The sequence below is a fragment of the Physcomitrium patens genome, chromosome 5 (assembly GCF_059467195.1).
Source record: "Physcomitrium patens ecotype Gransden chromosome 5, ASM5946719v1, whole genome shotgun sequence".
Lineage (NCBI taxonomy): Eukaryota > Viridiplantae > Streptophyta > Bryopsida > Funariales > Funariaceae > Physcomitrium > Physcomitrium patens.
In genome coordinates, this window is record NC_143414.1 from 9,428,794 (window position 1) to 9,500,882 (window position 72,089).

The following is a 72,089-nucleotide window of genomic DNA, read 5'->3' on the forward strand; positions in this document are numbered from 1 at the left end:
TTCTGTTCAATATTGTTCAAAGAAGCAAGACAATCACAAAATGAAGAGCACAATTGCTATAGGCGATAATGTGTTGGAAATCAAGTTTTTCAAGCTACAATAAGGACTATGCAGTTGGAATCAAATACAATACTTAGTAAATGTCTTATTTTCTCCTTAGATTCATCACCTTGTTTTACAATAGATGTGTATTTAGGATTTAAAAATCACAAAATCTTTGCATTATTAGATTCAAGAGCCTTTGCGTGTTTTAGAAATAAAAAATTTGTTAAAAAATAAGAAATACCTTTAGTCAACAAAACTAATTCCATACATGTAAAAGTCATCAATGGTCATTTATTATCTTCTAGAGATGTTATCCATGAAACTATTCTTTTAGATGTAGCAATTAAAGATTATAATAGCATAGTAATACTTAATGTGATAAGATTTCCTTCTAATCCGATTATTTTAGGATTATTGTGGTTAAAAAAATATAATTCTGAAATAGATTGGATTTCTTATAACATTCACTTTTCTAGTAGTTTAATCCAAATACTACTTGTTTAATATTGAATGTTAAACAATCACAAAGATTAATGATATTCAAAATATGTACAAAAATTTTAATAATAATTTAAGAATATTAAAAAAATTGAAAGAACATGTATAAAAAAATTAAATAAGATAAATAAAATAAAATTCTACTTTGTTTAAAAATTATATTATAGAAATTAGCAATAAAAAATAATATCAAAATTAATATGCATTAATTTAAAAAAGATAAAGAAAAAATAAATTTAAAATTTAAAAATACAAAAAATATAAAATTAATTTTTTTTATACCATTTTATCTTAGTTAAAAATAAGTAAATATTTTGTCAAACAAAGATTTTATAAAATTAAAGTTGGTTAGTAAAAAAAAACATTTAAAAGATAATTTATTATGCACATTTATAGATATTTTCTTGGATACAAAGAAATATTGGAAAATTAATAAAGTTATGTTAATAACTATTTTAAATCACCATATGTATTAATTGAAATATATAATTCAAATATAAATTTAAATTATAATAAAATCTAAAAATATGATAAGTAAAAATTATTTAATTATAATTGGATTATTTTTTAATTTTAAAGGAATTAATTTAGAATCAAATCATAAAAGCCAAATTGGCACATGCTACTTAACATATGTTTTTGGATTTGGATTCAATTCTAGTAAATAAAGAATATGAAATAAAACCAAGTAGTTCTCGTAGTAAAAAATCCAAATGAAAATTTTGAAAGTGCAATTGATTAGCTTCATAAATTAAATTAGAAAATATTAATAAGCTTCTGAGATTATTCATTGTTCAAAACTTATTTTTTAAAAATAATGAATAAAATAGAAGAATTAGAATACTTAACTATAAATTAAATAAATTTTATTTGGTTAGAATTACAAATAGATAAGAAAAAACAAAACAAAACAAAACAAAACAAACAAATAAACAAACCTAGTTATGATTCTAATGTAGTTGAATAGACTACTAATGATACAAAATTTATTAGAACAACATATAAAGAATTCCTTACAAAACTTAAGATTATAAATTATACAACTAAGAATTTGATGGAAAAAGAAACTTTAAGAGCAAAAGACGATTTTTTGCAAATAGAAGTAAGAGAAAGAAAATAATTAACATCTCTCTTCTATTAAAAACTAATAATTCTAGAAAATAAATATTAAAAATCTATATAACAAAAATATTAAAAAAACACAATAATAATAATAATAATAATAATAATAATATCCTTGAATGAATATGCAGTGATTTGATTAATGCATGCTTTTAGGTAAAGAAGTTTCTATTGTATGGCTTGAGACCTAAATAATTTGAAAAAATTACATATTGATGTATATATATATATATATATATTTATTATACTCTAAAATAAATAATAAATTATAATATATTTAACTTTTAATTTCATGACACGTTATAAAGATTTTATAGATTTTTTATCTGTTTTTATTTATTATAGAATATATCCATCTTAGAGGGTCTGTAATTACTTTTATATTCTTTTAAAAAATATAATATAATATTTTAATATTTAATTTTTATTTGGAAAGTATTTTTCTTCTTTAATATTTTATATATTCAAATTGAGCTATTTGGAAAATTTATAAATCTACATTGTAAATATCAAATATCATTTTATGAATGTCTTTTAAATAATTGGTAATAAGATACTTTGTAAATTAAGTTAGTAAAAACTATTTTTCATAAATTTAATATAGAAAAAACTTTAAAAGTTTACAAATAGTTTTATTAATTTATTTATATTTCTAGTTTGAATATTTTTCATAATTTTATTAATGAATTCTTCTACTTGTATAATTTTTTTCTTTCCTTTTTATTTTATTTTATTTTATTTTTGCAAAAAAAAGGCTACTGTATTTTATTATTTAATTAGTTATTTCAAATAAATAAACTTTTAATATTTGATCCTGCAATATTTAAAATAAAAATGTGTTTACTTGAAAGAATTGTTGTTATTGCCCCAATGCCTCATCAATTACTTGCATTATAATGTTCACACTTGAATTGCATCTTTGATGTTCAAAATATTTTTACATTTTAAAATAAGTTGTTCGTTGGGTCTCATTGAGTTTCTCTTTCAAGGTTTCTATAATCACATGTCATTTTGTGCAATAAGGTTCAAATTAAAAAATAAAAAAGGATAAACCAAAATAAAGTTTTAAAGAAGAAAAGATCTGATTCACATCCCTAATTTGAAATGTTTTATTCTCTGCAAAACACTTCAAAATTATTGACAGCATTAAATGTAGCCGACGCTCTCCATAAAATTTATTGTAGACTACAGTAAATATCATAGCTATAGTATTTGGAATATAATAGAGAAGAACTATTTATCATCTCCCCTTCTCCTCTTATATACGAGACAAAACTAGATCAAGTGATTTTTATGTGTGAAGCTCTCTCTCCTTAAAAAGCCTCTTGTATGTATTACTTACTATTACTCTTGTGTGTATATGTATTACTAACTACTACTCTTGTGTCTTTCTAAACATTCTCAATATGTTATCAACATGACTCTCTTCTACATGCTATCACAATTTTTTTTGCTCTAGTCTTGACTCTTCAAACCTGTTGCTACTCTTGCTCCTTGTCTAACTCATGATCTTGCTGCACTTCTTGCTGGCCCCTCATATATTAGCTGCTTGCTTAGAGCACTTGTTCCACTTTTTGCCACGCTTGCTTAGAATACTTGATCTAGCCTAGCTTCCTTGCTGTGCCCTGCACATGTCACCAAACTGCTGCCGAATAGCCACCAAACTACCACCAAACAACCACCAAATTGGAGCCAAACTGCCACTTAACTGTTGCCGCCACTGCCACAATCCATAACCTTGTTTAAAATAAAATAAAATAATAATAATAATATTTTTTGATTTTCAAATTCAACTTTATCATTTTATTTGATTTTATATTTTAAGATATATTTTACTTAACTTTCTACTTGATCTTATATTTTCTTTACAGATTTATTTATAATGAGTGCTTGAACATCTTCAATTGCTTCTACTATGGTTCCAACTATTACCGGTGCATTTCAATATTTTCAAGCTCTTTTATCTCTACTATTGATTGTGGATGAAAACAATTATCTATTATAGGTAAAAATGGTAAAATAAATTTATTTACAGAACAACTCTCAAATACCATTATGTTTGAAGAATCTCCTATAATAAGTATTCTTCTTGCTATTCATTGGAAAGTACTTCTCCTTTGTCGTCATTTTGTACCTGCATTACAACATCAATATTTAGAAATGAAAGTTCCTACAGAACTTTGGAAGAATCTTAAATCCAGGTTTGATCATCAAAAGACCATTTTCCTTCCATGCACACGTCATAATTGGACACATTTACATGTGTTGAATTTTTCAAATTTAAATGCTTTAAGTAGTGAAATATATAGTATTGTCTCACAATTATGATTATGTAGATAAAGTATATCTGAAGAAGAATTGATTGAAAAAACTCTCTCTACATTTCCTCATGTATTTGTTGTGCTTGCGCAATGTGGAAGCTCGTCCTCTTGGAACTACAGTTTCAAAATCTCATGCACTTAATATTTCAAAGTCTAAGAAAAATTTTATATAAACATAGAAAACGTGCTCATAAGTATCAAAGTAGTCATAATCATGACCATTTTTACTCATATGGAAAGAATAAATATTCTACTATTAATTATAGTAGAAAAAAAATCAGAGATGTATTCTTGCCATAAGTGTGGAATGATTGGATATTTTACATATGTGTGCCATATTTCAGAATATTTTATTAAAATGTTTCAAGAAAATAAGAAACTACAAGCTCAAGCTCGTAAAGTTCATACCATGGATGCATCCATAGACTCAATTAGTGTTGATGACTTAAAAGCTTATATGAATGACAAAACCTCTAATGATGAATCAAATGATATGCTCATTGATTCTGCAACAATACATACTATCTTGCAGGATAGACAAATTTTTATTGAAAAATTTTCAACTTGGCAAACTAAAAATATGATGACCATGGCTGGAGCAAATGTGTTTTGTTTCCAAGAGGGCACAACAATGGTGAAATTACCTGCGAGTTCCATCATAAAATGTAAACATATGATGTTTGCACCTTTAGTACCTCGGAGTCTGATCAACTATCGAGATGTACAAGTCAATGGTTATCACCTCTTAATTACCATTTTAAATAGAAAAGAGGTTTTGGTTCTTGCAAAAAATTATAAAGTTGTTGAAAAAGCTTTTGCTATAGAAAATGATTTATACCAAATTGTGATTTCGCCTTCCATTATATTTAATTTTACATCATTTATCATAGAGAGTTGTGCTTCTCTTTGGCATAGACAATTGGGATATCCAAGATCTATATTTTTTAGAAAGATCATTCCATATTTAACTGGGATTAATTTAAAGCCTATGGATGTAGATTCTATGGAATTATGTCATGCATGTGTACAAGGTAAGATGATTATTCGACCTTCAATTTGAAAACTTCCATAAGAATTATCACCAATGCTTGAAAGATTGCATGGTGATATTTATGGTCCTATTAATCCAATATCGAGACTATTTCATTATTTTTTGGTCTTTGTTGATGCATTAAATAAACAATCACATGTTTCATCATTATCAACTCAAAACATGGTGTTTGCCAATCTTATATCTATGCTTATTTTTTTCAGGCACATTTTCTTGATTATCTTATAAAAACATTGCGTATGAATAATACAAAAGAATTTGCATCAAAGTCTTTTGAAGATTATTGTACTGCAACAGAAATTGAGTTGACATATTGTATTCCATATGAACATGTTCAAAATGGACTTGCAGATTCATTTATAAAGCGTATATAATTCATTATCCGACCACTCCTCCTTCACGCAAATTTACTTGCATCTATGTAAGGTCATGTAGTTTTACATATTGCACCATTAATATGCCTCCACCCTTCTTTTCTTGAAATTCCTTCATCACATAAGCTCATTTCGGATTGTGTTCCAAATATATTTCACTTATGAGTATTTGGTTGCCATGCTTGGATTCCAGTACCAAAACCTCAATGGTATACCATTGAAGCTCATCGACAAGAAGGCATATATGTTGGTTTTGATTCACCAAACATTATTCGTATTGTTGATCCATCAACTAGATTATTATTACATGCATGTTTGTAAAATTTCCGTTTTGAAGAGAATGTATTTCCATCTCTTCAAGGAAGAGTATCCAATCAACAAAGAAATAAAGTACTTATATTTGAAGCATTAGAAACATTTACAATGAATCCTCATCCTAGAACATCTTTGGCTGAAATTGAAGTTGCTAAGATTTTGCATGTGAAATGGATTGCAGATGAAACACATGATGGCTTCAATGATGTACTTAGAATTACAAGAGTTCCTATTAGTAATACTCAAAATGCACCTCCTCAGATTGCAGTGCCACTGACTATAATACCTCAAGTTCTAACAACAACAATTAAAAGAACTTGTAGACCAGATAAGCAACCACGTAAGAAGAAAGCTATAATATTAACTAATCATGGTATTATTTCTCAAGAAATTGCCACTCATCTTGCAAGACCACCAATTCATGATGATATATCCATGCATAATGTACCTTCAATTCCTGTGAAAAACAATCTTGGAATTGGAAAGAATAAATAAGTTGAGTAAAGAATTATCTATTCTGTATTATGCTACAAATAATATTTGGGACTGACCATCTATTACACTAGATGAATCAATTGCATGTATGATTATAGAAGCCATTTCTTGCTAAGAAGATGATTTTGAACCTCAAACCATCGAAGAAGCGATGCATTGCTGTCATTGGTCAAAATAAAAAATTGATATTGAGGAGGAGTATGCTTCTTTGCATAAGAGAAAGTCTTTGGTCCAATTGTAGATACTCTTACATCTTGCCATGTGGAATATAAGATGGTATTAATACACAAGCAAGATGCTCAAGGTCAAATAACTTGCTATAAAGCTCGTCTTGTTGCTCAAGGATTCACTCAACAATTTAGCATTGATTATGAATCCATATATTTTCTAATCATGGATTCAATTACATTTTGATATATTATTAGAATGGTAGTTCATGCCACTCTTGAGATACATCTAATGGATGTCGTAACTACATATCTATATGGTTTTTTTTTATACAAATATTCATATGAAAGTTCTACTTAGCTTAGAAACAGGAATTCCAAATGGACCTGCTCCAAGACAATATCGTGGTATTAAATTATGTAAGACCTTGTATGGTTTAAAACAATCCGGATGCATGTGGTATTAATATCTTTGAGATTATTTAATTATAAATAAGTTTGTAAGTTATCCATTAATCCCTTGTTTCTTTATCAAATGAGAAAAAACTAGTTTTGTGATTATTGCTGTATATGTTGATGATTTTAACCTAGTATGCACTACATCTACATGTGTTGCAGCTATTAACCTATTTATACATGAATTTGGAATAAAAATACTAGAAAAAATAGCTTTCTACATTGGTCTTCAGATTATGCATCTCACAGATGGTAACATTTTTTTCTACCAACTAATGTGTATTAGATGAATCTTGTGAAGATTTAATATGATTGATGCTTATATATTGTCTACACCAATGATTGGATGTGGTTGTGTTGGTCATGATCCATATTGTCTATGCGAAGAGGAGGAAGAAATATTGAGAGATTAATATTCATACTTCATAGCAATTGGAGTACTTTTATATTTGGCTATATCTACAAGATTAGATATTGCATTTGCAATTAGTGTTCTTACAAGACATAATGCATGTCCAATACTATGACATTATAATGGCATCAAATATTTATTACGTTATTTAAAAAATACTAAAGACTTGGGATTATACTACACACAATCTACAAATCCAAAATTGGTTGGATATTGTGATGTGGGATATAAATTTGATATTGCAACAGCTAAATTTCAAACAAGATATGTATTTTTAAGACATGGAGCTATAATATCATGGAAATCAAAGAAATAAACTTTAACTACAACTTCATCCAACCATGCAGAAAATATTGCCTTACATGAAGCATCTCAAGAATATATTTGGTTGCGATCAATTAATAAATTCATCCAAACAACTTGTGGATTTTCATATGATGATTCTCCAACTATCTTGCATGAAGATAATAGTGCTTGTATTGCACAGATGAAAGTTGGTTTCATTAAAGGTGACAAGATAAAGCATACTGATCTCAAGTATTTTAGTTATATTCATGATTTGATTACTAATCAAGGACTTATAATTAAGAAAATTGAATCTACAAATAACCTTGTTGATCTCTTCACCAAAGCTCTCTTATTGTGCAACCATCATTGACTTATTTATGGCATTGGTATGTAGTGACTTGCTTTTCTTGAATAAGAAAGTTAATGAGCTCTTTAAATAATTAAGGAAAATGATGTTGTATGCTTTTTCCTTCATCTATGATTTTGTCCTTAAATACAATAAGGTTTTTCTAGATAAGGTTTTAATGAGGCAATAATAGTTGATTTTGCGAGATTACAGAAAAGTATAGATTTTAATTCTATACAAATTTCATATTATGTAAATATTATGATGAGTGAGGAGGAGTGTTGAGAGCATTAAATGTAGCCGGTACTTTTCATAATATTTATTGTAGACTACAATAAATACCATAGCTACAGTATTTGGAATATAGTGGAAAAGAATTGTTTATTCTCTCTTCTTCTCCTCTTATATATGAGACACAATTAGATCAAGTGATTTTTATATGTGAAGCTCTCTCTCCTTAGAAACCCTCTTGTGTGTATTACTTACTATTACTCTTGTGTGTATGTATTACTTACTACTACTCTTGTGTCTTTCTAAACATTCTCAACAAAAATAATGTAAAAACTTGATTTTTGTAGAAACAGTACAAGTGTTTTGTTTTGTTTTGTTTTTTTGTTTAAGCATGGATCGATTAGGTCTGATTTGATTTTTAGCAAACATCAGTTTAACTATTATTTCAAAATTTGAACAAGTCCAAGAAAAGAAATGCTTCCCAAGTATATTGTTAATTTTTCTTCTGTTCTTTTGGGTGAAGGTGTTGTTATCCAGGTCAACAACCTTCAACCCCCCTTGAAACCTGAGCCTACAACAGTGTAATCCTATGCATAGGTATTGTGCTGTGGCAGAATCTAATACTGCATGTCCAAGGGGGGAAGAAAATAAAAAAACAAAACAAAACAAAACAGCCACTGACAAGCATTGTGATGTGAGGACCTACATGCCAAGAGTCCAGGAAGGGTGACCTGACAATAACTCTGACATGGTCTAGATAAGTTAGAAACAGGAGTCACTTTTTGGAAAATTGATTCTTCCTTGATTCAGTCCTCCCATGTAGGAGAGATAATAACAAAGATGAGTGTGTGACTGGAAACCCTAATTTCTGAGGTCTCATCACCCACACAGATCTCACATTGCAGCAGATTCCTGAATCCTCGACCAGCTCATCAGCATGTGTCACATGTCTGGAAAACCACAATACAAAGAAGAGCTGGATTGTGGTAACAAAAGATAATGTTGGTGTGGTTGAATGCAAGGTGGACCTTCCTGTGCAATTATTCTGATTGATGGTCTGCAGGTTACTTGTGTATAGCACAGTTAAGCACAGTATAGCACAGTTTTTTTCTTCTTCTTCTTTTGATGCTGCCACAGAAAAGAGTTCACCAACTTTGTTAGAGTTTTATATTAACAAAAAATTTCTTAATAAAAAATTTATTTTCATTAATTGTAGTAATTAAATAATAATTATTTTCTATCCTTAATTTTTTAAATATTAGAATCAGAGATAAAATTTTAATCTTTTTATTATTAAAAAAAATTAAAGAAAAGGTATAATATGATTTTAAAAAATCTAATTTAAAAAGAAAAAAGGTTGTGAGATGTCTTTGGTTAATTAATTATTTTTTTGAAAGCAAGAATTTTCTTAATAGTATATTATTGTACATCTTTTAATTACCTTTAATAAACTAAATTTACTACAAAGACACCATTCTTTTTTATTACTTCCAAGATACATTATTTAAGAGCTAATTTAATATTTGATTATTTAAATTAAAAATTAAATTTAAATAATTTATATATTATATTATTAATTTATATGTATATATATATATATATATGTATATATATATATGTATATATATATATGTATATATATATATATGTATATATATATATATTAGATTTAAATATGATATATTTTGATTATTAATTTGATTAGCCCATATTATAATTTCTATTTTTATCACACTATAAAAGATACTTGTTTAGTTTTTATTTTACTCTTTTAGTATTATACCCACTTCAACATATATTTAATTTATGTTAAAAATGTGTCCATGTCTTCTTTGATATATATATATATATATATATATATATATAAATAATTTATTGAACTCTTGTTTGTTGTTCTTGTTTTTCTTATTTGACCCTTGTCTTCTATTGACTTTTGCATTATCTAGCCCATCTTCTTAAACACCCATTTCATATCCAGTGATTCAATCTAAGGACATAGATTTAAAATGTATTGTTTATGTATCAATTTTATAATATTTTTATTTTATTATAATTTTAATAAGAAATATATGCCTTAACTTTTTAATATATTTTTTTTCTTATGATCTAAGTAGCTTCAAAGTTATTATTATTATTATTATTATTATTATTTTTGTATTTTTTTTGTTTTGTTTTTTTGTACTAAAGATAGAGTTGCCTTTCTAATCTTATTTTACCTAATTGGAATAAAAGGTCCATTAGCATAGACTAGTTGTAATTACAAAGTAATTGATACATGAAGGCATTGAGAAGCTTCACCAAATGTTGCTCAATATTATAAGTTGGTGATGTTATCTTTATTGCTTTTAATAGAATGTATATCTAAAAGCTTTAACATAACTACCTTAATTTTAATATTAGTGTCTAGTCCTATTATATTCCAATTAACTATACCATTTTTGCATTGCTCCTAGGATAAATATTAAGATCCTACCACCTAAATATCCTTCCTTGATTGATTTTTAATAGATCATGCTCTTGCTAAGATATGTAGATTTTATTGCAAACTTTTAATTCTATGAGTTCTTAACTCAATTGTTATTCATCTATGCTCTTGTTATTTGAAGTCAGATTTTTGAAATTTCTATATATTTCAAACAATTACCAATCATTTATATTCTTTAAATTAGTTGATTTGTATCTTTTTCTCTATTTTCAATAGTTTTTGCACTTCTAATATATAACAATTTTTAGGCATTAATCTCTTGCTTATTATTGTAGATTGCATATAAAATTATTCTATTATATTTTTTAGTTATTTTTTAAAACTATAGTATGTCTTATTAATTATTAATTTTATAAATTATTATCAAGATTTAAAAAAATCTAAGTAAGAAATTTCTTGGATCAATAAAATTAATAAATACATTATATATATATATATATATATATATATATATATATATATATATATTTTGATTAAAGATTATTTATATAAATTCTAACTTCCAATATTTCTTAAGATTTAATAGTAGAAAAATAAATATTTTATATGTTTTATATTTTTTATTAACAAATATCTTAAATTTGATTTATACTAATTGGTTACTATGGAAAAACTTTGTGAATTCATTAAAAAAGCTTGACACAATAATTTATATTGGTGTTTTCATATCACCAATGTCATCATTATTTTTTAAATTCAATTTGGATGTAGGATCAGAAATTAGATTGCAGACTTAAAAAGTACAAATTCTAAAAGATGTGAAATATAAAGACTATGTAAAATATTAATTATATTTTTTAATTCTTTTCATTAAATAAAATAATATTTGTTAGTATTTTTAAAAAAGTAATATAACTACTTAAATCTTACTTAAATGAATTCAATTATTTAATAAATTATTTAGAAAAGAAAAGCTTTTTCTTTCACAAAATAGGTTATTAAAAAATATTTTGAAAAATACTCAAATTTCTTTGCATTGCTCCATGAGCTATCTTTATTATTGAAACTTTCGGTTGTAGTCAAAGTCTTGGATTACTTTATATTTAAGTCCAAAAATAAATGCAACATTGAGAATATATTTTATTAGATAAAGATTGCTAATTTGCTTGTATTTTTTTTGTATGTCTTAATTATTGTTTGTTTGTTGTACCTTTTCATGATCACATTGGATCCATTACAATTACTAAACCAAGAAATAACATTTGTTCTATTGCTCATATAGTTCTACTACCTCCAATATATTATATGTACATTAATACCTCAAAATACATTATTCCTCATACTAAAACTTGAGTACACTTTACTTACAATAAATTTATTAACAACCTCAACTAATAGTATGGTGTAGTTCTACTTCAATCTAACTCCCGCATAATTGTGTTAATTCTAGGCTTACTTGCAATTTGTGGTCCAACACAACCAAAGTTGTGTTTGGCAACATACTGTCCTCTTGCACACAACACCAAGAACCCTAACTCATGTTGTGGCAACCTTGATTGCAAAGATATTTGCCTTGGTGATTTAAGTTGTGTAGACTGTAAACAATGTGGTTTGAGCATCATGAGCCCTTCAAACTTCCTTGTATTGGGTTGCAAATACCAGAAATATTCAATGAGGGGAACTTAACATTCTCATGTGGTTGAGTCTTACAAAGAAGAAACAAACTTGATTTTTTCATCTGCCTAAATTGCTTGGTTTACCCTTTCTCTAGAAAACCATGGTCTCAAGGTGTAAAATGGGGTGCACATTATCTTACTGTTACACCTGAAGTTAAGCATTGGAAGACCACGCTGCTAATTTTCCTTTCAGTATTCTAACTATGTGGAAGGCCTGCCTACTAAGATCAAAATAGTTGATCGGTCAGGTTCTTCGCTTTTCAAGCTGCATCCTACATCCCTGTCGCATCTGATTTATGATACATTCTCTCTACTAAAATGTCACACTTAGTTGCACACGTGGGATAAATAGCTCTAAAAGAATGGTATTTATACATGTCACCCCTAAGAATGCGACGAAGACAAGAACCCTAAACGCAATGGTCAGTCTTCTGTATATAGTTGCAAAGAGCCCCACGATGTTCCCACTTGAAGTTTCGTACGAAGAGGCACTGCAAGGGATCAATGATGATGAGTCATGTGATCGAGGACAACCTAAGAACAATTGGAGTACATCAACATGTCTGCACCAGTCATGTTGGATGATTGAAGTTCAATTTCTTTGACTTTTCCTAGACATTTAACACTTCATACGAGTATTCAAATGAGTCAAAATTTTACCTCGAAGTGTAATTGCTCCTTCCATGCTGGAGCGAAGTATTTGCGCAACATGCTTCAGGACCCGTTTATCGACCTCCAAGAGCAATTCGTCATGAATCTACGATTAGATGGAAAAGTCATTAGTTACCACAGATAACATACGGGGTAATTGGTGGTAGAGGTCAATTGCTAGCCATTATTTACATTCCAAGCTTGCATTTTTGGGCAAAATCAAGGACTAATCTGCAACATTTCAACGATTAGTTCGTTTCAAATTCAGACTAATCTCTGGTTTTGTATATATGAGAAAAATTTGCAATTGTAGAAGCTTACCTGGAGTAAGAGACGACAAGACCCCTGATGTGATGAACTGATGGCATCGTGAACTTTAATCATTGCCAATTTGATCAAATCTGCTGCAGATCCCTGGATGTGGTCCGTTTTCGTTAGCTATACGATTGTCCATAAAGTGAATTTAACATTTCTTGACTTTATTTTAAATCCTCCAACGCAACACATCTTAGGTCTCCATTATAAATTGAAGTGAAGATGACCCAACATCATATTGAACAAGGAACCCTGATTTGAGGATATGGCTGAGTGTATTGGGCATGTACATTCCTTGAGTACAAACAACAAAAATTACAGTAAAACGGACTAAGAACAAACATGCAAATTCGCTGGCTTGGAGGTCATTGCTAAGTTTCAATTACTTAGCAAACAATATTTAACCCACGAATCTTCCAAGTGCATGAATCTACAGCTGAGTACATAGCAGAGCTTGTGATTTGCTACTCGTCACTAAACTCACAATGACGATGATAATCGAGTAAAGACCGAACGACGGAGAAGTTTGCTTACAGCATCTGGCTCACCTGACAGATAGAGTTTACAGCTTGTCTTTCAGCCTTGGCTTGCTCTCCCCACTTTCCAGTGTTGATTTTATCCAGATACCGCTTCCGTCCACTCAGTGTTGTTATGTATCTAAAAATTGAATCAATACTCCTAGATCAGTCAGCTACTAAATTTTTACATCGTAGATTCAACGTGGGAGACCACGATCTGCGGGTTGAATAGACAATCGAATTCTGAAGTTTCCAGTTCAACGTAAATCAAACCTACATGCTTGCATCGACAACTAAGATAACATCATCAACCAATCCACAAAATAATGAAGCAAGTTCTTACCCTTTCTGGCGACACGAATCTACGGCGTGACTAAGCCAGGTAGTCACCAAAGGAAAAGTGCCTTTGAACCGCTCCAGCATGACTTGAGCCTCCGCAACCGGACACTCTAAGTGTTCGGCCAATGTGTTCACACCCATTCCATACAAGATTCCGTACACAAGGCGTTTGGTGCGCTCTCGTTGTTTATCAGAAACTTCACACATGGGAAGACCCGTCCACTGGGCGGCCAGCACTCGAAAGAGGTCTCCAGTAGGGTGGCTGAGCAGAGATACGAGAGATGGGTCTCCAGAAAAATGGGCCATCAACCGTAGCTCAATCTGTGAGTAGTCTGCTGACAAGAGAATCCACCCCTCCTGCACAACATTCACAAGTTAGATCTTCATACTGAAACAAACTAGCTTCTTATTTGGACTCTTTTAAGCAGGGATTCGGAGTTTTCTTGATTAAAATAAGTAATGATAACCAAGATGATGATATTAACGAATGATCATTAATCAGGGCTCAATAACAAAATCCACCTGACCTAATTTTGAAGATATCAAACGAAATCTATTAAACGCAAAACAATCTCCAAACTTTTCCTCGAATTGTCTCGTGGTGGAAGTAGGACGTTGACAAGAAAGCGAGACATCTGCGACCAAACCTGTACCTGAGATGGTACGAAAGCCTGACGGGCATTGACTTCCACCACGTTATTCGCTTTCTCTTGGTCTCCGTCTAACGATCTTCCCCCTTCAATCGTGAAGCTAACGGCATGCTCAACGCACTATCATATTCAAATGCCACACTTCAGATCTTTCTTCTCACATCTCACGATAGAATGATCATGACTTTTCACAGTGCAGAGAAGCAGGTGGCCCTCCAGCCAACCACAAAATATATATTACTATAAAATCACACTACTGCAGATTGCAGATGGCCTTATAGACCAAAATGAGAGTTCTATCGTGGGTAGCAGTAGCCTGGAAAAAATGTATTTCATCAACAGACCAGGTCAACTGAGTCATAGATGAACAAGCTTACGTATTGGTACTCTGCATGACATCAGCCGATCAAAACATGAAAATGTCTTATACATCCCAGTCATCACTGTTCATACCTGTAGGTTAGGGTCCTCCATGGACAGCCTTCCTGTGGCTGTTGAAGTCTGCAGCCAATGTCCAGCTATACTGAAGATTTCTCCTCTACTACTGCGCTCTTGCGAGCTGAAAAGGGGTTCTGGAGATTTTGCCCAGGCAATAATGGATCCAAGTGTGCTTTGCAGCAACTTCGACAAACTTCTGTGCTCTTTTATTATATCTGCAATCGGGTGATGATTCCTGCATAAGATCAGAAATTGGAACTCAGAAACCTTGATAAAAATTACCAACAAAAATCATAGACAGCCGCCTACTATGACTGCAATATCAAATACGACAATTCACAAATCAGATTATTCTTCTTAGAAGCAAACGGGCTCAAGTTGATAGAAAATCAACCACCATTTCAGAACAGGGACAAGTGCCTTCAGAACGGCTAGTTGGAGCAGAAACAGATGGAGCTGCACAAACGAATGCGGATTCCGATACCTTAAGAATTCAAGAGCTTGCTTGTCAGTGCTAGGATGGTGTTTGCCTTTGCAACCAGGGGGTACTGGCAGTTTCAAGTGGCGGTACAGCACATGTGCTACTTCAGCTGGCGCCGACAAAGAGAAGCTCATTCCTGCAAGCTTCTCGCCTTGAGCTTCTAGTTCACGAAGTTTGCAGTGCAGATGGCTTTGCGCCTTACGGCATACTCGCATGTCTAAACCGAGACTCCAAGTTTCCATGTCTGCCAGAACTCTCACCTGCCAACAACCATTTGTAACAAACTTCCGTGATGGTAATACTAGCTTTCACAAGAATAGCTTTCACAAGAAAAGCATCCAGATACAGAATGAAAATCCACTCAACCAAATGTATATTATAAACATGGACACGAAGCGTTAATTAAATACCAACATTCACTTGCTTGATGAAAAAAGGTTCTACCAGAGGCATTTCAAGCTGCAGCAGAGCTTCATGTAGACCCTCAGCTACCAAAAGTTTCCAAAAGGCACAATGCAGCACCCATATCTGTGCTACTCTTCGGCAGCATCCGTTATGGGCAACGCAACCCATCTGATTAGCCCATCTCCCAGCTCTTCCTGCCGCAGCAGCAATTTCTCCAGGCAGACGCTTTTTGACTTCCTGAAAGCATCACTTTCCATCTCATTACAGGCAGCACTTACTAGACTATTTCCTCGTCTTACAAACTGTTCCATAAAGAAATCGAGAAAACACTCAAGCCCTACGGTACAGTTCCTATGGATCGAAAAGTATTCGTTTAGTAATAACCCAACCACAAACGTGGGTGTAAGTGATCACTCACCTGCTCAAGGGAAAGGAGACGTGTACTTTCCTCGTCTGGCCAAAGAAGCCAGGCAGCTACACGAGTATCAATACAGGGCATTTGCACCCTTATAGACGGCAGTGCTACTACTTCTCCTTCTCTTGCTTTAACATCAGGTACACCGCGTTCATGCTCTGTGGTCTGCCTTGCAGACGGAACATGTAATCCAGGGTTGTTTAAAACCTGGAGTTGAATTTTTAAATCCCAAGAAATCTTCCTCACCCCAGTTTTGGACAGCATAGTACCAACATGTCGCCAACGAGTCTGGGACTCAATTAAGGAACTGTTTACTTCTCTAATAATGACTTCCTTATTACCGCAATTCGGGTTTGTTGCATGCTGGAAGGACTTGTGCACAATTGAGAGATTGACATAATATACAGGAGAATCCTTCCAACATATAGCTACTCCCATCACTTCAAATGGATCTGGAAGCCCCTTCCTTGGAGTTCTGAAGTAAAAGTCGAAGGCAAACTCATCTACGCCTTGCCATCTCCTCAGAAACTCATCAAAGCCACCCACAAGCTTGTCGACATCTCGAGGACCTCTAGATGGCACCCTCAAAAGGTCATCCATGGTGTCATCTACTACATAGACCTGTTGTGCAATTAACGAGCCATTAAATAAAGCACCCTTCGCTGGACCTCCATCTTTAAAGCTGGACATTTGAAGTCCTTCACATGCCTTTCCCACAGGTTGAATACCCAGATCTGAGTCGACTTTCTCAGTTGCTTCCTCTAAAAGCAACTCATCAGGAGTAGAAATAGGGTCTTTTGAATTTTGAACTCTGAAAGAAGGTATGGACTCCAACTTTTGAAGTAACAAATCAGACTCTTTTTCTAGAATATCTTTCTTTGGACTTCCAGGAATTGACTGTGCGTTCTGTACATAAACAAGACTTTTAGCACTAGTGTTGATGTCAGTAGCAAGTCCACCTTTTACTTCGGAGCTTATTGGAACATCTTTTACTTCCGGATCACCATCTACAGTCAACGCTTTCATCGTAGAATGAAAAGATATATCTGGGTTTACTAGTGCTTCTTCCTCATTACCAAGCGTGCCAACCATTGGCAATGCCAACATAGCAGGTACTTGAACACCTAGGGCTTCATACGCAGAAAAGGCTGCTGCTCTAGCCTCTTCAGCACGATCTAGTGCAAGACGTCGTGCTCCATTCTTAATGTTGCGGGCTACGCCCAATTGCATCCATTGTTGTGCTCTATTCTCACCTGGATGGCAGAATCTCCAAGACATTAACTCATAATGATGCTAAATTCAGTATCTAGTCGTTTTTGAAAGTAGGAGCACAAGCAACAAGCAAACACCGTCCAGAAACTAATACAATATCAGGACTATCATGGTACTGCGCAACTGGCATAATATGAAGAATGAACTGTCAATACAGTTCAAGAGGATACCTGGACCGGCCCAAGAAATGTTGCCATAAAGTGCCTTGATAATCTCAGGTAAAGAGGCTTCAGCTATAGCATGTACACTCCGAAGACCCGCCTTGAACAGTGCTCTTGCCCTGGCAGCCTGTGTCAAGAAAGACATATATTAACCGAAGGTCAACATTTGAGGTGATGGTTTCTCTTATAACATGGTATTAACATGCAGAGACTAAAAGTAAAACAATGATAGATTTCTGATGCAGGACGTCAGAGCACAACAAATCAAAATATCAGAAGGGTAGATGGAAGTGCTTTCGATTATCCAAATCCTAGAATGCGAAAATTGAAAAGCTCTATATCTTTGCACCTTGACAAATGGTATTTCTGTCAGATCCACAATCTCAGATTTAACACCAAATGATACTCGCTTCTGAAACTTAGAGAACAGGCCTTCCATGTCACTCCATCCCAGCCTTTCGCAAAAGGCTCCGACCATGCCAGCAAATCTTCCAGCACTATCTTGCAAGGCCTGCACTGTGCCCCTGGGAACTTTGAATGACTCGCAAATCTCCATTAGGGGAACTTCCTGTCATTCATAGAAGGAAAGATCTCAGAACACAGCAAGGAGGAGTTTGAAAAAAGATAGTAACCACTACGAAGAAAACAAATGCCCCTGAAATTACACACGAAAACCCATCAGATGAATGTACGATCTGTAATATTTTAGAAATCAACCTCGTGCAAATTGAGGAGCTTTCTGTTTGTTCTACGAACTGAATTACAGCAGCTAAACCCAGCTCTTGGTCGAGAGGGCGGAGATATTCTGTAAAATATTATCGTCCCCCAAGAGATTGACAGGAACATGCGAGTGAAGAAGAAATTGTGAAGGAATCAGAATCGTAGTGAATTTTGGATACCTGAACCAATTTAGAAAGCATGAGAGAAACATAGAACCGTTTGCACACACGTAGCATTTGTTCAACTGGTAGTGGAGCTGCACCCGAACTGTTCCACTTATGTTTCTGAAAGGGAGGAGAAATCTTCGCCTTAGAAATCTTCCCACCACGAGGTCGTCCATTGCCACCTTGTTGCAGAAGAGGTACTCCATGAGCCATCCTCATTAGAAAGGGCTCCACTACTCCAACCCTATTACCTACTGCCTGCGCTCAGCCAGATAAAGGTGAATTAAAGTTACAAATGCAGCCCTTAATTATTCAAATGGCTCAAAAGTTATAAAAGTCAAGCAGATGATTACGAGATCCCCAGTTGATGTTGTTGATAAGCTGCTACATAACTTTGATGAAGACTTACGAACCTGGTCAGTATGTGAAAGCTCCATGAACCGACTGTAGTATACACCCCAATCAGGCTCGATGTCGACGTAAGTGGGTGTAACTTCATAAAGGAGGTGCAAGTCAGAAGCCAAAACGAAGCCCTCCCTAGCTTTGGCAAGATCTTCATACACAACCTAACGAAAACAAAGTGCCAATAAAGACTTCAAATGACGAGTTCCGAAATAACAGAAAATTATCCAAGTCGATTGAAGTGTAATGACTAAGGCTTTAACAAAACATAATTCCCTCAAAAAGTCCATACAGCATCCAAACATAGAGTATGTATACTACAGAGTCCAGAGTTTCAGCAAAATTCTTCTCATGCAGGAAAATACCCACTGGCGTCGTACACTAGTTGCAGAGACAGGAAATGTGCCCTTAACAAGGATAGTTTGCACGTCGAAATAGGTAGAGACAACATATGTATGCATTATTACATGCTAAGACAACCACTGTCAGAAAGACGGAGAACTTTCATACCAGGGACTCCTCAGGACTGAGTGAACTGGAAAACGCAGCTCGACCAAGAGGCGTTGTAGTATAGAGCCGTGAAGTTCTATCCCATTCAACTAACTGCTTATGGCAAAGCCACCGCAATGATTCTTGAGCAGCTTTCACAACCTCTTCAAAAGGTTGTGTGGCATTTAAGAGGGTGCACCGGACATACCGCTGCACATCAGCTGCAGTCTGAACTACTCCACCTGCAACTACTTCCAGCAAGGCTCGGATCATTCCATTTTTGTCATCAGCTAAGCACGAACATAATGCTTTGCATTCCTGCCTAATCATCTCCTCCATCCGCTTCACTTCCTCAGGTTTGCATATCAAAATCTGAAATTATTGGTGACATGAAATGTTAGTCTAACTTTTTTGATATTTTGGATATTAATTATAACTTAACTTTTGATCATTGACGATAGAAATCCTAAATTTGTTTCTGAACAATGACGTACTACTTCAGCTTACAGTCTTGTAACATATGGCCCTGTACAAGCAATATACCGGCTGTAACTACACTTTTAATTACAGACACATGATACATTTAAAAAGGAAGTACAGTTTCTTCAAAGGTGGCAGTAACTACTTTCACATTATCTTATTCTCCACAATGATATGGAACTACAGAGACACATAATATCTATGGAGGTAGAATGAAGCAACAGTTACATGGAGACAAACACATACACTTTCTCCTTTGGTATCAATGCCTGCACGACCGGCTCGACCAGCCATCTGCCGGTAACGTGTTGCATCAAGGAAATCTCGACCAATTTTTGGTTGTCTAAAAATTACTCGACGGGCCGGCAAATTCACTCCGGCAGCGAGAGTAGATGTAGCCACAAGTACACGTACGACACCACTCTTGAAACATGCCTCCACTATATCTCGTTCTTCTCCCTGTATAAAAACCCATTATCACTGATACTCAATTTAGAACCTTCATAATAATCAGTTGCGAAATCATCTCCTGAAAAATATATGAAATTGTCAATGGTTTCAAGGGTGTAAAAAAATTGGCTTCGACAACGTCCATTTTAACCGGTTAACAGCGGAGAAGCCTTTCATTATCTTTTGAGTGCTACGCAATCACATTGGGGCGTTCATAGGAAACTATGTACCGTGAGACCAGCATGATGATAAGCAACGCCTGCTGGCAATGTATCTGCTAAGACAGGATCAAGTCCAGCTGGACACTTCCGCAACTCTTCCACAGCTGCGTTTCCATCTATTGGTCCAATCATTTTATCTCTCTCTACGATTGTGAATGGAGGCAGAAACTTGCTGATGTGACGAGCTGTCGTCTCACATCCTTTACGGCTGGAACAGAACACTAAGACTGAATGCCCTTCACTTACTACCTGTTTAATGCACAGATTTCGAATCGACATTACTTAACTTGGGTAAAAGATTTAGGTTTCACGAAGTTCAGAAGTGCTCCAACGCAAATAGCAACATGAAGACCACTCCAAGTGAAAAGAGTATAGATTGTACGGATTACCTCATGGCACAACTCTACCAAATGATCAGGGTCCTTCCCACTAAGGTCTGCATTTTTCTTGATTGACCTTACAAATTCCATCTTCTTATTGTAGATAGTATGACCAACTTTAATGAATTCCTCCAAAGGAACTGGCCGGAAGACTGTTTGATAAAGAGCGGCCTGGACATATCATCAGCTTCAGAAACAGCAAGCAATGAGAAAAACAGATTCTGTGAGGTTACAAATGGCATTCTTAATCATCAAAAGATCATCACATGGGAACTTTGCTAGGAAAGCTCAGATGATCTTTTGATGATATCATGATAAAAACGTACCTTTAGATCCAGAGCTATAACAGCTAGCTTGAAATTATTCCAGAATGACACACTTCTGATCTACTTAGAGGGAAACTCAGCTGCATGTATTGCGACTTCACCATGCAAAAATAATATTGATTGCTTTATAATGTGAAACAAATATAATTGAGTGATCGATAATACACATCCTAAAGAAACCGTCTTATAAATAAGCACCTGTAACCAAGTAGCCACATCAGATACATTAGGCATTGTGGCACTCATCCCCACAATTTGCAACTCAGTATTCCGGCTTGAACTTGAGCCTCTGTTCTCCTTCGAACTATACCCAGGTGAGTTACACTCTCCACCACCGGCAGCAAAGCGGAGTTTGGTGAGGAGGAGTTCAAGTAGATAGCCACGGTCAGTGTCTCCGACCTGCTCACGTAAGCAGAAGTTATTTCATGCAGAAGCTACAAAACTCCTGCTTCCGTGCTGAGACTATCAGATATTGCAAATTGGACCAGCTACCAATTATGACGGATCCAGGGTTATCAATGAAAGATTGCAGCATAATAACTGACCATGTGAAGTTCGTCAATTACAAGAATAGCAAGTTCTGATAGGCGTCCCTCTTCAAGCAACTTATTGACCAGCGAGTTCGCTTTCTCGATTGTACACACAGCCACGGAGGTGTCTTTAGTTAAGCTGGAACCACCCTGCGATCCATAAAAGCCTCGCACTCGTTTTCCAAGAGGTTCCAAAATTGCATCCAGATGGTCTGCCTGTGATTTATGTATAAATATCAAATTAGCTTGAAAAGTGATACATGCCTGTAAAGATTTAATTACACCACACGTTGGTGGCTAGTTGCAGAAGAAAAATAAATACAACTACAACGCTCAAACGTTTTTCTGCAAGTACAGTGCTATTCTATACATTCAACTTGCTTCTTACAAGACCACATTTTTGCCACTATCGTTCTCTATTTTCTTTGAAAAAGTGGACCAGGTAACAATTCAAGACATACTTATAAGTAAGACATACAGCTGTTTCATCACAAGGATGGAGAAGATACAGTGCAAATATTAATGTAGACTACGTAAGTCGAGAAAATAGACATTGCGCACATTACCTTTTCAGAGCACAGCGCTACATAGGGTAGCACCAGCAAAGCCTTCTTCCCAGTTGACAAGATTCGACGTAACATCAATACCTCTGCAACCAAACTCTTCCCTGCACTGTCTCAACCAGCTACCACCGCAGCATTACCTTTCTGCAAGTATAAAAACGGGCATGTACGATTTCAACCTTTCTAAACCTGCAAAATGCTTGAAATCCAAAGAGATAAGATAATGACGTTAGACTATTTACCTTGTAGATGCACAGTAAACGAGACTTCGGCCATCCAGCACGCCATCTACCTGCAGACATTCGACCTTTCAACAAGTCACAGAACTTTAGTGCGAAGCAATTCCTCAAGTTTACAGGACAGTCCATTCTGGACCTTATAGCTCAGACATCAATGCTTCAATACTCAGAGAGCAATACAAAACTATCTTGAAGGAGCAACAAGGAATAGAGAGACACCTGCCAGGGGTAGAGCCTTTTCAAGCCCTTTTTGGCATACATAGCACATGCTTCAGATGGAATCCAATCGGCAAGATCCAGACTTATGTTTTTTGGACTTCGGGATATAAATGCATGTTCTTGTTTTGCGACTAGAGGAACGACAGCTCCGATAACCTTTCTCTCAAATCTTTCTTGATGATCTCCTGCTGATAAATGGGCATACGCACGCATTTGGCCAGCTGATAAGGAATCAGCTGACTTGGAAGGTACTGCTAAAACTGGCTCGTGCAACTTCGAAGTTGCATCATGTTCAACATGAGCCACGACCTGAAGCTGCAGGTCAGTGCCCACCACGGTCTCACAAATTTCCTTCGACGCTTCAATAACATGAACATTGGCTTTGATGGTTTCACCCCCGGAACAGTTGTCCTTACCATCAAAAGATTCCAGACGTACAGGACCTAGCGGCTCTTGGATAGCAGTAGGACAAGCCTTAGAAACTTCTTCAGTGGTCAATTTGATAACGTTTTTGTTTGGCGGACTGCTTTGGCAAGTGAAACTGAATCGACGCACCGGCAAAGGAGAGATATCCAGCTCATCAAACCTAGTGTTAGGAATCCGGTCAAAGTTTGTTATTCCTTCCAAATTCTCGACTTCAACATCTGCAGGACCTTTCTCCACACTGGAGTCTTGAAAGCGACCAACGTTGGCTCCAACAACTTCCAGTATCCCCTGGATGCCTGGAACTTGTTCCACTTGATTCTGAATTGCTCCATCTACAGCTCGTGTTGTCCTTTCGGCGCTTGATAAAATACTTTTACCTCTGCTGCTCTGCTTTTGTGCTGCGCCGTTTAATTTGGAGACAAGCAAAACATCCGCCGCTTCAAATGCTTCATCCCAGAAGGCGTCACCAGGAGAGAACAGAGAATTATGGTACTGCCATCCCCCTGATTTTCCACTACTAAACGACCGTCTGTCTGATTTCTTGGCATTACGCGAATATGGAGTAGAGCCGAAACCTCCTTCACCACTTTTACTCCGTAACCTGGACCTTGACTTCGGGGTTTTGCGACCAGATCCCCATTTATGTCGTGATACTTGTTCTTCTGGTGTTTTGAATGGTGGAGGTAACGGAGGAAATCCTTCAAAAGAAACAATTTGAAAAGCTTCCTTCTCAAAGATGTCACCTGACACTGAGCTTTTGATCTTATTTTCTAAGGCACCAGAAATATTGGAACATGACACAAGCCCTTTCGACAGCTTTGGAGAATCTGATCCACTGTGAATACCTTCGTCATCAACATGAGGGACATCACAGGTGAGCTCTAAATCTGACCCACCTCGGGGATCTACTCCACCTCCAGGAGTGAGTTCTAGCTGAGCAAATTCTTTCGAACTGAAAATACTAGGTAGACCAGACAGACCCCTTTCGATACTTTGTTCCTTAAAGCTCTTCAGCAACCCCACACTCCTTTCTTCTTTGACGGACCCAAATTTATCCCCAAATGTACCCACATCATTACCACTTAAGCGTATGGGCAAAAAATGCTGCGTACATGAGATGACATCTAGCTCAAGCCCATCACTATGTCTCTGCTTTTTTGATACTCTAGGACAATCATCGTCATCATCGACGACCCTCATAGCTTTCTTAGAGTTGTCAACTCCACCAGTACCTGGAGGATTGCACGGTGGCAGGTCCTTGATGACACCACTGACCAAAGTAGAATTGTTAGTTACTCTAAAAGCATGTTTTAAACCAGCACATGTCCATTAAGAATAGGAGACTTTCAGCGAAGTGACCTTAAATTAAACATCATTTGAGGGAAGTGAATAAAAATCCCTTGAGAATAGTAAGATCACGTTCATACCTGACACATCTTGACAGATGATCATCTGCAAATTGTGTGAGTTGCCCCTGACTATTACTCCTCTCAGTTGTTTCTCTAGTTAGCTTTCTTGAAGCCTGGAGGAGATCTGGCGAGGATTTGCTTTCTGTAAGACAAGGGCCTATGTGATGTCCTTCGCCGGTTTCAAATATGGGCTTTGAATTGTTCGCAGTACAGAAATCATTGCGTGAAATATCCGGCTCCAGTAGCCTCTTAGGCACGAATTTTGACGCACTGGACCCGCATCCTTGCAGCCACCTTTCTGTTGAAGGCTTTGGCCATGTAGACTGTCTGATGTACCTGTTGATTCCAGCTTGCTTATCCTCGTAACCACTCCAAGCCTGTCCGATGGGATGATTATCGGTGCTTTTGCTTTTAACAATAAAACTTTCGAGAGTACCCTTCTTTTGTGGAGAAACCTCGGCTGGATTTTGTTTCCTCTTTGCGTGTGGAGGACCGTTCAACTTGGGTGAAGGCAACACCACAGCATTTACTTTTCTTGCTGGAAATATCTGAAAACATACATGAGATTTTCAGAACTCAAATTTCGTGCAGCTTAAGACACAACTGAAATACGTGAGAATGCAACTAGATACCTGATTTTTAGCACAAACAGAATTCTCTGGAAAGATTGACAGAAACTTAGGAAGATGTGTTAATGCTGAAATTTGAAAGGGTTTGCACAAAGTCTCTTAAGCACTATGACCCTAATCGATGTCATTTAAGAGGTCTGCGAATACACACATGATTAATTACTCAAATTTTGAATGAGTGTGGTCTTCTGTCCAGCGAAAGAGGGTAAAGCGAATAACGAGATTGAAATTTCCTGGTGATTTCCAGATTAAGGTGAACCATACCCTCATCTAATTAAGAGGCCTCTGGCAACTCTCCAAATAACAGTTGAAATGTTACCCCAATCAAAACCTACCTCTGGCTAGTTACACCAGTGGCCGACGTTACAAGATTTTTCAGAAGGTATAATGGCTCTTGTTTTTCCAGACCAACGACCAGGGCATTGATTGATACTTGAGAGTCCATGTAAAAACAAAGAAGCAAAATGGGGACATTTTTCAATAAGAGCAGGAAAAGGACGAAGAACAGAAGAGCAAAACCCACCTGGTCAAGCCGGGCTTTAGGGCCCTGCATCCTTGCTTCTTACGATGCATGCACAGCGGCAATTAGAGGACTCTAACTTGTGGGGCACAGAGTGGACCTCGTTCCGGCTTCAGAGCCTCCAAATAGAATTTCAAGAACCACGCTATCCATCCTCTCCAATCCCGCATGTTTCAGCAATTCCAGGTCGTCCAAATAAAATAGGTAAGGATTGACGGAACTAAAAGCAGTGCTGCACCTTGGTACAAGTGAAAAGATTAGGCACTATAATCAAACAGCTCTGCTTCAAGTGAACTTATCCTATTTATTAGTTCGTTACATCTTCGATACTCACTCGAAAGAAGAAATAATGCCATCGTCTTACGGTGTCTGAAAGCAGAGCCTCTCCTGCGTTTCTGTAACCCTGAACGCACCATACAATTTCCAATTCCGTATAATACTTTCATTTGTGCACCTTGATCACAACATGTCGATGTAAATCATAATGCCAGCAGGTTTCCAACAAATGGCAAAAAACCCCCATTCCACTATCGAGACTTTCTGCTCACTCGCGCTCTCACTCTCTCTTGATTGTACCTCAGCAATTAGCGCTACTGATGCTTGTGATCCATACTTCCAAGCTCTCCCATTCTACACGGCCCCATTCAAAGAACGTTCAAAGCCCCAGTCTCAACGACACACGACGAAGGTGACGACAACCACCCATTCCAGGCCGTTTCTTCTCAATACGATTAACCCCATCCAGACCGTCTTATATCTCCAATATTTGCCTTGATAGCGCAATAATGTACGTCGGGATCTCGCGGTAACAAGCACTTAATGTCACAGCACGAGACCACACAGACTTGTCAATGACGAGGCTGGCTGGGACATGGGGGACAGAACCACAAAATGTTCAAATCTGGAAGAGCTAAATTTAGAATATGACCCCAACGGACCATTGATCTGACAGATTTGAAATTGTGGGACCAGGTGGAAGCAGCGACAGGTAGTTGATGAACCATTCCGGGAAAAAGCATTGCCTTCACGACGACGCTTCTTCCCGCTTTATAACCGCCCTATACCCTCTCATGATTGGCAGGACTTCTTAGTGCCTGGGTAGCTTTTCGAGAACCCAATTTATTGAAGCCATTAAACCAAGGCTCCTTCGCGGAAACATTAAGAACTGACTCAGATATGATAAATCCCTAAGAATTTTGAAACCCTAAAAGCCCACCCTGAAGTTGTTCTCGTGTTTGGAAGCTATGGCGCAAGGTCGACATTGATGATGACTTGATTTCTAGCAAGGTTGCAGTTCCTCGGTTTTGTAGTTAGCAGGTTATTTCATAGATGGCTGCGAAACAGGTATCTGCGATCATTCGGCTGGTTGTGAATGCGGGGCAAGCGAAGCCTGCGCCCCCTGTGGGGCCTGCTCTGGGACAGCACCGTCTGAATCTGATGGCATTCTGCAAGGATTTCAACGCGCGGACGCAGCATATCAAGTCAGAGGTTCCGATGTCTGTCATGGTGACTGCATACAAGGACAATTCTTTTGAGTTCGTGGTGAAGTCGCCTTCGACGTCGTATTTCCTGAAGAAAGCAGCGGGGTTGCAGTCAGGCGGCGGCAATCCGGGTCACAAGGTCGCCGGGGTGGTCACGCCTAAGCACATTTACGAAATCGCCAAGATCAAACAAGCCGACCCTGACTGTCAGTACATGCCGCTGGAATCCATCTGTAAGTCCATCATGGGCACTGCTCGCTCCATGGGCATTGAAGTGAAGGGTGAACTTGTGTGATTCTTGCGTTTCATTTTGCACCTATTTCGTCGTTTCCAAACAAACATACCAGAACTTGCTCAAGGACTGCAAAACTGGTTTCAATACAGAATACTAGGATTTAGCAATTGATGCCAGTCCGGAGAAGGATTGATGGGTTTAGGTAGCGGGTTACCAACGGTTATAGGGATGTGTCCGTCGTAGATTAATTTGCAACATCAGAACGATTTTCTGCTGCTTTTTTTCCAGCAATTCATTTTCAGAATTACACTTCATCTGGCTCGTTTCTTCCCTTAGCCACATGCTTCATAATCTCTGTTTGATACATGAGTTGGCATTGTTCTCAACGCCCTATCGGTGCAGTCTTCTGCTCAGTCCCTTCTGCCATGACTCTTGAAGTTAGATGAGCAAATTCTCACAGGCTAATTCTCAACTAGCCTGAGGGTTGTCTGTAGCTCTGACTGATTGATTGATAGTGAAATTGCAATATAGACTTGGAATCTGCGATGTTGCTGATATTAGCATTCCTTTTACTATGACTGTCTTGTCCAGACTTTGACCCCTTTGTTTTGTAAGTTCTTGTACGGATTTGTTTTATGTTGATGTTGATGATGCTAATTGTGGGTTGCATTGAAAGTAGCTTGAAAAACCTGTAAGTAGTTCCCACTTCATTTCCCTTTCATATTCTTTCTGCAGGAGGTTACACTATGGTACAGAATTTAATTTAATGCAGTATTTGGGTATGATATTTTGTGTTTCGTACTGAACATTGCTAAGAATTTCCATGTTAAGAAAGTTGTTGATCATTTTATTTTATGTGACTGTGTTACCTGTAGTTTGTATACATGTATGAACAAACTGGATTTTACTGTTTTGCGCTTGTTAGGTGAATACATTTAAAGATATATGATAATCAAATTTTATATTTCTAAATTGATCATTTTGTATTCATATTTATCTGAATCATTGAATTAAAATACCACTAATCAAATTAAAACTCTTTTAAAATATGATTACCAGTACTGAAGTAATCGTAACAATTGGTTTGTCTTGCAACTTCTCTGGTAATGCTGTCAGTATCAGATTGTTACATAAAGTCATTTATTTGTTTTAAAATTCCACCTTTTCATTTCTTTTCTTTTCTTTCGAAACAAACCTAAATTTGATTGCATTCTCTAAACATGTAGAATTCAAACTAGATTGGTAAGCTATGTGTTTTTCAATCCCTTATGCAAGTGTATTGTGTTGTGTGATATTTTACATTGTTTATACTTTTTTGTTTTTGTCTTTTTATTATCCCTAAATATTAATTACTGGACTATATATAAATTTTGATTAAATCTGTTTATTATACAAAGTAAAACAAATGTGTTATAAATACAAATGTGTAAATAAACTATATATTAATCAATTATTTAATACGGCAATATAACATTTTCAGAAAGAAAACACTAATTACAAAGTAAGTGATATTATAACTAGAATGCACTTACATACATAGTTTACCCACATATATGACATGGTTTTTTAAAATAGAAGATAGGATAGCAATACCGTAAATTTTTTATTAAGCAACTTGTTGTAAAATAACAAAATTACATGATCATGTTCAATAGTAAGTGGTCCTTAAATATTTGTAGTACTTTGATTATTTACTACTGTAAAAATAAATACTATTGAAGTTGATAGTTAGAATAAAGATCTCAATCATTATGTCTGAAAAGTTTAAAAATTATCAAACTACAGAAAAAAATTGTAATTAATGAAGAGAACCAACCAAATATATTATTCAACATATTTGGATGATAAAATAATTATATAAATATATCTATATATACAAAAAATAAAAAATTAAGGATTATATTTATATATATACACATATGTATATACCAGTAGGACATAGCATAATATATTTTAATAACTTGTTTTATCATTTTATATTATATTTAATACACAAGATAAAATAATTTTGTGTATTAATGTAAGAACAATATTAAATTTAGAACAATAAACATGATCACAAACAAAATAAGCATAATGAAATTTGAAAAATCTAGTAGAAAAGTATTTTTTAAAATGTAAATAACAAAACACTAGAATAACTAAAACTCAATATAATATTGTAAATGAATAAATTTTTGAGCGCCTTTTAAAAGAAATAAATCATAGTAAATACAAAAAAGGATATGTATATAAAAATAAAAACAAAAACAAACAAACAACCAAGTTTGTATATAAATATGTATATGTGTTAATGTTAAATAATAAAAAAGAATAAAATTATATAGTTTAAAATATTTTAAAGTTTGATTACAATTTAAAAATGACAATCAGTTTGTATTGTTTGAATATTCTTAAATATAGGATTTAAGTATATTTAAAAATAACTATATATGTAATTAAAATCTTAATTTTTATTTTACCAAATACAAACATATCTTCAAAATATTATATAATAATTTAAAATGTTTCTGCCTTTAAAATTTATTTTGTTAAATATTTGTTTGATCATAAATTTTTTTTGATGATAGTGGTTGTTATGAAATTATTAATTATTCTATTTTAAATTTATAATTAGTATTATATTTGCCATAACATTGAAATTGTCTAAGATATTATACAAGTTTCAAAATATTCAATTTAATTTTCTCTTAAGTGATTACTAGAAATTAGGACAAAAACCTTCTAATTTTAATATCAGTTGAATTGCATAATAGCATTTAAAATATAATAACTGTATTCCAAAATTTGAAACTACTTATTGACTTTAATTACTACCTGTAAAAAACATAAGATTTCATTTCAATTTATGTTAATATTTCTTCTTATTTTATAAAACATTTAGGATATAGAATGATGAAACAACAAGAAACTGGTTACAACAACAATTTTCCACTACTCTTTTTCTTCTCTTTACTTTAATGTGTATCCATCATTTCATTAATATCTTCATCAACATGTAGCAATAGAAATCTCAACTGCTAAAATTGCAGTATATTACCACATGTATAATAATTATAAAACTCTTAAAAGAATAAACTTGTTATCCATCACACCAACCATATCATTCCTTTACAACATTACCTTCAAGCAGGTTCTTTGCAATACATACATCCATACGCGTACGTAGGTACATATAAACATACACACACACACACACACATATATATATATATATATATAAATATATATATACAAATGTCTTAATCATATTACTTACCAAAAAAGTCAAGATCACACAACAGAGGGGTCCACAACTCTAAATCACGAGTGACTTCAAGTACGTGCGAAATGGAACCCACACACATGTGGCAGGAAGTTGGAACACGAACACGGATACAAAAAAGAAAAAGTGAATCGAAATACCTAATCTGATGAAGAGGACGAGGCTGCACATCCTCGTCCAACGCCGCCATGCAAATTATACAAACAATTCCAAGCTCAATCTCAGCTCTCAAGTCCATCTTCTGTACTAAAACCATCGCCTTCACCACTGTGGCACTGTCGGTAGCAGTACTGGGCGATGTCGGTAGCAGTCTTCGGCACTGGAGGGGTGGAGTTCGTTACCTATGCTGCAGGGGATGGCAAGAGAAAGCAACGATCAGGTTAAGGGTGCAGAGAAGAATGGTACCAGAAGGCGAGAGATCAAGGCGATTGTGATGGGGTGGTGCGGCAGACTGCTACCTGAATGTGGCTGCAGACTTGCAGAACCTCCTCCAGGGGCGCCCAGTCGCCGAAGTTCCTCTCGATGAACTGGTATGCGACCCCCCTATCGCCTGGACGCATAATGTACATGCCCCCCTTGATGGTGCCCTCGCCGATGTAGTTGCCATCCAGGCCTGCGGCTTTAGCGCGCCTCAGGTTGGCCCTGGCTGCGCCGTTGAGAAGTAGCCCCGTGACAATCCCTTCCTTGGGCAGCTCTCCTTGTCCTAGTGCCTTGAAAAAGTCCCGCTTCTCGTCGACCACCACCACTCCTCCCCAGTAGCGTGGCCAGAAGGCTCGCACCTCGGCGTCGATGTGTTCGTGGAGAACGAGAACCAGTTGGACGCCCATCGCGTCGAAGATGGGCTTCCTAGAGTATAGTTGGTGTGCTTCAGCTCGACACATCACGCACCTGCAGAGTTTTGCCACTGGAAGGTCAATCCAAGCCTCGAATGATTGGATTTTATTTGTTTATTGGTTAGTTTGTTTTCTTCCAGGGTAAACGAACACATATCGAAGCTTAGTCGCTTCGGATGATCAGCAGGAAGATGCTTACCCTGGGCGGCGAAGGCACAGAATGAGGGTTGGCTTGTCGGCCCACAACTCAGAAGCTTTGAAAGGAGAAGACAACTGAATGGGTCCTTTTCCTCTGAAGGGATTTACGCCCTTGCGATGTTGCGGCGCAAGCTTTTGAACTAGAATCTTCTCCAGAGTTGAGAGAGGGGTCACTTCCTGCTTCATGCCTCCCAGTTTTACCAATCCGCAAAGCCGGGTTTCCGCCTCCGGAGCTGAGAAAATTCCCTTGGTGATTACTGGGGGCTGCGCACTCATAGGTGCCATTATCACGGGTGCCTCGTACTCTGCAACATTTGCATATCTCATTGTGAAGCCATTCTGAGCATATTGGGTATTCAAAATTCAATAATTAAACATGAAAGGGCCGTAGAAATTGTTTTAACCTTGTAGGTCGCTAACCGCTGGGCTTGTTGATCCTCCGTCAGTGCTGTCAGTGCTAGTATTGCTGTGCTCAGAGCGTCGCTGTCTAGGTGGCGACATTGTTAGCGTTCTTGGAAGCGAAATAGGTGCACCGCCGTGACGAGCAGCGGTGATCTTCCTTGCGGGGAGGACGAGATCCGTAGGCAGTTGGATGGTGGAATTGCTCTTCTTGTCTAGGAACCTGGCTACATGACCCCTCTTCATCTTATACTCTTTGGTGAGCTCTGATGGTTTGGCGATCAGAAGCTCCTGCAAATTCTTCCCCGATGCCTCCAGTGTGTCGGCGTACTCCATGAGCAGCCTGTCATGGAGGTAGGTTCGGAGCTCTAAAGCGTCCTGTACAACGTCAAAGGAATGCATCTAGGTGATGTTGATCAGTCAAAAAATTTATGACTTAGTGCAATTTCCTTCACAAGGCACTGCTGTCCGTACACTTAGACCTAATATATCCCAGTGTATGGACTCAGGGATTTAGAAGTGTTCAAGGCGAGGAAACCTAGGGGTACGCTCATGCACACGTTAGAATTTCATGTAGCCACGTAGCCTCCTGCACTAGTCCGTTCCGTGGTGATGTTTTAAGGTAGAAAAAATCGAATCTAACCAATTATGTGAAGAGTCTCCTTTGCGCTTACGAGAAATCGTAGGAAAAAAAAATGGCTTTTAGATTGGAGCTGTTGCAATAATATGCACCCGACTCGATCAATTCAACTGCGAATGCATTTTTTCGCAAACCTTTCATGTCAATTGTAGAAACTTAAGATTGATGGTCACCAGATATCATTTCATAAGTACCAACGCCCTCATGTCTTTGAAGACACCCCCATTGAGACAATCTAAATGCAGGTAGAAGACCAGGCTACTTCCGAAGCCAAGAACGGCGAAGGATTACATTTCCAGTTCATGAGTCGAGTACGTCAACGATTTCCACTCTATTTCAAGAATTGCTACCCAGCTAGGGGAGAATCAAATATGTCCACATACCAGGTCCAACGCACGGGAGAGAGTGTCGCCCAGTCTCAACTGACAAAACCTCAAACAGTAAATGCCAAATCTCACGAATTCAACGACGCTCAGGTCGTCATGTCAACTTCAATGAAGACAAACGTTCGGACTGCAACAACTACTACAACAACAACCTGACGCGAAACTCCACCACGGATTCAATACTGCGGGAGGACCCGTGAACATACCCGCTGCAGCTGGCTGAGCTGGAGGGTGTTCATGTCCTCCTTGCTCATCACCTTCAGCGTGGGCACATCGTCCCAGCCATCCGCCATCAGGCTCTCAATCTGGTCTCGCAGCACCCCATCCCCGACGAAGTCCTCCAACGCGAACGACGACATTCAAAATCCAAGCCACTAAACCCAGCTGCGTCACCTCAAGCGAAACCAGCAAAATCCAACCAACGAGGATGCGATTGAGGGAGTAAGGCGAGGAGGTGGAGCAGGATGCAGCGCGACGAGGGCGTGGGGGCGGCGCGCGGGGTTGCGAAGCGGAGCGCGGGATTTGGCTGGCCTCGATGGCGGCGCGGGTGCATTAATCCTGCCCGGGTTCCGTCTACTCCGGCCGGGTGGGGGGTGATCCTCGGGTACCCACGATCTTCCCACCCGCGCTCCGATATCGTCCTCCCCTCGTGACCCCCCCCCCGTTCTTCCTTATCCATACTATCACATTTATTTATTTATTTTTAAAATATAAAATATAAAAATATAAATAGTATTCTCTTTCTGGGTAATTTTTAGATGGAGTGATTTCTTTTGAGTATTTCCCCCCCCCCCCTAAAATTTAATGTAAGTATTAGTTATAAAAGTTTGTGTTTGTTGCCATATAGTTTTTCTTTTGGTCAAAAAATCCTCATTTAGATATCATGTGGTGTTCTACGTGTTTGTAATTGGGATTGTGTGAAATATCATGACGTCTTACTGTTTGGCTTTAATGAAAATTCACAAAAGTTTTTGAACACGACTGAATAAAAAATCCCTGATGTGATATGTATTGTATACAGCTTTAATTTGTGTTCCTCATCAATCTTTTAATCTTGTTGTAGTTGATATGTAAGATTTATCATTATTTTTAACACTTTTATTAATTATGGTCCATATTTCCCAAGTCATTTGACAAATTGTTGTGCTCAGATTAGGTGTTTATTCATTTTTATTACACCTTTGCTTCTATGAGTTTGTCAGAAAGAAAGAGAGAAAGTCAACACATGATCTTTTGGTTTGATGCTAAATTTATGCCCATTATTCCTTGTATTTTTTTGATGAAATCTATGAAAAAAATACTGACTTTGTCAAAATTGCCAAATCTACATCATACAGCTTCTTGTTATTTTCTTTTTCTTTCCATGTTTCAAAAAAAAAAAAAAAAAAAACTGTTTAAAATAAATCAATCAATCCTATCCTTATTTGCTAATTCAATGTGTGGCATATGGGTCATCATCTCAATGAACAGATCTTCAAATGGGGCACCTCTACTTCTTTATCTTAGAACATTAATTTCAATTTCTCCAAAGCTCAAAATGCCAGTAAATATTTTAGTACATGGTTATTCTTACACAACCAAAGTTATTTTGCATCTCATTTTGCTTAAGATAAAGATCCAAAACCACATTTTACAGACCACAGTAAACCATGCTTGGAACAGGAGTAATGGGCATTGGCAGGGACCATGGGCAGACAGGGTGGGGCAGATCCAGCAACAACATCAACAAAACAAAAACAAAAAGAACAGTATTATGCATGCGTCTTGTGACTTCCTTCATGAGGCTTTTGTGAACAAGAGCATGGGACTTAACTTGCAGTTCACAGAATTGGGTCCACACTTGGTGGAATGTATGAATTAATGAAGAAGTGAATGAAGACGTACAAAAATAGAACCCCATCCATCTATGTTGACTTTAAATGAGCATCTTATCTGTGTGTCCTTCCATGTGAGGAGTATTAGTTGGAACCCGTGTGGGGAGAAGGGCTACACATTGCCACGTCCATGCCCATCCACATTGGATTATTCAAAAATTATTGGCTTCATTTCCATTGAGTTTCAATCCATATCATTTGGATGCACAAAAGTGTGAAAATCATGTTTTGTTTACCATGTTCAAAAAACATAATCCCACTCTTGCATGTTCCTAGTTTTTGGGTCATCTATGAACATTGTCAAATGAAAACCTTATTTTCAAAAACAGCAACCATTGCTGCATCAGTTCTTAATCTTTGTACAAAAGAATTTTGTGCATTGTGTTATCAATGTTTCACAGTCATACTGCTCTTGCCCCTATGCCTTGTATACACACATATATCTGCACATTTTTTTTATTCACTCTAAAAGTATAAAATTTTGTTTATATAAATAGCTAATGTAAATGAAAATGTATGAAATTTATCAGATCAATTATTACTTTATTGTGTTTAATTCAATAATACATTTTAGTGATTAACATTGGCAATAAACGTTACCATTTTGTCACTCAATGCTAAATCTTTGAATATTTGAACACTAGTTATTCAATATGTTTTTTTAAATTAATATATATATATATATATATATATATTTCTATTATGTATTTTAAATTAGTAAAATAAAATTTATTTAATTTATTGTAAAACATTATTGACCCTCCTATGTTGTCTACATCATTTATATCATGATGTTAAGATGTCATGATGCATATCTTAAAATAGTATACATATACTTTGAATTTCAAAGTCTCATGTTTTTTATTATGTGGATGTAGGAAAAAAAAAGAAAAAAAAGAGAGTATTAAAGTGTTATTAGGTGGTGTGATTGATCTAGTACAAATTATTTATTACATAACTTGTGTTTTTTTATATATAATTTAGTAGTTAAATTTTTATACAAAAACCTTAATTTCATGGTTATGTTAGAGCAATTTTTTTTTTCATATATAATATTTTACTTTTAAGAAGGTATATATATATATATGTGTGTGTATATATATACATACATACATACATACATACAGGTAGAGTGTGCTAAATGATTTGATCCAGAATCAATATTTTTTGGAATGTTCTTCATCCAAGCATTCTTTACAGTTGAGAAGTGTTTGACATCAACATAATAATTCAAACTTGCCTGATAGCCCTTAATTAAATTATACTAATTGAACCATTAGCTTATACAATGATTTATACTTTCATGTTCTTACTTCATAGACATTTTTACAAAATTGTACATTAAAAACTGTAATTGTATGTTGAATATAATATTAGGCTCATTTTTCTAACTTATTTATTTATTTATTATTCATTTATTTAGAATTATTAGCCAAAAAAATTACAAATCAAAAGTTGATCATTTTCAGACCTATGGTGTCAAAACATTTGTCCTTGCATGTAAAACACATATTTTTTTTAATTGAATTTTCTTTAAAATAGCCTTAAATTATAACACCAAAAAACTTAAAATATTTATTACTATACTTGTGACATAATTTATAAATGATATCAAGTTATAGATTAACAGTTAATGTTTTAAGTGTGAAAAACAAACCTATCTAATTAATGGGCTGTATAGATGTGTGGTGTTCAATTGGATTTAGAATAAATTAGTACATGCTACATTGGATCCAAATACCACATCAAATTAAAGTACCACAAAAATGTCTTTATCAACAAGTGTCACATTGGAGGGTTTTAAAAGAAGACATTGGGATGGAGGAAGGAGCAATGAAGCTCCGGAGGCAATAACTTGTCTGAGCTCAGAACCTCCATTGTAGATTAAAAATCAATTGTGCTTGAGTATGCATTAGGTTCAATTTGCCATTGGTGTGCTATTTGCCACACAGTGTACAATATATCATTCAACTTCACTTTTTCCAATATTTGCAATCCAGAGACAAGTGGGACAAAAGTTTGGTTGAGGTTTGTTTTTAGAGTTAGGATTTTGAAGGCAAATTCATTATGTACAATGGCAAGAATATACACTTATGCGGACTCAGTAAAGGCTAATATTGAGCATGCCCTAGTAGAGCCAACAAAGTTGGGGGACATTTGCAACTTTTCCAAAGCTGTCCACACTATAAATACAATAGAGCTGGAAGTAATAGCAGGTGTCACAAATATGGACAAACACACAAATTCCATTCAAAATTTTTGGTTGAATATAAAATACTTTCCATTAGCTACACACGAAGCGACATAAGATTCTTGCTCTACATCACAATGTTTGCAATACAAGTTGACTAAGAAATTGTAAAAAAAGAAATTGAGCAATTGCAAAAGTATGCAATAGTAACTTATTTTATTGGAGGTAAGTAGACTTCTATGTTTTAGCTAAATAAATTGCTACAATAAAAGAACATGTTGGAAATGTGGTGGTATTGGAGAGGGACCTTTAGAAGAGTTTTTTTGAAGTCCTTAGCCTATAGTCCATTATTACAAAGAAGTTTTTTATGCTTACTCTAAATTGGTTGAAATGGAAGATCTATATTCTATACATACAAATACCAAGTTTTAACTCTAGATGCCTAAAAAGTCTTTAGATGCCGACCTAAGTAATATTAAGAAGTGTCTTTTGCAAATTTATGAAAGTGACATCTTAGATTATGGAAGGCTTAGGTATTCTTTTTAGGAGCAACATCCAAAATGAAATTAATGCAAAATAAAGTTTTTATATAGTTATAGATGCAAGCATTGGCTAGAAAACACTCTTCTTTATAAAAAATAACTTAATTAAATATAAATTGGTTATTATTGCAGATTAATACAATCTCTCTATTAGATATTATTTTTGCCTCAACACCAAATATATAATTAAAGAATATAAAGGCACTAGATTAAATAAAAGAGGTTTAGAGGTAGATGTGGTTGTATTACAAAATAAGTGACCAATAGTATATGCCTTTGTATACAAGCAAATGTTTCTGTAGATCACCACAAGTAAAAACTATGTGGAATTTTTTCCCCTTTCTTTGGTTGCAGATCAAAATCCCACAATTTTGATAGGCTTTTCTAACTCTTTGGTAGGAGGATTTAGAAGTAGCACCAAGCCATTGAGTCAAGACATTGATTGCTTAAAGAACTACTATTCAAATGGAGAATCAAGATGTACTTCAAAGTATGAATGGAATGAGTAGAAAAATTTTATTGTCATAAGAAGGCTCTGAAGACATGACTCTAATATAGCTAAAATAATAAGTTGAATTTATTTGGCTACCAAAGAGAAATAATGTAGTATACTAGAAAATAAAAATAAAAAAAAAAAAATATTATTAGATTCAAGTAAAAGACTCTACTGTACTTCTCTTTGCAAAAGATACATTGCAAATTAAGACCAATCTAACCTAATTAATAAATAATAATAGAATTGTAACATCCTAAATATTAAAATAGAGTGCTTTGAAGGCACCTTCTTTGATAAGAAATATTGGAAGAGATAATATGATATGGTCTTTTACACCACTATAAAAATAAGAGAAGGAGGTCCAATTTGGATTATTAATGCTTTTAGTAATAAATGAAGACTAGGAGGAGCTTACAAACCTCCCTTAACAAACATCTATGAGTAAGAATACAAGATACAAATATAGAGAGCTAGCCATAGAAATATTTTTGGTTGCAACACGTAGAACAGATAGACTTCATGTAAATAAAAAAGAAGATACATTTAGACAAGAAAATTCATCTTATATCAACCGGGTAGCTAGAGTAGAAACTACTAAAGAATATAATATAGAAGGTGGTATCAAATTGTAAACAAGAAATCTTCACTTACACCCTTCTAATGGTCTTATCGGCTTATGTCCATTGACAATCTAAAATATTAGTATCTCAACTTTAATATCAAATTTGATACATCTACCAACACATACAAGGAAAAATTCCTAAATACCATCATTTAGCACCTCAAGTTTGATCTAAAGACCAAATATCAATATAAATGGCATAACATCCTAATCTCATTTGCTGCATACTAATACTATAGATGACTTATCTACTATCTAACTTCTAAAGCTTTATATCAATACTAATGGTAGATTAATTCTTTTCATTTGGAACATCAATACAAAAGACACCTGTGAGTATAATTAAAAGCTCCAATAGTTAGTTATATTTTTTTTGGTAATTTTCAACATATTTTTATTAATTTTTAATGCTAATATAACTAATTAATAGATCCAAATTAGTTTTTTAGTTAATTATGACTTTGATCATATCTTTAAGTTTTTAATTAGATAGATACTTTTAATTAGTAGATTGATTGATAATTTTAAAACTCAAAAGAAAAAATAATAAATTTAAAAGGTCTATGATTTCTTTTTTTTTGAATTACTTTAAATCTTTTTCTTAGTAATAAAACTACAATTTTAGTAGAATTTATCTTCTAATTCTTAGGAATTATATCTTAAATTAATCCACAATCTTAATTTTCAATCCAAAAGCTAATTTCTAATTTGACTATGGTTAGAAAGTCCCTTAAACTAATTTCTCTATCTTCTTAATTAATTTTGAAGATTTTAAAGCTTAAATTTCATTTTATAATTTAATTAGATTAAAAATATAAAGCCTAATTGTTAAATTAATGATGATCTTAAAAAGATGGAGACAAGCTAAATTTTTGGTGGAGTTTCCTCTCATAGTGATTTTAATCACTACTTGAAGTTAAAAAAAAAGAAAAATTAGAAAAAATCACAAATTCAAGGCCAATTTACAATTAGGTTTTGGATTTTCCAAGAGCTCATGCTTAAGGGAGTTTAAATTGAAGAATGTTGACTATGAAGGCTTTGATGGCAAGAACCCTTGCTGATTTCCAAGTAGGCTAATTAGAATTAGAATTGTAGTTAAAATTTACAACTAAATTAGCAAATTAATTAATTCTTATGATTTAGAACTCAGATTTGGGCTTGTGAATAGTTGATCTTAGGGTAAAAATATTTTTTAGAGACATTGGTGGTGTTAGTTTCACAAAAAAGATGTTATTTTTTGAGTTCTAGGCATTTCCAGCCTTGAAATCGGATTTGGGATGAGAGTTATTGAAGACCCTTGATCTTGGTTAGGGATTTTCCGATTTTGTTGGTTAGGGATTTTCCGATTTTGATGGTGGAGATGTGTCTGCCACTTTTGGGCCACCTCCCACCTGGTTAAGAGGGCTTGGGTGAATGAGCTCCCTCTCTCTCTCTTCATCTTCTTATGGCGAAGCCATGGCAAAATGTTCCTCCATCTTGTGAATGCAAATTTTCTTCTTTAAACTTATATGGCCTCAGTTTTAACTCGCTCAGTCTATCTCTTTTTATTTTCTTTCTATAAAACTTTGTAAGCAGATTCTACTCACCTTTAGCTTTGTAATGGCATAAGGCACGCCTGAATTAAAGTTATGACAAATTTTTGGCAAGTTTTGAAGATGGTAGGGGTCTATTGCCTTGGTAGTGTAGGAGCATCAGCTTAAAAACTCTATAACTCGGTGACCTCTGACTCAACTTTGATGTGGATTGTTGAAATGAATGCACTCTAAAGTTTAGTTTACTACAAAATTTAAATCACTAATTTCCGAACTATATCAAATTTTTAATGAATTTTTAAATATAAAGGGATCTACTACCTCGACAGTGTTGAACAATCCGTTTTGAAAAATTGTATCTTAGTACTTACTTACATTTTTTTTTTTTGCTAGGATTTGTCAGAAAAGGAACTCTACTAAGTGTGGTTTTAGGAAAAAATTATACTTGTCAATTTTAAACTATTAACTGATTTTTAGTGAATTATTAAGGAGAAGGGGGTCTGCTGCCTGGGCAGCTCAAGTCACCTTGCTTTGAAAACACACATCTTGAATGTCAAACCTCGGATCACCACGAAATTTTGTAGATAGGAGAAACTCTATGTCAACGTCAACGAAAAAAAATTTCAAGTGCATAGGAGCTGTGTGGAGTTTTTAGCGAATTTTTGAATGACAAGGGATCTGCTGCCCTCAACTTGACACACTCTAAGTAAGTTTTTCTTCCCTAATCACCCTCTAATCGCATCCCTTAGCACCTAAATTGCTATGTTATCACTCATTTGTCTTATTACCATGAATTAATGTTATTTAATAATTTCAAAAACTTTTTATCTCACTTGGAAATTAATCTTAAACTCTTATCTTTCCATCCATTCTTACCCTTAAGGATAAAAATAAATAAATAAAATAAGTAAATAAATAAACAAATAAAAATTAATTTTATCTTTTAATTTTTTCCTATTTCTTTTAACCTTAATCATTAAACTTTAACTTTTAACATTCAACATTAAACTTTTACTTTTAACCTTCAACTTTTACTTTTATTATTTTAAACTTTCACTTAATTTTTAATTATTAATTCTAACATAAATTTTAAATAATTTAATTTATTTTATTTTATTATTTTAATTTTTTAATCTTCCAACTTTCATCTTTTATCTTAAAAAAAAATCTCAACGTCATGTTAGTGATGAACTTAAATATTTAAGGTTGTTTATTACTGAATTTCTAATTCTAGATGAAGTTTTGTCATAAAAACTTCATCCATAGATATCTTCTTATGTAGAACTCCAATTTACATGATTAATACTACCTTGAAAAGCCTTAAACTAGCACTCTAGCATGGTATTCATTGTTTTTATTTTATGTTATTCTAATTCATAATTTTTAGAGTTTAAGTTTGATAGAATAAGTCTTGGAAGACACTTAACTAAATGAACTACAAATTCTAAAAATTAAATCATAAAAAAATATAACTAACTTGTTGTTTTGTTGGATTAATCTTGATTATTACCTCATTTTGGTTTTCCTATCTTATAGATGATTTGCATCTCCACATTAATTAGTATTGGACTTTGATGTAAGTTATGATCTAATTAAATCAAATTCAAGTAAGGAGAGAAAAATCCACTCACAACACCTATTGATATAGGTAAAGGAATTTTAGCACAATTCTATGCTTACTTCTATTATTAATTAAATAATATAAATATTCTAATAAAAATAAAGACTTCTTTATTTTTCAACTATAATATCTCATTAATCATCAATTATTTTATAGATAAGATATTTCTACCTTGTTAAAGAAACAATGTAATCTATTTTTGTAAGGGCATTGAACACCAAAAGAAGGAGCATCTACAAGTCCAAGGATTATATAATTCTTCTTCTTTCTTTGTCTCTATAATGCATATTATAACCATTATTTATAATTTGCATGGCCTCTACAATCCTATGAAAGTTGACATTGATAAAAATTATTAATAATTATTACTCTTTAAAAATTTTATATTCTATTTTGAAGAACATTATTTAAAATTAGATGTATTACTTGTCTTAAAGGAATTGATATAATTTTAAGCCAATTTTTTTAAAAAGGAAGCAATAATAGATTGTGGTCATAGATGCAACAATATAGGAACCAACAAAGGAAGTATATATATGTGGATGGCACTTCAAATTTAACATTTGATTTTAAACTTTTAGCATTTCAAATGCGACCTTATATTTTAAGTTAAATTAAAGGGAGTCCTTAGAGGTGATATAGTTGTACTTAATATATATGCCTTTACATTATTTTTTAAAAGGTGTACATTGTAGGAAGAACTTGTATCATTTTTTTCCTACAACTTTAGATTGCTTCTATGTGGTGATTGAGATTTTTTCAAATTAAAGAAAGACAAATCTATACATTATGAGAATCTAATCTAAAAACATAAAAAATAAAAAAATAGCCTTTTTAATACTCAATGAAGTGTTATATGACAAAAATATATTTCCAACCTTTAAGAAAATAAAATTTTCTTAAAACAACTATCATAAGAAAAACATAAGAAAGATGGTAAAATAAGATTGAATATCTATTTTCAAAAAAAAAGTTGCAAGAGTGTACCTAGTGGTAAATTATTTCAATCAAAAGAATTGTAATCATGGCAACCACCTTCTTGTGAATTACTCTATTTAGTTCAAAGTCCAATCAAAATACACCTCTTTTTTTAAGATGAATTTAGTTTATTTCAAAGACAAGGTAGTGCAAAGCTAGGTGATACAAATATGATGTACCTATCAATAGTTTGGTTTCATCAATAAGCCATGCAAGGTCGTAAAGTTCTATTGTGGTTACTTTGTGCAAAAAGAGTATTTTTTTTTTTTGAAGAAAAGATGCCTAGTAGTGTCAAGGACAAAGACTCGATGAGGGAAAATATACACAAAAAAGCTATCTCGATATAATAAGTCAAAATATAAACAAGTAACTATATTAAAAGGAAACTGGAATGGCTATTGCCACAAGACAAGAAACTAAAGATGCTTGAACCTGGACTAAAGACAAGAAAGGAGTTGACAAGAGTGAAGAAGCCTTCACTCTTGTCTCTATATATACTATCTAACTAAGAGCTACGTGGCGACGTTCTATAGGACCTCCAATAGGTGTTGACTTTGTAGGGCACATGCCTTGACATACAAGGCAAGTTTTTCTACGTGTGGGCGACATAGTTAGCTTGATCTTCAAGCTAACAACATGTGTAGCACATGGCCAACTTGTTGACCACGTTTCTAATCCAAAAAGTCAATTAAAGACACCTATGAAGTCAAAGCAGCATCTAGGAAGTTTCTAGGAAGCTTCTATATTAAATATTATAGAATTAATTTACTTTTATCTACTTTTACTTACTTCTACCTATTTCTATATGTAATTATTAGCTTACATGATTATGGCCGTGACATTACCTCCCCTTCTAGAGACGAGTTCCATGAGGAGCGGTCATCATATGTTGAGGAAATCTATGATGCGACGAATTGTATTTGCCACATATTCTGATCTCTGTTCTCTTCGAAGATGATTGATAGGGCCTCTCAACCATCGGTAGTGTCCCATACCAGGGCGGGAAGACCACCCAGTTATTTGATCATTATTGAGGCCTTCGTAACTTCCTTCGAATAGAATATTTGGAACACCACCTGGAGTTGTTCCTACCTCTAGCAAAATCACCAAACATCGGGAGTCCCTTCCCAAATCGTGATACCAAACGCGTTGTATTTCACCATCTATTCGAGGAAGAACATGTCGTTCTTGAGGGTCTTCATCTCGATTGTGTCGTCTTGAAGGTTGTGACAATCATAATGTCTCGTCCGGCAGGTCAGCAAACGAAGGTTGTTGATTTGAATCCGCTGGTTGTTGGCTCTCCATCTAATTAGCATCACAAATGCAAAGAAGTTACAAACAAGGATAGGAAATTGAATGTTATCTTGCCTCAATCTTGTCTCTTTTATAAGAGAGATTTTCATCTTGGTTTTGATGGATGTCGTTGATGAAAAACTTTGACTTTAGCTGATGAATTTGCTAGATTCCTGGATGGCTCCCATGTGCGTTCACTAATATCATATCCGCGCCAATGAACAAGATATTCTAGCTTATTTTGGCACCGCCTTGAGTCTAATATCTCTTCCACCTCAAATTCTTCATTATTATCTATTTCTATAGGAGGCGGTGGCATTTGTCTTCTTCCTTGTATATCCACTGTCTTATATGGTTCAAGAAGAGACACGTGGAATACAGGATGGATCTTCATTGACTCCGGTAGATGTAACCGATATGCAACTGGGTTGATCTGTTCAGAAACAGAAAAGGGGCCAAGCCTACGATAGTCCAACTTGTCACAAGGTCGAGTAGTCTTGATATTGCGACGAAGTAGCCATACCTTATCACCCACGTTGAGTTGTGGTTACTGTTTACGATATAGATCTGCGTTTATCTTTTGTCGTTCTTGAGCTTCTTTCAATTGCGTCTTCATTATTGCATGTAACTCTGACAACCGATTTGCCATATCTTCTGCTGCAAGATTATCAACTTTTGAAAAATCAAAAGTATCAAGTCGTGGATGATAGCCATAATTGGCAAAGAAAGGTGTTTGTTGCGTGGAAGAATGTACCGTATTATTATAAGCAAACTCTGCCAATGGCAGAAGGGTAGTCCAATCATCTTATTCGTAGTTGATAGTACACCTTAAATATTGCTCGAAGACTTGGTTTACGCTGTCGTGTTGTAACACGAGTATACAGTGAAAATAAAAAGAAAGGAGAATTTTATTAATATTCGGTTACCTCGAATATTGGGAGCATCGACCAACTCCAGTACAAATACTGAGTGGTTAGGTTCAGTGACTCCGTTACAGTCAGCCGGAGCATACTGAAATGCCCCGTTCGATTCCAATCACGGGAGTCAGCAGGAAGAGAAGGACCAATTCACACGACGGGTTCGAGGAGCCAATTAGATCCAATTTCGATAATCCAATCCGGGTCATCTTACCCAATATGAGACCTGTATTGGTGGGGCAACCCAATGCAGTCTAGTTACGGGAAATCCAGGTCTTACTATGGGTCTTAGCCAACCTGACGCGAGGACCAATTTGACCTAGTTACGGAAAATCCAGGTCTTACTACGGGTCTTAGCCAATCTGACGCGAGGACCAATTTGACCCAATTACAAGAACATCCAGATTACTACGGGCATCTTTTCCAATATAGGACCTGAATTGGTCGGGCGACTCAATGTGGTCCCGATTACGAGGTTCGATTCTGTTTCAGGCTGTCCTGTTCTTTGTGCCGTCTCAGGGAACGTTGTTTTCGGTAAATGGATTTCTTAAAGGTAAAAACAGAGGAGAAAGCTTGACGGCGAGAGCCAATTTCGGATCCAAGCTTGAGGTGGGAGCCAATTCCGGATCTAAGACGGAAGATTGAAGAAATTCAGAGGATAAGGTTAGGTGGGATATAGTTTTGGGGGGTGGTTTTTTTTTTTTTGAGGGAAATCGAAGGGGGAGCTAGTTTTCAAGCTTCTGCAAGGTTACCAGTTCGGTTTTCATTGGAGGTTTTTTGAAGATCAGGGGAATTAGAGAGAGGAGCTTCATGCTTCGGGTCGGGGAAGGAAAGACATAGAATTTGGATTTTTCTTCTTCGTAGAGTTTTGGGGAAGACTGAGGCAATTGCTGCTGAAGTCAGTGTTGTAATGGTGAATCAGGATTTTTAAATGAAGTGGGTTTGAATACTCTTGACTGTTTTGTGAAATCGAGTTACGTCTGTGATTGAAGGATTAAAAGGGTGTCTATAGGATTGAGTATGCGGAGTGAATGAAATTTATTGGGTTAATCTAACAAGACAGTCAGTGGATACAAGATCGTAAGTACAAAGCAGTATTGAAGGTTAACAGTTTGGGTTGTACGGGGTTCTCTGTAACGTCTAGAGACCTACCGGCTGGGGCAAAAAGGACTTCGACAAGCAGTCGAAGAGCACCCGTATAGATTTACGGTACATTGTTGCAGTCGTTTATATTCCAGCAGTCAAAAACTGATAGACTGCTTGACTATCGGCGAATCTCCATACTACCTTCTACAGCCAGACGCCCGGCGCGTTCTCGAGCAGGAAAGCACGTAATACGACATAAGTGGTGAACCCGACGTGAAAGCTTGAGGTAGAAGGTATTGGATTTCGGTTGATTTTATCTTTATTTTTATGGAAAACAAAAATAAAAATTTTGAAGGATTTTTGGGAGAAGTTTCTGGTGGGGAGTCTTCTAAAGGACAAGGTATGCACATGGATCCGTCTATTGCTAGTTTGTTTCAAGCCTTCTCATTGTCAATGCAGCAACAGCAAAGCAATGATCGAAAGGAAGCTTTGGCAACCAAAGCATTGCAAGCAGTGGTCAATAAAATTGATCAATTTGATGGGAGGAATATTTCAAGGTATTTAAGATGTTATGTTCGTGAAATGGAATTAAATCGGGTTTCTGAGAAGAAAATGGTTGCACTATTTGGACTTGCCACGATACCAGAGATTAGGGACCACATTACATCGATTACGGATCGTTGTGGGAATTCATGGGAGGATTTTTTACATGCATTGAAAGATGAATATTTCTTGGAAGATGCTGATCGCGTTACTAAGAAGCTGTTTCTGGGATGGATTGAACGGCCCAATAAGAATTTGCAAGCAACAGAGCTACTAAGGGAATTTGAGAGGCAGTACTCTCAATTATCGAAGGTAGAAAAATTGACATTGGAGCCGAACAAAGTTGATCTATTTCTTCAAGCTGCTGATGGAGAATTGCAAGAGAAATTAGAACCCCTTCTTGAAGACAAAGAAGAAGATGAAGGATTGACAACGAAGTGGAAGAACGTTGAAGATGTGGTGGGATTGCTTACAAAAAAAGAAAGGAGGAAGGATAGGAGTAATATTCCGAAAATAGTACAAGCACCCAAAGCTCCAGTACGTACAACACCACCGACAATGCCTACAGTTCAACCTTCGACATCCTTGTCAAAGAAAGCAGATATGGATATGGAAGAAATTATACGAGGAATGCGAGATCTTCAAATCAAATTGGCAAGACTTGAAGAGAATACTTCTATAAATAATTCGAAGAATGTTTCAAAACAAGGATATGTACAAAGATGCATTTGGTGTGATGATGCTTCACACACTAGAAAAGATTGCAATGAATTTAATAATATGATACGGCAGGGAATTATTTGCTGGAAAGATGGAAAGATAGCATTGAAAGATAGGGAGGATCTTCTTCAAACCAATTTTGGCAAGGGAGGAATGAGAGCATTGATTCAAGATTACTTAAAAGAGCATGAAACAGTAGTACGAGAAAGTGCAAGTTATGGTGCTAGAGTAGATGATGAAATTGGTGGAAGTACGGAAACTAGTGAGTTTTGGGCTTCTGCCGTTTCTACAATGCAAGAAGGGAAATTACCTCGAGAAGCGTTATTGAGAACTGCAGCTACAATACGAGGAAGAACAAGTTGGGAGGATCCCGTTGAGTCTCTTTCAGTTCATGCATATATTGCTAAGAGCCAACATGAAGCTTTGATGGAAGAAAAAAGACGAGGAAATTTTGATGATACTAGAGAAGGAAATTCTTTTAAGAGGTAAACTCGAGGAGACAAGGCTCGGGAGGCAGCTTCACAAGAATTGCCTGTAAAGGATACCTCAGCATCATTGGGAGAAAAAACAAAGGAGACAAAAGATAAAGGCAAATCAATTGCTTATAAGCTACTTTCTGACATTGAAGCGGCAACAAATTTGAAAGGGGTGTTGGAAGAACGTATATTAAACGCTAAGGTGGAATTCACATTGAAAGAAGTCTTGGGAATTGCAAAGAAGGAGTTTCATGATGTTATCATTGACAGCATTAAGCGAAAGAGGCAATTAATGAGCGAAACTGGAATGAGTCATGCTATTGATGCAAGAATATGTAGAGATGAAGAAGAGGTTGATATTGGTTACAAGCAACCAACAAATGAAAAGAATGGGTATAATCAGCGAGTACGTTTCGAAGATTCTAGTGACAAGGAAATGGAAACTTTCAGCCATTATACTCGAAAGCATTGGGCAAGGGCAACTACTGAGGTATTAGTGAAGGTAGGAGATATAGAAGAACCAATAGTTGCTTTGGTGGACCATGGTTCTGAAATAAATCTCATGTCTAAAGATCTTTATAAGAAGCAAAAATGGCCAATTGATATGGAACATGGATGGGCAATACGAGCAGCTAATAACACACGAGGCGAATTATATAGAGCTTGTCCAGATGTCAAAATTTGGATTGGGGATGTTGCGACGGAGCAACATTTCTTTGTTCAAGATACAACGTCTTATCCGTTGATTTTAGGACAACCTTATATCACAGCAACACGGATGGAAATAAAGGTACTTGACGATGGTTCTTCTTATGCAAGGGTACGGAGCGAAGATGGGAGGAAAGCTGTACAATTTCTAACAGTACCTCCTAACCATGAACGGAATCGAGATAGGTTGAGGGAGAAACCATTGCCAAAGATTGTTGAAGGATTTAAGGATTTTGGGGAGGTACCACTATAAAGCGAGATTATGGAGGTACAAAAGAGGAGGTACTCTCGCGAGATGAAGGTGCCTTTGATGCGAGTTTTATTGGTATATTGGAGAATGGAAATATTATGTATAAGAAAGTTGAAGATTTTAAAAGAAAAGAAAGAAAAAGATTATATGATATTGAAGGACAGTTACACAAGATAGGTACATTGCAAGATGATGAGAGGATTTTGGGTGTTTATGAAGAAAATGGGCTGGAAGATTCATTGGAATTGATTACATCTATTGGGTTAGGGGATAATGATAAGATTGTTGAGATTCATTCGAGAGAGGTTTATACCATGCTTGAATCTTTTCAAGCACCAGAAGTCACAGTAGAGACGAGATATAAAACGGCAGATAAGAAGGTAAAGCCTGTTGCCGGACCATTATCAGAGGATTCTAAAGAACAAATGGGAGAAGCATCAAAAGAAGCAAGTTTAAGAGATCCAATGAGTATTGGACATCTGTTTACTGAAGAGACTTTTGAAGAATTGAAGATTGGTTCTGATGGTTCTTTATTGCCGGAGGAAATTACTTGCTTCAAAAAGATGTTGGCTAAACAAGGTAGATCGTTTGCCTTCGAATCTCATGAAATTGGGTGTGTGGATCCAAATATTATAACACTTATGGTTATCTTCACTGTACCGCATGTACCTTGGAATCTAAGACCGATTCCAGTACCGAGGGCACATTTACCTAAATTGGTGGAACTATTGAAAGAAAAGATAAAGATGAAAATATTAGAACCTTCATTTGCGCCGTATTCTAGTCGATGGTTTACGGTACCTAAGAAGAATGGGTCACTGCGGTTTATTCAAGATATGCAGCCGGTGAATGCTTTAACTGTCAGGAATGCAGGAATTGGACCTATTGTGGATGAATTTGCTGAGGCGTTTGCTGGAAGGGCGATCTATTCAATGGGTGATTTGTATTCAGGTTATGATCAATTTCAACTTACTGAAGGAAATAGAGATATGACAACGATGAGAACACAACTTGGATTGGTTAGAATGTGCACTCTTCCTCAAGGCGCGACCAACTCAGTTGCGCATATGATGAATGGGATGAATAAGGTATTGAGAGATTTTATTCCGGAAAAGACTATGCCTTTTCTGGATGATGTTCCTATAAAAGGGTGCAGAGAAGGAAACAAGGATGAAACTTTAGATACGAGGGGATGTCGCAGATATGTTGTTGATCATATACAAGATTTTGAAAAAATTTTAACTCGGCTTGGAGAAGTTCATCTTACATTATCGGGTATGAAGTCCGTATTTGGAGTACGAGAGGTTGTAATTGTTGGACATTTATGCGGATCTTACGGAAGAAAACCAGATCCGACTAAAGTTGATGCAATTGGAAGGATGAAAGAGGATTGTGGTTCTTTAACAGAGGTTTGTAGGTTTTTGGGTGCATGTGTATTTTATCGAATCTGGATCCCTCATTTTGCTCACATAGCGGATCCATTATATGAATTGTTACGCAAGGGTTACCGATTTGAATGGAAAGAAAGGCATATTCAGGCAATGCAAAGATTGAAGAAATTATTGATGTCACCTCCAATATTGAGGAAGGTTGATTATAAGTACAATAGACCAGTGATTCTTACTGTAGACGCTAGTCCAATTGCCGTTGGATGGGCGGTGGGTCAAGATGATTCGAATGGGAGTAGATTTGCAGTTCGATTTGGGGCTAAAGTTTTAAGTATTTGTCAGCGTCCATATTCACAAGTCAAAAGAGAACTTTGGGGAGTCGTTTCGGCTATGAAAGCTGAAAAGGACTATTTGATTGGGGCAGTAGTAGTAATTGAAACAGATTGCTTGCCATTGCTTGGAATGATTATTAACTGTTCAACGCCAGATATTGCAATGTTGAGATGGATTGCTTATATTAAGTCACTAAATCCAGAATTTAAGCATATCATTGGAAAGGACAATTTAGTAGCAGACATGCTATCTCGAGTAAGATACGAGAGGGAGGACGAAATGGTTGAAGACATTGATGATGTCGGATTGAAATTCTATTCAATATCAAATCTCAACAGAGAAGACAAGCTATTTCTTGAAGAATCTTATGAAGGAGAATTATTGGATATTGGTCATTATTTGAATACCTTGTCTAAGCAGGGGAATTGGTCTACAGAAAAATTCAAACAAATAAGAAAAAAAGCATATGGATTTTTACTTCGAGATGGATTCTTATGGAAGAGACCGAAGAAAGGAATTGGGATGCCACAACGAGTGATAGGCAAAAGGGAAGAAAAACTAAAATTATTAAAGGAGTTTCATGATAGTTTATGGGCAGGGCATAGAGGAATCTGGGCTACTTTTGCTAAACTCAAGGAACGATATTGGTGGAAAAATATGTATCGAGATGTGCTCTCATTTATAGAGTCATGTGAAATCTGTCAATCGTATTCTAATATCCGACATCGAGATGGTCTTCATCCTACGTATCCTCTGGCTATTCATTTTAAATGGGTTGTTGATTTGGTTATTATGCTGATTGGATTATGGCAGATGAGATATTTGGTTTTAGCTCGTGAAGATTTATCAAATCAAGTAGAAGGAAGAGCATTGAAGACAAAATCTACAGAGGGGATTTGTAGGTTTTTGCTTGAAGATGTCATTTGCCGTTACGGGTGCGTAGGAAAAATCATTGCAGATCGTGGAGAATTAAATGCAAAAGAAGCTTGTAAGTTCTTTGAAAAGTGTGGAATTAAATTATCACTGACTACTGCTTATAATCCGGAAGGGAATGCGAAAAGCGAACGCGGTCACCCGCCGATTGTGAAAGCATTGGTTAAAGCTTGTAATGGGAAGGTTAAAGAGTGGCCACGGCTTTTGTCATTTGCATTATGGGCTCATCGAACAACACATAGTTCGGTGACAGGATATATGCCAGTAGAACTTATGACAGGTCAAAAACCAATTATGCCGATTGAAGAAAAGGTACTTACTTGGAGTATGCTACCATGGGAAGATGGATTGACAAGAGAAGAACTTCTGGCTATTAGGATTCGACAATTGGAGCAAAGAACGGAAGATGTCCAGATAGCATTGAAAAGATTAAAAAGAGCAAGATTACAAAACAAGGCGCGATTCGATAAGGAACATCGATTGAGACCAAAAGCAATCGAGGAAGGTGACTGGGTACTTGTTTATGACAATAGTCTGGATAATCAACATAGTACTTTGCAGAAATTTTTAAAACGTTGGTTTGGACCATATGTTGTAACAACTGTTCATGATAATGCGACTTACTCATTACGGGAGTTAGATGGTACAAAATTGAAAATACCAATTGCAGGGAAGAGAGTAAAAATATTTAAACGAAGACACGCAGAGATGAATATGGAAGACCTTAATGAAGGTACAGAGATTCCGCAGCAAGAAGATGAAAGTGATATAGATAATGAAGGTGACGAAGACGAACTGGACAAAGACGTAGGGGATATATTCTGAATCAAACAGCAATTGGATAAATTGGTGCATACCGGAGGATGCACAGGTTCAAAGGGGGTGGATGTCGTGTTGTAACACGAGTATACAGTGAAAATAAAAAGAAAGGGGAATTTTATTAATATTCAGTTACCTCGAATATTGGGAGCATCGACCAACTCCAGTACAAATACTGAGTGGTCAGGTTCAGTGACTCCGTTACAGTCAGCCGGAGCATACTGAAATGCCCCGTTCGATTCCAATAACGGGAGTCAGCAGGAAGAGAAGGACCAATTCACACGACGGGTTCGAGGAGCCAATTGGATCCAATTTCGATAATCCAATCCGGGTCCTCTTACCCAATATGAGACCTGTATTGGTGGGGCAACCCAATGCAGTCTAGTTACGGGAAATCCAGGTCTTACTATGGGTCTTAGCCAATCTGACGCGAGGACCAATTTGACCCAGTTACGGAAAATTCAGGTCTTACTACGGGTCTTAGCCAATCTGATGCGAGGACCAATTTGACCCAATTACGGAAACATCCAGGTTACTACGGGCATCTTTTCCAATATAGGACCTAAATTGGTCGGGCGACTCAATGTGGTCCCGATTACGAGGTTCGATTCTGTTTCAGGCTGTCCTGTTCTTTGTGCCGTCTCAGGGAACGTTGTTTTCGGTAAATGGATTTCTTAAAGGTAAAAACAGAGGAGAAAGCTTGACGGCGAGAGCCAATTTCGGATCCAAGCTTGAGGTGGGAGCCAATTCCGGATCTAAGACGGAAGATTGAAGAAATTCAGAGGATAAGGTTAGGTGGGATATAGTTTTGGGGGGTGGTTTTTTTTTTTTTGAGGGAAATCGAGGGGGGAGCTTGTTTTCAAGCTTCTGCAAGGTTACCAGTTCGGTTTTCATTGGAGGTTTTTTGAAGATCAGGGGAATTAGAGAGAGGAGCTTCATGCTTCGGGTCGGGGAAGGAAAGACATAGAATTTGGATTTTTCTTCTTCGTAGAGTTTTGGGGAAGACTGAGGCAATCGCTGCTGAAGTCAGTGTTGTAATGGTGAATCAGGATTTTTAAATGAAGTGGGTTTGAATACTCTTGACTGTTTTGTGAAATCGAGTTATGTCTGTGATTGAAGGATTAAAAGGGTGTCTATAGGATTGAGTATGCGGAGTGAATGAAATTTATTGGGTTAATCTAACAAGACAGTCAGTGGATACAAGATCGTAAGTACAAAGCAGTATTGAAGGTTAACAGTTTGGGTTGTACGGGGTTCTCTGTAACGTCTAGAGACCTACCGGCTGGGGCAAAAAGGACTTCGACAAGCAGTCGAAGAGCACCCGTATAGATTTACGGTACATTGTTGCAGTCGTTTATATTCCAGCAGTCAAAAATTGATAGACTGCTTGACTATCGGTGAATCTCCATACTACCTTCTACAGCCAGACGCCCGGCGCGTTCTCGAACATGAAAGCATGTAATACGACAACGCGCTCTGTTTGTCCATCAGTTTGAGGATGGAAAGCCGAAGATAGCTTTATGTCCACTTTTAAAATCTTAAAAAAGGTCCTCCAAAATCTTGACACAAATTGAGTTCCCCTATCCGATATGATATCTTTAGGTAATCCATGATAGCGATAGATATTATCAATGAAAAGCTTAGCTGTTTCTTCACCTGTGATAGATTTTGTATATGGCACAAAATGTGCCATTTTGGTGAAACGATCTACTATCACAAATATAGAATCATAAGATCTTGAGCTTGGAAGATCTGTGATGAAATCCATAGAAACAAAAGACCATGGTTGTTCTAGTATAGGTAATGGCTGAAGAAGTCCGTAAGGTCGATGACGAGGAATTTTTGATCTTGAACAAATATCACATGATTGTACAAAGTCTTTGACTGACTTTCACATTTGTGGCCACCAAAAATCTCTTGATATGAGTTCCAAAGTCTTATTATATCCAAAGTGTCCTATTGTTGGAAAGTCATGACGTACTTGAAGAACACGTAAATGTGCTTCTCCTTCTGGAACATATAGGCGTCCTTCAAATATAATAGATTATTCTTGAACTCGAACTTAGAAGGATCATGTGACTTCGAAGAATTATTCTCGATATCATGAACAAGAGGGTCTGAGGACATACTGGACTGGATTTGCTTGAGAAAAGTTGAATCAACAGTCAATGTTGATTTCATTACTCGGAGATGAAATTGCTCCGGTTTCAAGAGGACCGTTCTTTGTTGCTCAAAAGCTGCATCTCCTTCTTTTGGTGCAAAATAAGAACGTCTAGATAGGGCATCGGACAAACCTTCTTGTTTTCTTAGCCGATAAGTGATAATGAACTCGAATCTTGACAAAGACATACTCCAACGAGCTTGACGACGATTCAATATGCGTGCTGACATGAAATACTCGAGGTTCTTGTGATCTGTATACACAGTGACTGGACTAGAAGCGCCTTCTAGATAATGACGCCATTCTTGAAAGGAATCCACGATCGCAAGAAGTTCTTTATCGTGGATCTCATAATTGATCTCGGCTGCTGAGAATTTTCTTGAATGAAAAGCTATCGGATGAAGTTTGTCATCTGTTCCCATTTGTGATAAAACTGCACCCAAGGCAAAATCTGATGCATCTATTTCCATAAAAAATGCCTTGGAAAAGTCAACACGATATAAGACTGGTGCAGAGACAAACGATGTCTTCAAGGCTTCAAATGCTGCTTCCGCTTCTTGATTCCATTGGAATTTATCTTTACTAGTCAAGCGTGTAAGTGGAGCTGCGACTCGTGAGAAATCTTTGATGAAGATCCGATAGTAATTGGCAAATCCCAAGAAACATTCGACATCTCTTACTGTCTTTGGAATCTTCCAATCCATGATTGTTTGGACTTTCTTAGAATCCATCATGAGACCATCATTTGAAATGATGTATCCTAAAAAGTCAACTTGAGTAGTGTGAAATACACACTTTTCCATCTTGGCGTACAATCCTGCATCTCTAAGTTTTTGTAATACTTGACGAACATGTATTTCATGTTCTTCGACATTCTTAGAATAGATCAGGATATCGTCTAGATAGCAGATGACAAAATTGTCTAAGAATTCACGAAATACATCATTCATGAGATGTTGAAAAGCAGTTGGTGCATTTGTGAGTCCAAAGGGCATGACATTATATTCGAAATGTCCATACCTGGTTCGAAATGCAGTCTTCTATTCATCTCCTTCTTTGATCCGTACTAGATTATATGCTCCTCTTAGATCTATTTTTGTATAGATCTTAGCTTGATTCAACTGGTCAAGGAGTCCTGATATCAAAGGTAATGGATACATGTTCTTGATTGTGATCTTGTTGAGTCCTCGATAATCAACACACATTCGTAAAGATCCATCTTTTTTCTTTACGAATAGAATTAGAGCTCCTGCTGGAAATTTTGAATGGCGTATGAAACTCTTCGCTAATTCTCGTCAATATATGTCTTGAGTTCAGCCATCTCATCTTGTGATAAACTGTAAATTGGTCCAAATGGTGGCTGAGTTCCTTCCTTAAGGTCGATTGAACAATCATATGGGTGATGCTCAGGAAGAATATCTGCATTCTTTTTCTCAAAAATGTCTTGATACTCCTGATATTGACTTGGAATGCCACTTGAAGTCTTTACGTTTTCAGAAATAGGTGCAGCATAAATAGCAAAAGTTGATCCTTCTTTTGCTGCGTGTATAAATGCTTTTGCACCTATCAGTACGGGTTTTACTATACTAGACTTATAATTTTTTACTTGGTTGGTAGAACTATTAATAACGCTCTGGGAAAAGTCAAGTTTACGTGAATTCCAATCTATTCGAGGGTTATATTTTTCTAGCCAGGATAATCCTAAAATAACTGGATTGGACGGGGATTTAATTATGTTAAAAGCTATGTAGCTATCATGACCGTCTATTGTTACTTTTATAGGATGAGTTTCATGAGTGACATCTCCAGAAGACAAGGGACGACCATCTATGACTTCTACATGTACTGGTTTAGGTTTCTGTACAAAAGGTATTTTACGACTTTTAAAAAATTGTTCATCTAAAAAACATGCTGAGGCTTCGAAATCTAATAAAGCAGAGGCTTTGTAATTCTTAGGTCCTAAATATAAGTCTATTATAAAACAAGGAGAGGGTTCTGAGGAGAGGATAGGACCTTCATTAGGAATTGTACAAGGTTCCAGCTGCATGGTCCCTATTGTAGCTGGACGAATCCATTTTCCGACATTTTATTTTCTTTGACCGTCGTACCCCTCATTTTATAGTTACGTCGTTTCTTTGGACAATGTTGAGCAGTGTGCTTAGGTTCTCCGCAATATAAACATAATCCTTCTTGATGACGACAAATCTTTTCTTGCTCAGTTACGGGTTTAAAATGTACCGCGTCAATTTGCATGTCTTCTACTTCCGAATGTACGTTTGACAAAGATGTTGATGTTGCCATTGAGTAATAACGTTGAGGTTCCCGTGAATGATTCTCGGATCGAAATTCGAAAAGTTGATTATCACATTTTATCGTAAAATCGATTGCTTGACTCAAAGTTTGAGGATCAGGTAAGTTGAGCATCAATTTCTTTACTTCGTATTGCAATCCATAAAGAAATTGACTGATAAGTGCAGCATCATCCCACTTGATGTCAATTGCAAGTTGACGAAATTATGAAGCATATACTGTTAGTGAGCAATTTCTTTGTCGCAGAATTTGGATCTTATTTGTTGCAACACGAGTTGCATCGTGTTCACCATACATAGATCAAAACTCTGCCAAAAAAGCTTCCAAATTGTCCAATATTAGATTTCGTTGTTCAAGAAAAGACGAAAACCACGATAATGCAGAACCAGAAAGTAGAGTGCCAATAAACCTGACTTGTGATCCTGGAGTTGGATAGCTTTGCGGTTGAAGTTCAATTGCCAATTGTACTTGATTGATGAACCCTCGAAACTTTGATCTCGTACCATCAAATTTCTCTGGTAAGGCAATTCTTGGTTCTCTAGTGCTTACAAGGTGTTGTACAATTGGAGAAGGAACGTGATTTGTTGTAGATGTTGAAGCAGCTCCGATCATCTCTATATCTCCACTTTCTGCTATTCTTGTTCTTTCATGTGTTGGTGAATTGAGTTGATGCATCGCAAGCATTAACTCCCTCATTTGCTCTTGCATTTGTGCCATTGCACTCTTCATTTCAACAAGCTCTGCCATAATGACACTAAGAAGAAAAATTTGTTTGATACTGCTCAAGACCAAAGAAAAGAAAGACTTGATAACAAAGAAGATACTAAGAAAAATATCAATTTAGAAGTGGGTAATCCGCAAACTTCTAATACGCTTATGTCTTGTCAAGAGAAAGGGGTAATCCATTCTTACTCAAGAAAAAATAAAGCTCTGATATTGTAAGTGTACTCTTGTCAATCTGTCAAGGATAAAGACTCGATGAGGGAAAATATACACCAAAAGGCTATCTCGATATAATAAGTCAAAATATAAACAAGTAGGTATATTAAAAGGAAACTGGAATGGCTATTGCCACAAGACAAGAAACTAAAGACCCTTGAACCTGGACTAGAAGCAAGAAAGGAGTTGACAAGAGTGAAGAAGCCTTCATTCTTGTCTCTATATATACTATCTAACTAGGGGCTATGTGGCGACGTTCTATAGGACCTCCAATATGTGTTGACTTTGTAGGACACATGCCTTGACTTACAAGGCAAGTTTTTCTACATGTGGGCCACATATTTAGCTTGATCTTCAAGCTAACAACATGTGTGGCACATGGCCAACTTGTTGACCACGTTTCTAATCCAAAAAGTCAATTAAAGACACCTATGAAGTCAAAGCAGTGTCTAGGAAGTTTTTAGGAAGCTTCTATATTAAATATTATAGAATTAACTTACTTTTATCTACTTTTACTTACTTCTACCTATTTCTATATGTAATTATTAGCTTACATGATTATGGCCGTGACAAGTAGTAGCAATGCCTATCAAAGGTCATATTTGAATTACATTCTAACTTGCTAAATTTATTATTCTAAGGCTGATTGGATTCAACAATAGATAAGTTGCAAAGAATTGAGCAACAAAAGGCCAAATGCTAAAAGATTCAAATTTGAGTTAAATAGATATAAGTAAAAGATTCTTGTTCCAAAAATTCTTTAAAACAACTAGAAAATGTTCAAATGTTGCAACAATCATAACTTTAGAAGGTAAGCAAGGACTTGTCAATATGAACTAAAGCAAATTGGAGAAGCTTTATTTATAGTTTTATTTTGATTTATACACTCTAGCTTCTCCTTTCACTAAGTAAGAAAGAGACATAGACCACATATTAAATAGCATCACTAATCAATTGATATCTCAGATAAAAGCAATATTAAAGGCCATAATGTGGATGAATGAACTATACATAGATCTAAAGAAGATGGTGTTGAAAAAGCTCCAAAGTTGATGTGATAATTATAGAATTTTATAAAGTCTTTTAGAATATCATCAAAGCCAATTATCTAGAAATGATTATAGAAGCTCTTAGAATTAATTGCTTTCCAGTAGATATTATGTATAGCATTATCTTCTTATTATTTAAAGATGAAGCTTGAATGCAATTAATAATTGATGGCCTATCATTCTTCTCAATGTAAGATATAAACTATATGCAAAGGCTTTGTAAATCTTGCTACAAATAATATTCATGGACGTTTTATCTTTTGACCAATCATAATTTCTACCTATGTGCTTTATTTTATACAACATTATTCTTATACATGAGATAATAGAATTGGAAGAATACTTGAAGCAATCTTTGATCTTCTTTAAGCTGAACTTCTCCAAAGCTTATGATAAGTTTAATTGATCTTAATTCTTTGAAGCTATGCTAAAATTTGGATTTCTATGCAAATTTGTATCAATGATAAAACTATGTTCTTTGGTACAATTGCAAGTATTAAAGTTAATAGCTTCCAATCACCTTCCTTTGATATTACTAAAAAGATGCATCAAGGATGCTTTCTAGTATTATATCTTTTTTTTATTTTTTCATTATTACAAAAGTACTTAATTATATGATAAAAGTAGAAAGAAATTTGAAACTAATAAAAAGTGTAGTCTTTTCAGTCAAAGATAAGTAACAAGTTATTGCACAATTTATAAATAATACCTTTTTTATGATAAAAGAAAAAAAAGACTATTGCATGAGTTGTTTCAAGTATTAAATATATTTTCCTTGAGCTCTAGCTTAATACTAAATCAGAAGTAAGTCTTGTGGATATTAGTAAGCAAAGGATCTAAGAACAACATGGATGAATTTGCTAGAGATAATATATTTGGATGATGGAGGCATCATTAAGTTATTAAGCATGTCATTTGGACTGAATATATCTTCTTTGACTATGGATGAATTCCTAAAAGCTTAGATTGATAAGAAGCTATAATATTAGAGTATAATAAAGATAAATTCTATGAAAAAATTTGTGATGTCAAATAAGATTTTACTTTCTTCTACTTTCTTTTTTATTGCAATTTGGAGAGATACAAAAAGAAGCATGTAAATGGCATGATTGTAGGTACAAAGCTACATGTGATTTGAAAATTTACAATAAGTTTGCACAAAGGTGTCATAGTTACAATGCAACCACCTTAGAAAGGATGTTGGTATTAATATGATCAATCCTATAGATACTTTAGTATCAGTGATGGCTAAGTAGATCCTTAAGGCTTATGAATTTGAAATGTCTAATTTGTACATACTACTAAGATCATAGCTTAGTAATTTCCAACCTTACTCATAAGGCAAATAGACTCCTAGTTTAGAATACTTCATCCTTCTATAATTCTAAGCAAAAAAAATTTCAAAAGCGTTATCACAAATTGACTTCTTATGGCAAATGTAGATGAAGGATCTATACCATGTATAATCTCAAGTAGCCACAGAACTAGAAGAAGAATTTCAATAGTGGTATCAAGGACAAGAACATAATAAAGACAAATAAACAAGTCAGACTTCTTTCAAAGAAAGATGAAAAAATAGAAATAATTTGATATGTATATTAAAAAAGAAACTAGAATGGCTATTATTAAAATACAAGAAAATTAGAGACCCTTGAAACTAGACTCGAAGTAAGAATGGAGTTGACAAGAGTAAAGAAGGCTTCATTCTTGTCTCTATATATACTATCTAACTAGGGGCTACATGGCAACGTTCTATAGGACCTCCAATATGTGTTGACTTTGTAGGACACATGCCTTGACTTACAAGGTAAGTTTTTTCTACATGTGGGTCACATAGTTAGCTTGGTCTTCAAGCTAACAACATGTGTGGCACATGGCCAACTTATTGACCACATCTCTAATCTAAAAAGTCAATTAAAGATACCTATAAAGTCAAAGTACCATCTATAAAGCTTCTAGGAAGCTTCCAAGAAGCTCTCATATCATATACTATAGAATTAACTTACTTTTACCTACTTTTACTTACTTCTACTTATTTATATATGTAATTATTGGCTTATATGTGTATGTCCATGACATTACCCCCCTTCTAGGGATGAGTTCCACGAGGAGTGGTAATCATATGTTGAAGAAATCTATGATGCGATAAATTATATTCGCCACATACTCTGATCTTTGTTCTCTTCGAAGATGATTGATAGGGCCTTTCAATCATCGATAGTATCCCATACTAGGGCGGAAAGACCACCCACTTATTTGATCATTGTTGATGCCTTTACAACTTCCTTCGAATAAAAAATTTGGAACACCATTTAGAGTTGTTCTTATCTCTAGTAAAATCACCAAACATCGAGAGTCCCTTCCAAGGTCATGATACCAAATGTGTTGTCGTGTTGTAACACGACTATATGGTAAAAATACAAAAGAAGAAGATTTTTATTAATATTTAGACATCTTGAATGTTAGTAGTAGCAACCAATTCCAGTGCCAATATTCAGGGGCCAGTTACTATCACCCCATCGCAGTCAATTGAGGCATATTTACCAGTAATGAAATGCTTTGTTTAATTCCAATAACATGAGTCAGTAGAAGGGAAAAGGACTAATTCAACGTTGAGTGAGCTTGATGTGAAGGGCCAATCTGACCCAATTACGGAGACATCCAACCTAGATCCTATTACGGTCTCTTATCTAGTATGAGACCTAATTCGATTGACAATCCAATGAGGTCCTAATATAGAGACTTCGGTTCCGTTGTAAGCTGTTCCGTCGGCTGGACCAATTTGGGAAGTTCAAGGTGGGAGGATATTAGACCACATGGGAGAATAAGTTGTTTTGTCAGTTGGACCAATTCAGGAGGTCCAAGGCGAGAGGATTGGACCGCATGGAGGAAAAAAGCTCCGTCGACTGGATCAATTCAAAAAGCCTGAGACAGATGGATGGAGGGATTTTGGAGAGAAGATCGGAGAGCCAAATTCGGGGGCAGACTTATGGAAGAATTTTAGAGAGGATTTCTTATCGTTTGGATCAAGATTGGATTTTGAAGGATTTTCAAAGCGAGTGATGTTCTCTGTGATTTTAGATCTTTGAGAAATAAAACAAGTTTACAAATTTTTGGATTTTATGTTTTTAGTAGCATTTTTATAGATAAAAATTTAGAAACTTATTGGTATGTTTGTTGTGAATGTGTACAAGAGGTTTGAGATCAATCGAATGGCTAGATCGATACATATGAAGGTTTTGTGAGCTAAGGTCTCAAGATTTAGGGTTTTGAGGACCAGTAAGATTTTCTTAGATATCTAGCAATCTACTAGTTAATTTGGGAAGATTTTTAGTTTTATCAGTAGAAGACTTGAATTCTTATATGCAAGTAAAATTTGAAAGTAATCGAATGGTGGAAAAAAGAGATATCGATGCTGAAAGTTTGGCATCAGATTGGAGAAGGAGAGGCTGACCGACATCTGAGCGGATTTTGAGGTCATCAATTAATTGGACCTTTTGTTGCAAATTTTCTTTTACCTTCTACAGCCAGGTGTCCGATGCATTTTCAAGCAAGACTTCATATAATATGACAACATTATATTTTGCCATCTATTCGAGGAAGAAGATGTCGTTCTTAAAGATCTTCATCTTGATTGTGTCATCTTAAAGGTTGAGACAATCGTAATGTCTCATCTGGTAGGTCAGCAAATAAAGGCTCTTGAGTCAAATCTGCTAGTTGTTGGTTCTCCATCTCCTGAGAGTCACAACTACAAAAAGGCTACAAACAAGGATTGAAAGTACAATGATATCTTGCCTAGATCTTGTTTCTTTTATAAAGAAGATTTTCATCTTGATTTTGATGGATGTCATCAATGAAAGCCTCCACTGCCTTTGCTGCATTTGCAAGATTCTTTATTGGCTCCCATGTGCATTCACTAATATCATATTTGTACCAATAGACAAGATATTCCAATTTATTTCGGCACCGCCTTGAATCTAACACTTCTTACATTTCAAACTCTTCATTATTGTCCACTTCTATAGGAGGAAGTGGAGCTTGTCTTCTTCTTGGTATATCTACTATCTTGTATAGTTCAAGAAGAAACATGTGGAATACTGGATGGATTTTCATTGACTCTAATAAATGTAAACGATATGCAACTGGATTGATTTGTGTAGAAATAGAAAATGGTCCAAGCCTTCGATAGTCCAACTTGTCATAAGGACGAGTGGTCTTGATATTGCGATGAAGTAATCATACCATATCACCTATGTGGAATGGTGGTTCTTCCTTTCGATAGACATCCGCATTGATCTTGTTAATGACAAAAGAGTTGTCTAATCATCTTGTTGGTAGTTAATGGTACATCTTAAATACTGCTCCAAAACTTGATTAACACGCTCCATTTGTCCATTAGTTTGAGGATGGAATGTCGAAAATAGTTTTATATCTACTTTTAGAATCTTGAAAAGAGTCCGCCAAAAACTTGATACAAATTGAGTTTCCCTATCTAATATAATATCCTTGGATAATCTATAATAGCGATAGATATTGTCAAGAAAGAACTTAGTTGTTTCTTCACTTGTGATAGATTTTGTATATGGTACAAAATGTGCCATCTTGGTAAAACAATCTACTATCACAAATATAGAGTCATAAGAACCTGAGATTGGAAGATCCGTCATGAAATCCATAGAAATAGAAGACCATGGTTGTTTTGGAATGGGTAATGGCTGAAGAAGTCCATAAGGTCAATGACGAGGAATTTTTAATCTCGAGCAAATATCACAAGATTGTACAAAATCTTTAATTGCTTTCCACATTTTTGGCCACCAAAAGTCCGTGGATATTAGTTCCAAAGTTTTATTGTATCCAAAATGTCCTGCTACTGGAAAGTCATGACGAGCTTGAAGAACACATAATCGAGCTTCACCTTCTGGAACATATAGGCGTTCCTCAAAATATGGTAGATTCTTCTTGAATTCAACCTTAGAAGTATCATGAAACTTTGAAGGATTTTCCTTAATATCACGAATAAGAGGATCAGAAGACATACTTGACTGAACTTGCTTAATAAAAGTTGAATCAACAATTAGTCTTGATTTCATTGCTCGAAGATGAAGATGCTCTAGCTTCAAGAGAATTATCCATTGTTGATTAAAAGTAGCATCTCCTTCCTTTGGTGTAAGATAAGATCGTCTAGAGAGTGCATCTTATAAACCTTCTTGTTTTCCTGGTCGATAAGTGATCTTGAATTTGAATCTTGACAAAGATAAACTCCAACTGGCTTGGCAACGATTCAAAACAAGTACTGATATAAAATATTCAAGGTTCTTGTGATCTGTATATGTTGTGACTGGACTAGAAGCACCTTCTAGATAATGGCACCATTCTTGAAATGAATCCACGATTGCAAGAAGTTCTTTGTCGTAGATCTCATAGTTGATCTCGGTTGCTGAAAATTTTCTAAAATGAAAAGCTATTGGATGAAGTTTATCATCTGTTCCCATTTGTGACAATAAGGCACCCTAAGAAAAGTCTGATGTATCTGTTTCCATAAAAAATAGCTCAAAAAAATCGACGCGATACAAGATTGGCGCAAAAACAAAGGCTGTCTTCAAAGCTTCAAATACTACTTCTGCTTCTTGATTCCATTGAAGTTTGTCTTTACAAGTCAAACGTGTAAGTCGAGCTACAACTTGAGAGAATTCTTTGATGAAGATCCGATAGTAGTTGGCAAATTCCAAAAAGCATTGGACATCTCTTACCGTTTTTGGGATCTTCCAATCCATAATAGTTTGAACTTTCTTAGGATCCACCATAAGTCCGTCATTTGAAATGATGTATCCTAAGAAGTCGACTTGAGTAGTGTGAAATACACACTTTTCTATCTTGACATAGAGTCCTGCATCTCTTAGTTTTTGTAATACTTAGCGAACATGAAGTTCATCTTCCTCTCGATTCTTAGAATAGATTAAGATGTTGTCTAGGTAATAAATAACAAAATCATCTAAAAACTCCCGAAAGAAATCATTCATTAGATGTTGAAATATTGCTGGTGCATTTGTAAGTCCAAATAGCATGATGTTGTATTCGAAATGTCCATACCTTTTCAAAACACAGTCTTCCATTCATCTCTTTCTTTGATGCGTACCAAATTGTATACTCTCCGTAGATCTATTTTTGTATAGATCTTAGCTTGATTCAACTAATCAAGAAGTCTACATATCAAAGGTAATAGGTACATATTTTTGATAGTGATTTTGTTGAGTCCTCGATAATCAACACACATTTGCAATGATCCATCTTTTTTCTTCACAAATAAAATTTGAGCTCCTACTGGAGATTTGGAATGGGGTATGAAGTTCTTAGCCAAATTTTCTTCAATATACTCCTTGAGTTCAGCCAACTCATTTTGAGATAAATTATAGATTGATCCAAATGGTGGTTGTGCTCTTTCTTGAAGGTCAATTGAGCAGTCATAGGAACAATGTTCTGAAAGAGTATTCGCATTCTTTTTCTCAAATACATCTTGAAAATCTTGATATTGGCTTAGAATGCCACTTGAAGTCTTTCCACCAGTAGAAACAGGTGTGGCATAAATGACACAAGGTGATCCTTCTTTTGCAGCATGCAAGAAAGCACTTGCACCTAAAAATATAAGTTTAATTATACTAGACTTATGACTTTCTACTTGATTAACTACATTCTTAGTTATACTTTCAAAAAAATCAAGACTACGAGAAGTCTAATCTATTTTAGAATTATATTTTTCTAGCCATGATAAACCTAAAATGATTGGATTAGAAAGAGATCTAATGTTATTACATATTATAAAGCTACTATGACCATTGGTTGCTATTTCTATAGGAAGGATTTTATGAGTAACATCTCCTGAAGACAATGGACGACCATCTATGACTTCTACATGATTAGGTTTAGTTTTCTTTATTAAAAATATGCTATATCTTTTAGCAAATTTTTCATCTAAGAAATAAGCTGAGGCTCTTGAATCTAGCAAGGCAGAGGCTTTGAGATGTTTAGGTCCTAGAATAACATTTATCATAAAACATGGAGAAGGTTCTGAGGAGAGGATAGGACCTTCACTAGGCGTTGTACAAGGTTTCAACCACACGGTGCCTATTATAGCTGGATAAATTTGTTTTCCGACATGCTATCTTCTTTGATCACCGTACTCCTTATTTTATGGTTGTGTCACTTCTTTGGGTAATGTTGAGAAGTGTGCTTAGGATCTTTACAATATAAGCACAATCCTTCTTGATAACGACGAGTCTTTTCTTGCTCAGTAAGAGGTTTGAAATGTACTGCATCAATTTACATATCTTCTACTTCCGAATGTATGTATTGAAGAGATGTTGGTGTTGCTATTGAATTATAGTTACGTTGAGGTCCACTTATACGGTTCTCAAATCAGAATTCAAAAAGGCAATTGTCGCACTTCACAGCAAAATCAATTGCTTGACTCAATGTTTAAAGATCAGGTAAGTTGAGCATTAATTTCTTTACCTCATATTGTAATCCATAGAGAAATTGGCTAATAAATGCAGCATCATCCCACTTGATATCAATTGCAAGTTGTCAAAATTGTGAAGCATACAACGTTATTGATCGATTATCTTATCGTAAAATACGGATCTTACTGGTTGCAATAGGAATTGTATCATGTTCTCTATACATGGATCAAAACTTCACCAAAAAAGCCTCTAGATTATTTAATATTGGATCTCATCATTCAAGAAAAGATGAAAACCACGATAGTGCTGAACCTGAAAGAAGCGTACCAATGAATCTAACTTGTGATCCTAGAGTTGGATAGCTTTGGAGTTGAAGTTCAATCACAAATTGTACTTGATTGATAAATCCTCTAAATTTTGATCTGGTGCCATCAAACTTCTCGGGTAGGATAATTCTTGGTTCAGTAACATTGGAAGGGCGTTCCATGATAGGAGGAGGGACATGATTTAGTGTAGATGTTGAAGCAGCTCCAATTATTTCTATATCTTCACTTCCTGCCAATCTTGTTTCTCCTTGTGGCTCCTTGTGGTGGTAAATTGAGTTGATGCATCACAAGCATTAACTCCTTCAATTACTCTTGCATTTGTGCCATTGCACTCTTTATTTTAGTAAGTTCTGCCATGATAACACTTAGAAAAGAAAAGATGTCTAATATCGCTCAAGATAAATAGAAGAGAGGACTTGAGAACAAAGAAAATACTAAAGACAATATCAGTTTAGAAGAGGATAATCCGCAACTTCTAACATGCTTATGTCTTATAAAAAAAAAGAGGTAATGCACTCTTAATCAAGATTAGACAAAGCTCTGATATTGTAGGTGCACTCTTGTCAATTTGTCAAGGACAAGAACATAATAAAGATAAATAAACAAGTGAGACTTCTTTCAAAAAAATATGACAAAATAGAAATAACTTGATATATATATTAAAAAAGGAACTGGAATGGCTATTGTCAAAATACAAGAAAATTAGAGACCCTTGAAACTAGACTGGAAGCAAAAATGGAGTTGACAAGAATAAAGAAGACTTCACTCTTGTCTCTATATATACTATCTAACTAAGAGCTACGTAGGGACGTTCTATAGGACCTTCAATATGTGTTGACTTTGTAGGATATATGCCTTGACTTACAAGACAAGTTTTTCTACGTGTGGGTCACATAGTTAGCTTGGTCTTCAAGCTAACAACATATGTGGCACATGGCCAACTCGTTGATCACGTTTCTAATCCAAAAAGTGAATTAAAGACACCTACGAAATCAAAATATTATCTATGAAGCTTCTAAGAAGCTTACATATCAAATACTATAGAATTAACTTATTTTTATCTACTTTTACTTACTTCTACCTATTTTCATATGTAATTACTGGCTTACATGAGTATGTCCATGATAGAACTACTATCATTACTTGGCTTATTTCAGTTCAATCTAATCTTTACTCATGATGCATTTCAAATAATCAATTATTACATATAATGGCTTGAATAATAAATTATTTTAAAGATTTTACTTTTAATATTATCAATAACAAATCTTTGATATTATCTTTCAACTTAAATTAAAATTAATTGATAAAGGCTTTGCTATTCTAATCCACATCTTCAACAAGGTTTTAGAATTCAAGAGCATATATGCTAGTTGACTATGATTCTTGTCATAAAGATAAGAGCTTAATCTTTGTTAATCTTTCTCAATCACTTTTTCTAAATGTGATTGTAAATACTTCTAGGAATGAATTTAAATCATAAAAAAATTGTAATAATAATCTTTTTTTATTAATGGTATAAATCAAAAGAAGTACTTTTAGATAGAAGTGTACTTATGAATCCAATTTAAATAAATCCATTGAGATATTGGAAGAAATGCAACCTTAAATAGAGCTTAACTTGTTCCAAAAATCTTTAAAATTTTGTTCTTGTTCCATCAATCTTATCGAGTATAATAATCTATATTTCCATCATAGTTGTAGAAGCAAAACTTCCTACATTTGATTATGAGATCAATCTATTTTCTTCCTTCAATTGCATAACTTCTTATCATAGATTTTGAAATTTTTTCATAAGCATAAGATCAGTATTTCCATGGTTGGTACTGGTAATACATGAAATTTCCATTCTAGGAGTATTAATAAGTTTATAAAGATTTGCAATAGTTGCAAATCTATTCTCACTTCCACCAATTGTAGCATCTATAATTTTTCCTTCCATTTCAAACAACATAACAAATTCATAAGTCAAATTAGATGAAGATAATCTACAACTTTTAATATCAAATGAAAATTTCTACAAAGATAAATAATCTTCTTTCTTTAAATAAAAAATAATAATAATATAAAATTAAATAATTTATTTAAAAATAGATAATTCTCAACTTTCAAAATATAACAATAGAAGTAGAGTAATCCATTCTTTTTTAAAACAAGACAAGAATAATAAATTAGCATTCTTATCAAACTAATAAGGATATAAATATCGAAGAAAAAAATCCTCAATATACTTAAGTATTATTCAAAAGAACTATAAAGTCACTCAAAGATGATATAGTATTAAACTATAATAGCTATTGCCAAAGAAAAGAAGTCTAGAAAGTCTTGAAATAAGATTAAGGACTAAAAAAGCATTGACAAGAGGGAAAAGGCTTCACTCTTGCCTCCATATATATTCTTAACTAGGAGCTACTTGGCCACGTTCTATAAGACCTCTAATATGTGTTGACTTTGTAGGACACATGCCTTGACTTACAAGGCAAGTTTTTCTATGTGTGGGCCACATAATTAGCTTGGTCTTCAAGCTAACAACATGTGTGGCACATAGCCAACTTGTTGACCACGTTTTTAATCCAAAAAGTTAATTAAAGTCACCTATAAAATCAAAGCAGTATCTATAAAGCTTCTAGAAAGCTTCCATATCAAATACTATAGAATTAACTTACTTTTACCTACTTTTATTTATTTCTATCTATTTACATATGTAATTATTGGCTTACATGTGTATGTCCATGACAGGTGGTCTATGTCTTTTTTGCTCATTAGGACAGGTTTTTCAAAATTCTATACCTCTAAACTTCATAAGATTCATTTCCAATGTATAAAAAATGCAATGAGAGATGGTTATTTTTTCTTGACCTAGGAAGAAATGACTTAGTTTGCCTTAAAAATGAAGAAATTAGTCCTTAGATTGCTAATTTCTACATCCTCACAAATTATTAGCAGTTGTTGCTTTTGAGTATATTTTTTCCAACAATAAAGGATGAATGCATTGGCTACTTTAGAATAACCAATGATATTCTATTAGTTGTAGTATGGGAGGTTCAAAATGGCATTTAATATAATTAAGAAAAAATTATATATGAGATTTGCTTACTTCTAACAATCCCTTAATATTTGATATTTTTTATATTTTTCTACTTATAATTAGTATTAAATTTAGAAGATACTATAGTACATTGATTCTAACATTGTGTTTGGATGGTTCAAATTTTTGTGGAGACCAAAGAAGAGGCCCCTATTATTATTCAATAGGCAGATTAGCACCTTTGCAAAGGATCCCAAGAAGTTCCAATGGTCCTTCTCAAAAGGTCTTTTGTTGCCCCTCGACTATTCTACAAAATTAGGACAAGAACTATTGTAGAAAAAGCATATCATTTCCAACTCGGTTGTAAGAATGTGGTTGAAAATATTTTCCAATGACTATATACTCTAATAGAAAATGGTGTAGGTGGAGAACCAAATCAACAAAGAATCTAATCTCTTATAGTTACTATAATATTATTCAATTTTGGTCAATGCATGGAAAGACCAAATTAACCATATTATTACCTTTAATTGTCCCATCTACCTATGAAGACCATACAAATTGGTACTATATCAATTCTACGAATATTCTTTAATTTGACTTCTATAGCAATGGTACATTCATACACTAAATATGTTAATCCTTAGCTTGAGCACTTCTGGCCCATAGTAGCCTCTCTCTTGGTGCCAAGGAATTTTTTAGAAATAATTTTTCATAAATTCAATCAATTTAGTCTTATTTGGATACAAATCAAAACAATAAATCTTTTGACAGTATAAAATGAACAAAAAAATGTTATATTTTATGCCATCAAGTAGAATCCAAGTAACCTATTGCAATGTATGTGGCTTGGAATTATCAACTATGGTAGGGTGGAATGGTCAATTGTTTGTAAAACTCAAAAATCTAGAGTAGTGCTTAGTCCCAAGCTGATGCAACATTTTGAAAAATGGTTTTCTTCTCAAGGCTCTTTTTCTTAAATGATAAATAGAAAATTACAATGGATACTTTCAAACCCGATTGAGGGATTTACTTTCAAACGATTGCACTAGGTGTCCAACCTCTTGACAAATATCAATAATCTTGTGTTGACCTCAAGTTGCCTTGAGTCAATTTGGTTTAGAGTGGTAGTTGTTGTCTTAATCCATCTAGTGTAGAATTGTAGTTGTGGTCCATTGTTGATTCACTCTTTTTGCAGTTGTAACTTTGGCTCTTTATGGTAATGTTCTCTTTGTATGTTTTTAATTAAAAATAAATTCTAACAAATTACCAAATGTTTATAGTGCTATCTGCAATCGATTATCATAACATCTATTTGTTTTAAAATAGTTCTCCAAACATTAAACATGACTCAATTCCCTAATAAATTTGATCCACATAGTCAAACCATTATCAATCACTTGCAACTCAGAGTATTAACCAAACCATTACTTCTTAATGACTTATCATCCATCAATACAAAAATCATGCTGTTAGTCAACTATGCTAATAATACTTGCACCATCCTTCATTTTCTTTGGCTCACTTTCATGTTCTGCTGATCCATTAGTAACCTATTTTCATGTCAGATGCGTATTGCTTGTTCATACAATTGCAAATGTAGGTGAAACGGACTTGAGATACATAAACTACGAAGTTATCAACAATTGGAAGAAAGCAGAGAACGCGATGTGCTATGACAACCAAGACTTAGAACAAAATCTAAGCCCACACGTTCTATCCTACTGGTCAAAACAAAGCGATTGTCCCGTCAGATTTTATGATAATCAGCTGTAGATAGCTCTATGCACATTCAGTAAAAATGCCGATTGTCTGCAAAATATTGGGCTAAAAGCCTGTTTTCGGTACCATTGATGGATCAACAATTCAGGGAAAGCTGGAGGTCTCTAAGCATAGCTTATTAGATACTTGGAAGGGTACCACCAATGTCTATACATAACGAGATATCCGTAAAGGCCTACCCTCTGGCCATCGGAGGTAGCCAAGCCATGAAATTGAGCAGACTCCACAGCCCACTTAAGTAATT

General features: G+C 35.2%; 4 protein-coding genes across 6 annotated transcripts in view; 1 reads left to right on the plus strand and 3 right to left on the minus strand.

Annotated features, from left to right (window-relative positions):
* Positions 1–12,213: 12,213 nt before the first annotated feature.
* LOC112282523 (helicase and polymerase-containing protein TEBICHI) lies at positions 12,214–26,211 on the minus strand. Of its 2 annotated transcripts, none has more exons than XM_024520203.3 (25): positions 26,038–26,211; positions 24,904–25,433; positions 23,051–24,746; positions 22,835–22,899; positions 22,596–22,701; positions 22,066–22,245; positions 21,698–21,898; positions 21,183–21,344; positions 20,803–21,042; positions 20,369–20,581; positions 19,664–20,014; positions 19,165–19,317; positions 18,767–19,009; positions 18,217–18,435; positions 17,877–17,994; positions 16,438–17,687; positions 16,059–16,256; positions 15,618–15,874; positions 15,149–15,368; positions 14,699–14,815; positions 14,050–14,402; positions 13,737–13,845; positions 13,195–13,287; positions 12,883–12,979; positions 12,214–12,713 (listed from the first exon to the last, which is right to left on the minus strand). In XM_024520203.3, the coding sequence occupies exons 1-25, from the start codon at positions 26,065–26,067 to the stop codon at positions 12,646–12,648; spliced, it is 7,269 nt and encodes a 2,422-aa protein (XP_024375971.1). In that variant the 5' UTR covers positions 26,068–26,211; the 3' UTR covers positions 12,214–12,645. The 2 variants fall into 2 exon arrangements, with proteins under 2 accessions (XP_024375971.1, XP_024375968.1); XM_024520200.3 differs by having other exon boundaries at positions 22,045–22,245.
* Positions 26,212–27,200: 989 nt separating this feature from the next.
* LOC112282524 (uncharacterized) lies at positions 27,201–28,064 on the plus strand. Its single transcript, XM_024520205.3, has one exon. It carries the CDS (start codon positions 27,364–27,366, stop codon positions 27,808–27,810), a length of 447 nt encoding a protein of 148 aa, XP_024375973.1. The 5' UTR covers positions 27,201–27,363; the 3' UTR covers positions 27,811–28,064.
* A 2,914-nt stretch (positions 28,065–30,978) lies between these two features.
* LOC112282170 (uncharacterized) lies at positions 30,979–33,983 on the minus strand. The gene is made up of 5 exons (XM_024519502.3): positions 33,678–33,983; positions 32,451–32,823; positions 32,048–32,351; positions 31,474–31,903; positions 30,979–31,361 (listed from the first exon to the last, which is right to left on the minus strand). The coding sequence occupies exons 1-5, from the start codon at positions 33,828–33,830 to the stop codon at positions 31,353–31,355; spliced, it is 1,269 nt and encodes a 422-aa protein (XP_024375270.1). The 5' UTR covers positions 33,831–33,983; the 3' UTR covers positions 30,979–31,352.
* Positions 33,984–71,871: 37,888 nt separating this feature from the next.
* The window catches only part of LOC112281987 (uncharacterized), a 5,674-nt gene continuing 5,456 nt past the window's right edge, over positions 71,872–72,089 (minus strand). For both annotated transcript variants that reach the window (XR_002969733.3, XM_024519053.3), the window contains one exon: positions 71,872–72,089. This exon is cut by the window's right edge and continues 219 nt beyond it. The gene's annotated coding sequence lies outside the window, so the exon portion shown is untranslated.

What these genes read in the sequence shown, in the direction of transcription:
- LOC112282523 (XM_024520200.3), bottom strand. Translation starts at nt 26,067, where the DNA reads ATGCAGGGCCCTAAAGCCCGGCTTGACCAG. An exon ending in ATCATCATGCTGGTCTCACG is followed by an intron (nt 20,582 to 20,802) that starts GTACATAGTTTC and finishes GTTTTTATACAG; the next exon opens with GGAGAAGAACGAGATATAGT. An exon ending in AGGAGCAATTACACTTCGAG is followed by an intron (nt 12,714 to 12,882) that starts GTAAAATTTTGA and finishes GATCCCTTGCAG; the next exon opens with TGCCTCTTCGTACGAAACTT.
- LOC112282524 (XM_024520205.3), top strand. Translation starts at nt 27,364, where the DNA reads ATGGCTGCGAAACAGGTATCTGCGATCATTCGGCTGGTTGTGAATGCG.
- LOC112282170 (XM_024519502.3), bottom strand. Translation starts at nt 33,830, where the DNA reads ATGTCGTCGTTCGCGTTGGAGGACTTCGTCGGGGATGGGGTGCTGCGA. An exon ending in AGCTCAGCCAGCTGCAGCGG is followed by an intron (nt 32,824 to 33,677) that starts GTATGTTCACGG and finishes GACGTTGTACAG; the next exon opens with GACGCTTTAGAGCTCCGAAC. An exon ending in AGCGGTTAGCGACCTACAAG is followed by an intron (nt 32,352 to 32,450) that starts GTTAAAACAATT and finishes CAAATGTTGCAG; the next exon opens with AGTACGAGGCACCCGTGATA.